We start from the raw sequence: 72089 nt of genomic DNA on the forward strand, positions 1-72089 counted from the left end.
CCTCAGATGGACTTAGTTTTAGCAAGTTTCTTTCTACAAGCCCTGACTTGCCCTTCCTCAAAGCGTTTTCTTCATTAAAACGTGCAATTATGAAATCCCTCTGTTCCTCCTTGAAATGTCGCCCTTCTCAGCCTCCTGCCGTCTTTACAGTTCAGGAATGCCCTTTTCTAGTACCTTTCAGAGGCCACCCCAAATCAGGACAAATAGCACCCCCACTCCCTGGGAGAGGAGGTACCTGCTCTCCATGAGTGCCAGCCAGCAACTCGATGTCTCCTCACCTGCACTGGCTTGCCGGGAAGGTGCCAGCACTTTCCACTGACTCAGCCCCGCGCTGACCCCCGCCGGCCTTCTGTCTGTCCAGTCTGCCCTTCTGCACCCCAGCCTTCCAGCGGGTCTGCCTGGCCTGGTTCATTCATCCACGGCAATTGCTCCCTCCTCCTTAATGAGCATTCTCCCACCATGCTTCAGGATGATGAGCAACACCAACGCAGCTCCGCAGAGACCCGGGGCAGGCGCCCCACCCAGCTCAGCCCACAGAGAACTCACGGGGAGCCCGCTGCTGCTGAGTGCAACTCCCGGCTCTGCATCTCAAGCGGCAGGTGCTCTTCTCTCGCACTTTCCATCTCTGTCTGAAGTGGACACAGTTAAACCCAGGGGCTCCCCTCCCCCGGCCCCCAGCATCCCACCTTCTTTCTGGCACGAGCCTGGTTTGGGTCACGGACTGCAAACTCTTGATCCTCTCTCAGAAGTGCTGTTGATCTTTGCGGATGCCACAACATCTCCACTTCGTTCTGATACATCAGAAGAAATCCTTGCTAAAAGTGCTACCTCCCGAGGGTCCCCTTCCGGGAGATTCCTTGAAATTCCTTTCTTTCAGGTTCCTGTGCTCTTGTGTGGAAGCCGTCTCCTCAATACTTCCATTGCAATGCGTGGGGAAAGCCATCCGCGTAGCTATTCCGTGTGTTCTGTCTTAAACAACTTCCAGGTCATTGTGAAGAACAGGAACTTTGGTCGCAAGAAATTATAAACAGAAATTCGGGGAGGCATGAGAAATGGAAACAACTCTTTCCTTACCCACTATACTGCCCTCCCCCTAAATAATGCTCTAAGGACAACACCAATAAGAAAACACACATTCTTTCTATCGCTGTACACTACTGTTCATCCCACCTGGAGCTCAGAATTTTTGTTGAGTTTTTAAACTTCTTTTCTATGATGAAGTTTGCCGGATTACAATCAGTCCCGAATATTCGTAGATAACTAGTGAAGACAGGAAACTTCCATGTCCACATTTTAGATGACTGAATTTGGAATATCAGCTACAAATTCTAATGGATCCATTTTCTGGGTCGTATTTTCTGCTCACTTGTAAGAGACTCTTTCCATCATTCATAACACATCTTTAGAAACAACTTCATGAAGACTTCCGTGAAATGTCAAGAATAAATAAAATCAAGTTAGGCCATGAGTTGATGTACTTTTTTTTTTCCTTTTAAAACTGAGGAAACAAAAAGATTCTCTCTTAACCCCTAATGAATAGAATTGGCTTCCCTTAGCCAATCTTCACTAACATGAAAGCTTATTAATTAGCATTTTCAGAAATAAACATCCTGTTTGTTGACTGTTGGCCATCTTCTTTCTAGATTTTATCTTTATATTTACTTGGAAGACACTTGAGAAAAACATGGCTACTATTTATTTTTTGGCATTTGTAAACCTAAGCATTAAACTGGAAATTAGTAACTACATCCAGTAATTAACAGGATGGGAAACAAATCACTTTCATGCTATCTTAATCAGATAAGTTAGAACAGTTCTATACATTAGAAGAACAGTTTTCAACACTAACAACACCAACTCTCTACTTAGCTGAACCTGTGTCCTATTTTTAGTTTATCTTTTGCAAATTTTCCTTCATTTGTGTGCAAATGTTGAACTTGAAAATTTTTGTTATCTTAAAATTCATATCTCATTAACTTAGGGACTACTGTCTCTTAAAGGGTCCTTTTTTTTTTTTATTTTTCCAAAGATCTTCACCATCATGCTCTAGGTTTCTTTCTTAATGTGATAATACAGAACTCCAAAGGAAGTGAAAGGTTTCATTCCTTCCGCTGTGGTCTATTGTGGCTCCTATGATTATATTCTTATATATTTTACAACTAGGCACAGAAGCATCAAAATAGTCTCCTAGATTCCAAATGGCTTCCGTCTTCACTCCGCGGGATGACAACTCCACACGTGCAATCAGGGTTAATCGTTTCCACCCAAATAGTTACTCTCTGGCTCATCGCAGTGGTTCCTCAGCGCTAGGAGTGAAGATGACAGGGAGTAGTAGAGAAGAGGCCTTCCTAAGGAATCCTTGCTACTCTGTTGGGGAGAGTCCCTGAGTGGAGGGAATTCATTTTAAGGATCTTGGGCGTTAAGGAGAGTTCAGAGCATCATTGTCGTCTAGCAACCACGGGGAGTAATAGTCACCTATGTTTCATGTTGTCACAGATGCAGATGCTTCACCTTGCTAAAAAGGCTTTCACCATTCCAACTACCAAAACATGACTAGGCACAGGTGGAAGGTGGAAAGATTATGTTGAGAGAAAGAGAACCACTCTAAGCCACAAACACTCATTTCATTAGGTCATTTATCAGAAGAAAAAAAACACGTTTTAATACTATAACTAAAAACTAGATGAAGGGGTTATCTGACAAATTAAACGCTCCTGAGAATTCACTTCTCTTCGAGTCATTTCTTCGCGTCCACACAGGTGTCATCCTACAGTTTCCGGCAGCCTCCAGCGTCATAAAAATCTTCACGATGCTGCTTTGGGGAGAGTGTAAAACTTAATCGCTACTATAAGAAGACAAATGTGACAGAGAAAATAGCTTTAAAGAAGGGCCTTTCCTGCCTCTGGATTTTGCTGAGAACCACCAGTGAGTTGAGAGAAAGGAGAGAAAGGCTAGCATCAAAGCCGTTTCCCATCAGTGCTTGGTGGGATAAACAGTTCCTATAAAACTCCACCTAATGAGTAACTCTTACTGCACATCCATTTCTGTGCTGTTTCTGAGCCGTCCTAACTGCTACTACACCAGACATGGTCAGCAGGACTATTTGTCTTTCCCACTTCCTTTCCTCATCGGATCTACTAGAATATCACTGTGACGTGTGGTGTTCTCTCATTTCAGCCACTTAAGACTATTTCCACCTACTTTTGGAATCACAAGTAAGCAATCAGCATCGGAAGCATTAAGGGGAAATAAGACTGAAAAAAGCCTGCTGCGGCCCATTTCTAGTTCACAGAGGTAAACACAGCCAAGACAGTGCACTTGGCAGACGGGATGGAGATTTCTCCAGAGGCCACACAAATGAGATGTTGCAATTCTTGCAACATGTAGTTTATCATTAAACACAAATGGTGGTGTTGCAAAAGCAGCGGTAAAACATAGAATCTGAATGTACCTTTGACTGAAGACAGCTGAAATACTGTTAAACTGAAATTGTGTGTATAAACATGTAATGTTACCTTGACCCAAAAGGAAAGAGAACTTTTAAAGATTTCTCTTAGTAAGTTGAGCATTGAATGGAATATAGCAATAACATGTACATTCTGTTTACAGAACTGGACACTCTCCGTTTTTTCTTTTAATTTTTTTTCTTGTTTGTCATGCAGGTTTTCAATGGTTTTACAGAAATATTTCTGGTAGCTCTTGCACTCTTACCTTTTCTAGCTAGCTTCATTCGATTTCCTGAACCGACGTCACGTACAAATTTTCTATATAGTTGGAGGATCCTTTGCAAGGTGTTTGCCGTGACCAGCACTCAAGGCCGGGGTTTAAAATCTTCCACCAAAGATGGAAGTGGCTGGAAGAGGAAACCAGGAGGGCAGATGCAAGCCACCGGGGCGTTAGGTGTGTGGTAAGCTCCACCTACGGTTCTCGTAGCCCGCGGCAACCGTGTGACAGGAACTGAGCATTGTCACTGCATTACCTGGAGGAACAGGAGGCCTGAAGAGATGAAGGAGCTTTCCAAGATCGCACAGCAATTGGAGCTGGGGCAAATGTGGCCCTTGGTCCTATCTATGTACACCGCCCCTCCCCTGACCAGTCTCTGGAAAGAGGGCTACTGCAAAGGCCAGGATTCGCTCCTAGTGACTCCTATCTGGACCCCTCTGGCCAAGCCACACAATTTACCTAGGGCTCAGTTCTCTTTCCTATAAATCAAGAGATTAGATTTAACGTCCCATATGGCTCCTGTGAGTTCTTAAGGTTTTTTTAAATTATAAAATATATCTGCTATGGAGCAGTAGAAGGAGCTTTAAACAGGTGCTTCAAAAGCATAGTACAGCATGGAAAAAGTAGGGTGCCACTTTTCAAGACTGTCTTATAGCATTGCAATTCTAGATTGTTCCCACATGCTACTCTACACATCCTGTCTGTGACCATTTAAGGTAGTAGATTAAAAACAAAGAGAGAGGGCTGGGGATATAGCCTAGTGGCAAGAGTGCCTGCCTCGGATACACGAGGCCCTAGGTTCGATTCCCCAGCACCACATATACAGAAAACGGCCAGAAGCGGCTCTGTGGCTCAGGTGGCAGAGTTGCTAGCCTTGAGCGGGAAGAAGCCAGGGACGGTGCTCAGGCCCTGAGTCCAAGGCCCAGGACTGGCCAAAAAAAAAAAAACAACAACAACAAAGAGAGAGAAAGGAAGGAAAGAAGAAAAAGGGGAGGGAGGGAGGGAGGGAGGGGGAGGAGGAAGGAAGGGACATACGTAAGAAATGTTCAAAAGAGAACAGAAACAAGACCCTGTAAAGAGGTGAGATTGTGTGCCTCGCTAAAACATCAGATTGATTTAGGCAAAAAGAACAGTGGAAAAACAGTCAGCGGATTGGCAGTTTGACAAAGTTAATGATTAAAATCTCCTGAATTTTTCACCCTATGATCGCCAGGGTATCTATTTGTCTGGATGATGTTGTTATTTTATCTCTGTTGAGCCAAGGATTACTGACTGCACCTTGTTTCTATGTGGATATTAATAATTGATTAGTGCATAGTCCAATAGGCTAGTAACAAAAGAACTGGTAACTTTGGGCTTCTACCTTTTCCATAGTGAGGCCCAGGAGCCAGGAGGGGCTACAGGATACTGGCAAAAATGAAGAGGGCCTTGGTTCTCCTGCTTGCTGTAGCATTTGGGAATGCTTTAGAGAGAGGTAAGCTGTCACTTGGGCCATTTATCAGAACTCTCCCTGGTTTCCTTTTCTCTCACCACTTAAAATTATACAAGAGATAACAAAGAGTTGGTAAATATATTTGGGGACAGAGGAAGGAGCAAAAAGAATTCACAGAGCTCTTCTGATTCCATATAGTTTTAAATTGGAGTGTCCCTCCATGCCAGGAAGTAGAATATACAGTTTATCATTTGTCCTTCCTTTCCTCCTTCTCTTTTTCTGATTAGAGGTAAAGAGAATGGTTTAGAATTCAAAATTTCTTCACTGCTGAGAGAAAATGACCCTGGAAATTGGGAACTGCCACTAAGCATTTTTTTTTTTTTACAAATGTTTCTCCCTATTGAGAGTACTTATACCAGATCAATACTGTATGAGCTTTGCAGAGTTCTGTACTCTTCTTCTAGGTTTTGTTTTTTTTTTTGCCAGTCCTGGGCCTTGAACTCAGGCCCTGAGCACTGTCTCTGGCTTTTTTTTTGCTCAAGGCTAGCACTCTGCCACTTGAGCCATAGCGCCACTTCTGGCCTTTTCTATATATGTGGTGCTGAGGAACTGAACCCGGAGCCTTATGTATACGAGGCAAGCACTCTACCACTAGGCCACATTCCCAGCCCTCTGTGCTCTTCTTAAGGACTCCTACATGTGCAGTATTTGATGATGCATTAGATGTTTTAAAACACCACGCATATTTTTCTACATCGATGAAACACGATCATAAATAAATGATTAAGCTTTATTTTTTTTTCTTTAAATTGCTCTACAAATGGTGTCTGTATCTTTGGACAATATTTTACACCTTTTTAGATGAGACAAGCTTAGATTATATGATGTACATATACACTCTTTTGAAGCTTGGAACTTTCTGCATTAATTTCAATGCGCTTTACTGGCTGATTTTTTTTAACCCTTAATTTACCACTTTATTTTCCAGTGTCACTATTATTCTATAAATTGTTCCTGTGAATAGAATAGTGGGTTTTTTCTCCGACTTTTTAATGCTCAGTGAAATAAAACTGTGTTCACAGGAATGAACACTTATTAACTGTGATGTGGGTAACCTTACTCTAAGTGTTGTCTTATTTTTCTGTTCACTTTCTTTTCGTGTTACTTTTCTCCTTCAATTTTCATTTGTGCCTTCCTAACCCACAAATCCTTAAGTATGCAGTAAGATCATAGGCCCCATCGTCGAAAGACTTTGCCAAGGCAGGTTCCAGGGTCCTGAGAGGCGAGACAACCTGAAAGAAAGGAGTGGTGAACCAGGGCATGGTCCGGCATGGTCCTTTCATCCGGTTCGCATGCCACTGGCCAGAACACCATAGGAAAATAGCAACTTGAGGCAGTCTCTAGAATCCTCTAGAAGCATAGACCCAAGTCAATCCTATTTAGGATCTGTTCTTTGTTCTAGTATACAAACAGGGCACCAGGAGACCAATGAGGCCTTAGCAGAAGATGATAACAATAGCGACCGTGTTAAAATTCCCTTGAAAACTGCACTTCTTTCATGGGCTCATTCCATCAGAGGGAAATTTGCATGGGGGTGGGGCTCTGTCTACACAGGTCTCCATTGCGCGTGCAAATTCGATGATGAACCCAAGGCCCAGTGCAGTGTAAATCCTTTAAAAGTATTTGTTGCACTTATGAATAAATGTCAACTCTGTCGGGAGACGTACATTGCATGAAGCAATAAAGATTTCCTAAAACGAACTCAAATTTGTTTCCAGAAGTCCAGAATTGAACATGATTGCCCAGAATGTGTTTCACAATGTAGATTAAAAGCTGTTCATGATAGTTGCAAAAAAAAAAATCAAAACTTTGGTGAAGGAAATGTTTAAGCATTCAGTAGCAAGATGCCATTGAATGTGATAATGATGTCGTAAGACTCACTAAAATTCTGCCAATATTTACTGGCTCTGACCGAAGTCAAGTCAAGCTCTTTGTAAGTGAGTGGTACATTTCAAAAGAGAGTATGTCATTTCCAATTCATCTGGGACATAGATGTAACTATGAATCACAGTAAACTCATCTGTTATGAAACTATTTATTAAGCAAGGCTCATTGGAATTTGCAATCACCAAAATACAAATTAAACTCACTATTTACTTGCTGTTTTCAGTCAGATGAGAAACTGATTAGGTATTGATTAGGTGCTGATTAGAGACTTGTCTTTTGGTCAGTACTTTTATTATGACCTAATGTTTTAATTCTGATCTCTCCTGTTCTGAAGTACAGCTCTTTAGTACGCGAGGAGCATTCTAATCTTCAGTCCCATCAAATACCATCAATGACTAGTGAAAACTTTCCATTCTACTTTGACCTCTTAAACTCTTTACAATCTCCAGCTAGGTAAACTAATGAATACATTTGATAAAGTGAACTGGACCTGAAAGTTCTCAGGCATCACAGAGCTTTGTTTGCCGGTGGCCTTTCGTGGGCCTCTAACCTTTATTCTTATCTGTCCTCTTTCCTTGACCTAGTTTTCAGGGTAATGGCGCTGCATACTGAATGTGTTGAGTTCTTTCCCCTCCTGGAATGCTCAGTCTTCCCAGAACTGTAAACGTTGAACAGGAGACAGCGTCTTGGGTATTAAACCATGCGGTGGTAGTTACTGTCATTACCTCTGAGGTTTCTTTCCCAATATTTGAAGACATGAAGATAAATCACTAAAAGACGAAGCCACTTAGAAAAGAAACTAGGCCATTCTTCACATTTTTAACCAGTTCCTGAAAGAGGCTGAGCGGGGCATTCCCTGGACTGACTTATATCAATGACGAATGAGGGGAAATGATTGGCTCCCATGTACCCACCCAGTGACACATGTACTAGACATGTTGAACAAATGATGTCATCAGCTCCTGGGAGAACTAGCTGTTCCCTGAGGCTTGAATGGACTGAAGACAAGCTCCTAGAAGTTTTCTGTTCATCCTCGAATACCTTAAGAGGTCCTAAGTTTTTGAACCCTGAAATAACAGCCTTGTGTCAGTCATGAGGCTGTGTCTGGTTGTATTTAATACTCAATGAGCCATACATTCATTGAAAGGTCAAGCTCTCCCTTCAGTGCAGGAATACTCAAAGCAAGTGCTAGGAGATGGGATTAGACATTTCCCTCCTTTCCCCTACCTACTCCCTATTTTTCACCCTCTCACTCTCTGAGATGTTTCTAGAATGTCGAGGGCCAACAAAGGGAGGGCAAAGCTAGCAGGAGAGATAGCAGTAGTGAAAAGAAATACCCTGAGGAGTACAGTGAGCAAGCGTCATTCCGTTGATTGCGGAGATATGCGAAGCTGGTATGCTCTTAGCAGATTCTTTCCAATCATGCCTAGAAACGTCACATATTCGTCTGGTATCTTAGCACTCCCTTTAGGACTCTGATGTCCAGATCGTCTGCTTTGACACTGAAGTATTTCACCCGTTCCTGCTTGCTGCTCATCAGATCTATAGGGCACACCACTGCTTTCCAGCCTTGGATCCCTTCTTTGTTCTCCGTGCTGCTCTTTCCGTGTCTCCAGTCTGAATCAGACACCTGTTAATACTGTACCCAAGGTCCAGGTCCCCCCTGTCCAGGTTATTGTGTGGTTTCTGTTTAAGAGAAAGGCTTAAGTCCTTCCCACTCTAGGTGAAGGGAAGCGCTTTTCACTTAGCATGCTTACCATACAAACAACTCTCCTCAAAAAAAACAAAACCCTTGTCTATTTCCATCTCTCCCTCAGCGGAATAGCTGGCCTTGTCCTGTGGGGCCGTACGGCTGGGTCTCAGAGCTCGCTCACACAGCTCTCAAGTCTTGCATTAGTGAAGCTGGGCCTTATGCTGTAACGGGGAACCTGCTCCACTTTTTGTTACTGTTATTTTCGCCTGATGAAGCATTAAACTGGGACAATGAAAAGCAGGAAGAGAAAGAAGAGAGAGAGGGAGAGGAAAGAGAAAGCAAGCGGGAAAAGAAGGGGGAGAGGAGGGGGAAAGAAGAAAAAATGGAGAAAAAGAAAGAGAAGGAAGAGAAACAAAAGATGGGTCAAGAGGGAAGGAGAAAGAAGGGAGCAGGGAGGGAAGTGAGGAGGAAAAAGGAGACTAAGGAAGAGAGAAAGACAAACAAGAGGGAAGGGGGAGAAAGAAAAGAAAAAGAGGAGGAGGAAAGCGAAGGGAGGTAGGGAAGGAAAAGCATTGTGATCAAGGAGGAGTGTAAGAGAATCATTTCCATATACACAGATTCTTCTTCACTAGCTGACACATATACTTTGGCCTACTTTCAGTATCGGTTCACTTTCTCTTTTTTCTTTTCATACTGTCTAATAAAATTAACTATAAAAATTATGGTCTATGGATGTGATGTTTTTTGCTATTGTTGATGTTGTTACTTGATTTTTGCTTTTCAGATTTTTCCGTCTTTTGGGGCGGGAGACAAAGGAGGGGCACGGAAATGGAGGGAAGAAGGGTGAACCAAAACAAGATATTCAATATATACTACATAGGGCTGGGAATGTGGCCTAGTGGTAGAGCGCTTGCCTCTTATACATGAAGCCCTGGGTTCGATTCCTCAGCACCACATATGTAGAAAATGGCCAGAAGTGGTGCTGTGGCTCAAGTGGCAGAGTGCTGACCTTGAGCAAAAAGAAGCCAGGGACAGTGCTCAGGCCCTGAGTCCAAGGCCCAGGACTGGCAAAAAAAAAAAAAAAGAAAGAAAAGAACATATACTATGTAAAATATGAACTATTTTACTTTTGGACAGGGATGAGAAGAGGAAACTAAGGGAAAGTGAAGGATGGGGTGACATTATCCAAAAAGAGATGTACTCATTACCCGACTTATGGAATGTTAACCCCTCTGTACAACACTTCAATAACAACAAAATCATATTTTAAAAAAGCATAGCCTACAAATAGGAAGACACTCTCCAATTATAATACATATAGATATTGAGAAAATGTGTTTCCTACCACAGATCAACTGGACGATCATGTTATATGGGTATATTCGTGTGATGTTCTTTAAAAGGGAAAAGACACACATTTTCTATTTTTGGTTTCTAGGTCGAGATTATGAAAAGGATAAAGTCTGCAAAGAGCTTGCCGTGCTGGGGAAAGAGGACTTTCGATCTCTGTAAGTGTGCAGGACTTACCCGGTCAGTGTCCTTGGCTTGTGGACGGTGAACAAGACCAGGGCAAGTTCATTCCCATTCAGCAGGAAAGGCTGAGGGTGATCAAGAAAGAGGGGAGGGCAGCAGGGCCATCGTGGGCAGAGAACTCAGGCACGTCCAGAGATGCCCGTCAGGACGGTAACCACCGAATTCATCCCTAGAGAACTTACAGATGAGCTTAAATATACGACCTTGCAGCAGATCTGAAATACAACAGCCTATTCCAGTACAATGGCAAGCTAAAGGCCGTGACGGAGAAACAGATTCTTTGGGGGAAGGTTCGAAACGGAGCTCTGCCTTTCCAGCTTCTACTGTTTACCAGTCAATTGCTTCCAACCAATAGTAATAATAATAATAATAATAATAATAATAATTTCAACTTTATATTTTTAGAGGTCAGCCAGTAAAGGTATTTTAAAGCAGTATTTAAGTGGCATAGTTTAAGCATTCCATTTAAAATGTAAATTTGTGTCAAAACACAAGAAGCAACTCCCATCGTAATCCGGACATTGTCTGCCGCTCCTCAGAGCTCTAGTCCTGTACAGCAGGAAGTTCTCCAGTGGCACGTTCGAACAGGTCAGCCAGCTCGTGAACCAGGTGGTCTCCTTGACGGCAGAGTGTTGTGCCCCGGGAGCCGACCCCGACTGCTACGACACCAGGGTAAGTGCTAGTGGCGGCCATCTCTACGAGAACACCGCCTGGATGGGAAACTTCCTGTTAATTGGTCTTGTGTAGTTGGCACAGAGAGGGGCCACACTGACACCGACCAGTCACAATCCGTGCGATTCTCTTTGAACCGCGTCTCCCCTCTGCCACTCTCTCCCACTCTTTCCCGCCCCTCTCCACCCAGGAGACAGCCAGTTCACTCTCCTCAGAGTGTCTAGTGAGTGTCACCGTTGTGTGTGTTTGTCCTTGGTCCACCTTTTATGTGCCCTCCCTTCTCGTCCCGAATACAAACACACAAGCATGACAAAAAGGAAAAGAAAACTAAATAGCCGCTGAAGAATGTCTCTCGCTTCCTTTTCTTGGAGTGCATTTCATAGACTATTATTTGGTATGATCATCTGCCCATCGCTACTGTCCACCACTCCTATGTGAAGCCTCCTGATGAGGTTCCTTCGTAATTTATCCTGTCCTAGTGCTATTTATTTATTTTAGTCATTCAGTATGTTTAGGTAGGAAACTTTAGGCACCGACTCTAATTATGTTTGGATCTCAGGTTTATTTCAGTGAAGGGTGCCCATTTTACTCATTATTGTTACAAGCTTCAATGAAGAAAACTGATGAAAATTAACTTACTTACTAAATCTGGTTGGCTGGTCAGGGAGGGTGTAAGGATTTACATTAACATTTGACTCTAAAATCTATATATTTTTATAGTCACCATAAATATGAACCTTACACACATATCAACTCGTGAAAATTTTTAATTATAAAGCATGCTTTACAACTTAAAAGCCTGCCTGTGCCTTTATTAGTCCCAGGATAATTTAGTATTGGCCTTAAATTGTTGGGTGGGTTCTAAAATTTCCCTGTATGCCTATATGAGGTTCTGGATTTTCTCTTCTACAGTATGCATATATACCGAATTTGAGGTTCTGACATGGCGGAGTCCTAAGAACAGCAAATTACTGAAACAGGGCACAGCTGGGTAGCTTCAATAATTCAATATTGCACTTGACCTGGTGCAAATGATAGGTGTATCTGACGAGTGGCAAAGCAGTCTGGCTCCTCAAGCCTCTTAGCCCACAGATCCAGGGCTCCAAAAGTCTAATGTGCACAGATTATAGACAACGAATATGCTTACCTATTAATTCCTTTATCTGGCCCTTATTAACTTCCCAATATATTTATAATCATTTTATTCCACCTCCAAGCTCACAGACACCTGTCATTTCACAGGCTCAAAACACGTTGGTATTTCATTTCTATTTCCTGAAGTCTATCTGGATCAGATATGTAAACTATGTTTAAAATTCTAGAGCTTAAGAAAAAGAATTGGCATTTTTTGCATGACACCTTCCTTCCTCACATTTATTACCAATTCTCATTTTCCTTAATCTGTTTAAAACCCTTTACTTTTATCTGAAAGGGGATCATTTCTTAAAAAAGAATGACTAGCATTTAAAACACATAGAAGGATAGCAATTACTTATTCACGCATACCTAAGTAGTTTTTCCATGGTGACTATTTCCAATTTTTATAGGATATCTATATCCCAAGGATCGATTTATTCTAAAATAACACCTTGTTGCTGAAATGTAATTCCTTTGGTGGTGCTTCATGCACTCACACGTACTGGAGTAGCAGTGTTGAAACTGTAACCCACCCTTGGTTTTCAATTTATGCAGTGCCTGAGGATAAATCTTTGGAAGAAAAAAGACTTTTCAGGCAGGCCTTGTGTTTAACCTTCTGGATCAGCACTGCTTAGCTGTATAAGCATTATCTATTTTTATATACCCTATAAATAATTCTCGTGCAAAAGCATGTTCTGGAATTGTTCAGTTAGAGGCAAACCAAGGTAGAAGGTTAGAGCAGTTGTGTGTGGAGCTCGTGCGTAAGGAGAGGTGAGGAGGGGCTTAGCTAGCCACGGCAGAAAGCTAGGGAAGATTCTAGACGCCTGCGGCACTCTATCCAATGGCTCATCGTCAGAGAGGCTAAAATCCCCGTGGAAATGCACCAGCTAAGGCCGAACCATTTTCCTGACTTTAATCAGAGAAACAGAGGCCATGGAGGAGATCGGCGTTGTTTAAATCTACTTTCGGAAGCGTTGCTTACTGATGTAACTCATCACCTGCACTTGCTATCAACGCACGACTTTTCCTGTTCACAAATCACGTCGTGGGGCCGCCCCCGGGGACGCTTGAGTGCTAGCTGAGAGATGTTTGACTTGTTCACTAAGATGGTGTACTGAATGGAGACATGAAAGCCTGGAAACGCATACGACCCCCCTTCCCCCTTTCTCCTTCTTCGCCTCCTCCAGACCTCAGAGCTGTCCGTGAAGTCCTGCGAAAGCGACTCCCCTTTCCCAGTGCACGCAGGGACTCCTGAGTGCTGCTCCAAAGAGGGCCTGGAGAGGAAGCTCTGCATGGCTGCCCTGAGCCACCAGCCGCAGGAGTTTCCCAGCTACGTGGAGCCAACCAACGAGGAAGTCTGTGAGGCCTTCAGGAAAGACCCCAAGGCATTTGCTGACCAGTAAGCGGTGCTCATGACAAGTAGAACTTGTGGACATTAAAGACATCTGACATGAATCGAATCGAATCCCACACTCCATGCAAAGACCTCGGTAGCAACTCAGGTGTCTACAAATAACAATGGGACGTCCACTCTCACCCCTCTCAGCTCTCTGTTAGTGCTGGTCGTTGAGAGGTTAAAGGGACTAGTTATCTGTAGTGGGATTCATCCATGTGTTTTCAAATATGCCCCAGCCCCTGTTGCAAGCCCCATTATGGTGGGGTTCCTGGCATACCCCCTACAATAAGAGTAGTTTTACCCCTGTGTACGTTTTTAGAGTTTGCCAGTAAAGCATAGAAATGAGAACCCCTCACCCCCACACTTACCCATCTTTAGAAGAAGCGTATCAGCGTGATAAATGAAACTTATGACTCTGACCTTCTTATTTCTCAGTGTGCACAAGAAGCCAGGTGATACTCTGATTCTGCTACTCTTGAAAATAGAAGGTCATGGAAATAGACAAAAAGGGAGGGGAAGTCAATTCATAACGGTGGAATAATTAAACTTCAGAAAAGCAATATCATTCAAAGTGGCCATAGACTTATAAAACTTGGTTGGCTTGACTATCCCTACATACATTTTCAGAGATTTTTGTTACCATAGCAAGAGTCCCATTTAGACCCACAGGGACATTTTTAGAATTAAAATTTGTTATAGAGCAATGGTCTAGAGTAGTAAGCTCAGGTAGATAATGACTAGTAAGCCCCTAATTTCCTTCACTGTAATTTAGCAGCTACCATGGGTGATACTCTCAGTTAGACTCTAAGTGAATAAAAGGGCAAAAAGCCTTTCTCTTCAAGAAGATCACATAGGATTAAGGAATCTATTTTAATAGAGATATATTTCTTAAAAGTACCAGTATTATTCTTCTCCAAATCCTTAATGATTCTTAGATACTAAAACTGTAAATAACATGTATCCATCAAAAGACTTTAAAAATTGGCTTTGCTTTCCTGCCACATTTTGATCAATTCTGTTTTTCTCCCACAGATTTTTGTATGAATATTCTAGTAGTTACGGGCAGGCTCCTCTGCCACTTTTAGTCGGTTATACCAAGAGTTATCTGTCCATGGTAGGGTCCTGCTGTACCTCGGCAAACCCCACTGTGTGCTTTCTGAGAGAGGTAGGTTCCATTGTGCTTCTTACACAGTTGCTTGCTTCTTTTCTCTTCTTGTAATGGCATCCCTTTCTAAATGGTGGTAGTAGTGGTACTGAGTGGTACTCGTGTGGTACTGAGGAATCAAACCTAAGGCCTCTTGCATGCTAGGCAAGCCCTCCACCACCAAGCCACGTTCCCAACCCTTCCCTAGCTTCTTTTGCTCAGGCGGGCTTTGTACTGCTCACGTGCACTGTTTCCAATGGCTCTTGATCAGCTCATGACATTCTCCCTCTTACTTTCTAGAGACTCCAGATTAAACAATTATCACTTCTTACCACTATGTCCAATCGAGTCTGTTCACAATATGCTGCTTATGGAAAGGAGAAATCAAGGCTCAGGTAAGTATTAAGTGCCATGATCATCTCTACTATCTATTCCTCATATTGGGGTTCCTTTCAAATATTTAAAAATGAAAACACACACCATAGTCTACTGGAGAGCGTTTGAAACACTCAGCGAAATTTTCTCCAGTCCTTCTTTTAGCTTTTCCTTTTCATTGAGATAATGTGCTTGCCACGTTGAAAATCTATTGCTTAGTATATCTATTACCTATACTTGCACAAGGGCTGCTCTAAAGAAGTAGCATTTAATGTGAACAAAGACCAAGGCACAAAATATTTCTGCTGTATTCCAACAAGAAAAAAAAACCCAGAAACTTCCTAAATGTCTCCCAAATAGGAAATATTCAAATTATAATATGCACATACAAAAGAGCATCAGTTTGTCAAAATTATGAGCATCCAATCAAAAGCACAAAAACTGCTCAGAGGAATCAAATAATATAGAATAAGCAGAAAGCCATGCTGTGTAGATTAGATTTAAAACTCCTACCATGCACATACTACTCAATGTAGTCCACCAAATCACAGTATTTCTCTCAAAACCCTAATGACAGTTTTTAGAAATAGGAGGAAAAGTGATGTTAGACATGTGTGCATCATCACAAATCCCAGGGATAATGAGCTTATAAAGGGAAAAGGGTTATTTGAGAGAGTCGGGCCTTTGCTCTGGACCTGTGGTAATACAACATCATGGTAAGAACGTGTGGGCGAATGAACTGTTCATCTCATTAACCGGGGACAAAAGAGAAAAAGGGGGAGGCATTAGGGTTCCACTACTCTCTTCAAAGGTATCCCCAGAAGATAAAGACACCCCCCTGGATATATAAGCCCCATCTGTGAAGGGTTGCTACGCCTTCCATTACTGCCATCCAGCATGAAGCATTTAACACACGAGCCTTTGGAGGCAGTCCTGATCCAAGCTATAGTGCCTTCCAGAAAGGGCATTTCAAGGGGATCTCAGGGGACTCCAAACAGACAAAAGCAAAAGAACGAAGCTGAGGGTTAAAAACTTCCCGATGACAAAACATCCTGCAACACTGGTGGGTATGAGGCGACACTAGCATGAAGGCAGAAATATAAACCAAAGGGAGCAAGTGGAGACTACAGAAGGGGACACCTGGGTGGGTAGCCAAGGGGCTTTCAGCAAGATTCCCAAGACTACCAACCGAGAACAGGCAGTGACTTCAATGAATAGCATGAAGAAAACTGGATTTCACACGTAAAAGAGTTGTTAGAGCCCTGTGCCGTATACACATATTCATCCAAAATAGGATAAAGATCCAAATGTAAACATCTACAGCTATAAAATGATCTAGAAGAAAACACAGGGTAATAGCTGCAGGATGAGGGGGTTTGGAAAGAATCCTTACAGTTGACACCAAACCACAAGGAAGAAATGTTCAATTTTACATTTCTGGCCGAAGGACAGAATCAACAGTAAAATCAATCTATAGAATGGGAGAAAGGTTTGCAAATAGTCACGTCTGATAATATTCTGAATGCATAAAGATCTATAACTCAACCACAAAAAGTGAACTAAAAATGAACAAAGGACTTGAGTACTTGAGTAAACAGTTCCTCAGAGAAAATGTCTAACACATATAGAAGCCGTTTGATGTCACCAATTATCAGGGAAATGCAAAGCAATAATGAGCTACCTCCCACACACATTAAGATAGATACTATAAAAAAAAGAATAGCAAAGAGCAAATGTTGACAAGAATTCAAGGGAAAAAAAACCAGAATATTTTGGGCACTATTAGTGGGAATGCAAAGTAGCTCAGTCACTAAAAAAAATTTATGGATTTCTCCACAAATTTAAAACTAGAATTACGATAATGATCCAGGAATTTTTCTTCAAGCCCTGTCGTCAAAATATTGAAAGCAACTGTCTAAAAGATGTTTGCAATACTGTGTTCATCACTGCATTATTGCCAGTAGCTCACAAGAGGAATCCGTTGTGCACTGGGAAATAAATGGATAAAGAAAACAAAGCATTGTGTATGGAATCTAGCATAGCCTTTCAAGAGACAACCCTGGCTAGGCGTGGGAGCGCACTGTGTAATCCCAGCAGTCAGGTGGATCACAAATTCTGTCCCTCGCTACCACACACGTTTCATGCCTCTTTTGAGGACAGAGTTGAAGCTACAGTATTCCTTTTGGTAGTGTGTTTGTGATGAAATCAAGAAACTGAGCATGCAAGCTAACTAATTCCTCTTCCACTGTTCAGTCACCTCATAAAACTGGCGCAGAAAGCACCGACTGCTGAACTAGAGCATGTTTGGCCGCTAGCTGAAGATGCCACAGAGATCCTCGCAGGATGCTGTCAGTCCACCGCGGAGGACTGCATGGCTAGAGAGGTAAAATAAGGCCCCTCACATGTGCTTGTACTGTGACTTGAACTCAGGGCCTACCACTCTCGCTTGGCTCTTTCACTCAAGGCTAGTGCTATACCTCTTGAGCCATGCATCCACTGCTGGCCTTTTGCTTGTTATTTAAGTCTCATGGACTTTTCTGCCAGGGCTGGTGTCAGATAAAAGGTGATCCTCAGATCTCAGTCTCCCTAGTAACTAGGATGATAGCCACCAGCAACTGGCCATAAATAAACAGATGTTTATATTTACATGTTATGCCAGCCCCTGGGCTTGAACTCAGGGCTTGGGTACTACCTCTGAGCTTTTTTGCTAAAGGCTAGCACTCTACCTTTTGAGCCTTCTTCCAGCATTGTGGTGGGTAAATTGGAGATAAAGAGTCTCAAGGATTTTCCTGCCCAGGCTGGCTTCAAACCCCCATCGGAAGATCTCAGATTCCTGAGTAGGTAGGATTATAGATGTGAGCCACCAGTATCTGGCCATCAATGTATTTTTAAATTCAATTTACAGAGGAGGAAACAGGCTAACAAGGTAAATAATCTGAGACTAAAGAAGTGACAAGCAATATGGCATAAGTAGATCACTTGATTCCCAGCCTTTGCACTACCTGTTCTGTAGAGGATCTATTAACACACACAGCTATTAAATTATAGAGTTAATTTAATTTTAATTGTAATTATGTATACCTTTAAATGGATATAATTTAAACCTCAGTTTTCAGTCACATTCCAATGTGCAGCACTATTGACAGTGCAAATAAATGTCTTCATTATTGCCTAAAGTCTTATTAATGCTGCAACCTTTATATTACAGTGTATTGATGCTGTTGTTATACTTTTTGTCATTTGATAAGCACCTTGCGTTTGTTCATCATTTCCAATCTGTATAATTCCCTCAAGTAGATATAAATTTGAAGAACTACTGTAGATAGGACCAGCTTCCAAGATCCTAGCTCATGCTTTATTGAGAGATATATTGAGTTTCTTAGTCTTTCTCCCTCAAAATTACATGGCTGTATTAATGTTTTATCTATAGTCATAGAGAGTGCCTGAACAGGAGTCTATTGTACAAATCTGTCGCATGTATCACAAATCTATCTCCGTGATGCATCAGATTTTTTTGAATAAATCCTCTTCTTACAATATGAGGTTGCATTTTTAAATGTTTCAGTAATACTGTGCTTTGTCACCTTCTGGTTAGGTCTCCTCTTAGTCCTGAATTGTTTTGTAACTACAAATTCTTACAAATGCAATCATATCTCGTGGGAAAAACGGACATAGGTTGCATTGACAAATTACCTTCCCACATATTAAGTCAATTTACTTTTTCTCCCAGTGCTGGGGGTCGAACCCAGAGCTTCCTGAGTGTTCCATACCCGCACTACACCTGAGCAGCATCCCCAGCCTGTGAGTCTCTGCTGCTCTGGAGGTACTGGCGTCTGAGCTCAGAACCTGGCCTTGGCGGGCAGGCGCTCTGTGCAGGACGTGGGCCACGTCCAGCCCTTTTTGCTTTGGTTGCTTTGCAAATTGGATCTCATGCTTCTGCCTAGGCCAGCATGCGCCATGCTTCCCCCCCCCCACCCCCGGGTGTGCTTCCCGTGTCGTAAGGGTGGCAGGTGCATGCTACGGAGCCCAGAGTTTCATGGTGGAGATGGAGAATCGTGAAATTTCGCCTGGGCTGGCTTTGAACCAGTCTCCCGATCTCTCTCTTCCAAGGAGCTAGAAGTGAAGGCAGCAGCACACCACACGCAGCCCCAGTTTTCTAACAGCATCCACATTGACTTCTCTAGACATGATGTCAGAGCTTGCATGCTCAGAAGGCCGTGTTTTTAATCATTCCACTTAGGAAACTCACCACGCACAAATGTACCATTCGTTTTCCAGCTGTCTGAATATACAGTGAAAACCTGTGACAACTTAACCTCAATGAATTCTAAGATTAAGGAATGCTGCCAAGAAAAGACACCCATGGACATTTTTGTGTGCATTTACTTCATGCCCGCTCTCCAACCAACCCAACAGTTAGCTGCTGAGCTGCCCATAACTCAAGACCTGTGTGACCAAGGAAACACCAAAGCCGCCGCTCGGTAAGTAGAGGTGATGGGAAAGGTGTTTCTGTTTTAATTTCATCCGGCCCCACGGAGTCTCACTCGTAGCCAGATTGTGAGGAGGCATGTCAGACAGAAGGCAGGAGAAAAGCAGACGTAGATTGCCTGTAGCCGTAAAACAAATTGGACAACATGGCGGAAGCAGGGCCACAAAGAATGAGAAAGGAGGACAAAGGAGTGAGGGAACACAGGGCAGATTTGGCATGCTTACAGCAAACACGAAGGAGACCCAGCCGCAAGAAACCCTTCCAGCTTCACGACTCACCCCAAGGCTAAGCTCCGTCATGAGGCAGAGGGCTCCAGACGTAGCAGACGGCAGACACCAGCCCGGGACGCTGCCTCCCCAATGCGGGCTCGGGCCTCAGGCCCTCCTGGTCTGCGACGTGTTCTTTCTCACCAGCTTTCCTCTCACCTTTCCTGACGTTTACATCTTTCCTGAATTCTCTCGCCAGACGCAAGCAGCAAGGTGCTTTAGCCATTCTAAACTTTCTGATAGTACTTGGTGCATTGGCCAGGAGGTCAAAGATGAACATTTCTCCCTCTGATTTGGACTTACCATTTGGTTATATATTTTGGTGTTACAGCTTTCAAAGGGCTACATTTTTTTTGTGTGTGTAGACTTTCAGCATGACATCATATAGCATGGTGACAGAAATCATATTAACTCGTTTGATTTTGTTACTTGTACTACTGTTACAAATCAATCGCCTGAAGCTTTTCAAACTTTTAGAAAGCAAGTATTTGATACAAATGAAGCATATCCGATATGGAATCATTTTCTTGAAAGCAGCAATATTTGCTGCTGTTAAAAGATAAAAAGAGATTAGCTAGACACTGGCAGCTCATGCCTGTAAATCCTCACTACTTAGAAGTGGTGATTAGGACGATCAGAGTTTGAGGCTGCCTGTACAAGAAGATCACAATACCCCCATCTCAACTAATAGCTAGTGCTAGTGGCATACACATGACATCCCAGCTATGGAAAAAGCCAGAAACAGGTGGATGCTAGTCCAGTCCAGCTTGAGTATACATGAGCGATACCATCCCCAAATTTACTAAAGTGAAAAGAGCTGGGGCTAGGCCCTGGAGGCTCACACCTGTAATCCTAGCTACTCAGAAGGTGGTTTGAAGCCAGCTCACGCAGAAAAGTCCTTGTGAGATTCTTATCTCCAGTTAACCACTCAAAAAACCAGAAGCGGAACTGCGGCTCACAGAGGCAGAGTGCTAGCCTTGAGCAAAAGAACTCAGGGACAGCACTCAGGTCCTGAGTTCGAACCCCACAACTGCCAAAAAAAAAAAAAGAGCTGGGGGCTTAGCCCAGCTGGAAGAACGCCTGCTTTGCAAGTCCAAGGTCTTTGAGTACAAGCCCCAGGAACACAAAAGAGAGGCACACAGAAAGACAGGAATAAAGGGAGAGCACTAGGGAATTTTTAATTTGTTTTGTTTTCTTTGCTTCCTTATTCTAAATATTTTAACAAGGATTTTATTTTAGTATAATAGGCTACTTAGGGGGAAATGAAGAAGGCAGAGAAACATTTCTGTTCCTCATGCAGGGAATGGGAGTTAAAGACTCAGCTGGCAGCTGTTAGCTGCTGCCTTTATTCTTTCTGAGCTGGGAGACTGTATGTGGTCATCCGATCCAGAAACCTCCAGCCAGCAGACAGGGGCTTGAGGTGGCCCCATGGGGGCCGCATGTAGTTCTACAAGATGGAAATGTTTCTGGCTCCTTTCCCTAGCGTTGCTTCCCACTTTTCTGTCTCTCTCCACTTACAGAGGGTTAGTAGATGTTTCCCAGGTTAAGAGAGCCTGCCTTAGCCCTCACAGGACTGTGACTTAGCAGCTGGAAGAAGTATGGGGAGCCGGCTCAGGAACTGCTCTTCCATTCACTTCCCGAGCTTAACTTCTAGTCTGACCCTTCTTCTATCGGTTAACAACACTATAATTCCCCCATCTTTTTCTCCATCTTCATCTATCTACCCTGACTCATTTTCCTACTAACTCCTTTGGTTCTTTTCATCTTCAAAAGGATGCAGAGAGCAAATGGCCCATCTTTGGTAGCTCCTTCTTGCTAGCCTGTATCTTATTCCATGCAACTAAGAAAAGAACTGAATACAACATGAGGGGAAAAAAAAATGAATCAAACTGTTGGTTGTTGTTGTTGTTGTGTTTTATAAAAAGCTGCCTAAACTATTGAGCAGATGGTACGCATAGGGTCAGTTGCGTTACACTTCAAGTGTAAGTTCCATATGAACTTGAAGTTCGCAGGTTTTTATATAACATATAAATACGCACAGCACTCTTCCAAACAAGGACTTATAATGTGCACTGTGATGAAAACATTATTCCTTTTGAAAGCAAGTATTAGTAACATTGCATGCTGACAAAACGTCTCATCCAAACCCCATTGAAATGGAGTCGATCGGGGCTCTCTGTTTCAGTTAAGATCTGCAGGCTGGGCCTCTGATACTGTAATAGCTGTGTCCCATTTGGGAGCATGAGTCTACACCTTCCAGGAAATGATCTCCTTTTCTCTCTGATGCCAGGTATGCGTTTGAGCTAAATAAAAGGACTCGTATTCCCGAAGTGTTCCTCAGCAAACTACTTGAGCCAACCCTGAAAGGCCTCAGGAAGTGCTGCGACTTTCAAGACCCCACCGCCTGCTTTAATGATAAGGTACCAGGTCCATCTCAACCACGCCGGGCAAGAGCGCAAGCCCTTGCATGACTGAGGTAGTCCAATGCCCAACCAGAAGCGGGAGAATCGAACCGGAGCTCATGGGCCGCCCCGTCCTACCGCCTGCCTTTGTGTGCCGTAGGGAAATGCAGTTCCAGTTGCTGGGGGCTGTGGGGGGGGGCGGCGGGAGGAGTGCATCAAAAACAGTTTACACTTCATGATATATGAACATGAAAGGAAATGCAAGTTCAGCCTTCATAAAACTTAATTCGAACACTGTTGTCCTCATTGTTCATACACTATTTATGATCGCTTTTATAGACAGTTATGTGGTCCTAACCAAGACCATAAAATGCCCTTCAGAGTCTAGAATATTTACAATCTGGACTTGCACAGAAAATCCCTAGACTAACCAGGACTCAGAATTCTTGTTTAACGGTCTCTTGCGACAATGTTTCCAAAAGACGCATGCAATTTCTTTTACAGAACCCTCAGATGACAACGGTACTAAATTCTTTCCTTGGAAAGGTACATGAACTGTGTGCTGATTATTCAGAAAACACATTTACGGAGTACAAGAAAAAGTAAGACACTTTTTTTGGTTGTAGTCTCCAAATATATTAATACCACATATCGAGTATTATGATTTAAAGGTATAATTGGGGGGCTGGGGATATGGCCTAGTGGCAAGAGAGCTTGCCTCGTATACATGAGGCCCTGGGTTCGATTCCCCAGCACCACATATACAGAAAATGGCCAGAAGTGGCGCTGTGGCTCAAGTGGCAGAGTGCTAGCCTTGAGCAAAAGGAAGCCAGGGACAGTGCTCAGGCCCTGACTCCAAGGACCAGGACTGGCCAAAAAAAAAAAAAGTATAATTGGAAAGTTATGATGTGCTCGGCAAAGAAAAATAAGGTATGATTAGGAGAGTTTAAATAGGAGTCCAAATTTAATATCTATATCAAAACCCACTGAGGTCTATTCTGGAGGAAAAAAAAGATATATCTGGTGTCCAATTCAAACCCAGCCAATTAATAGGAATTATAGAAATTTATTTGCAGGGACTTGATTCAAAACGGCAACAAACACATAGCTTATCAACAATTTTGATCAAAGTATTCTGTGAATACTACTATAGATATTGAGAAACTATGAAACTACTGAAAAATATTATCTAGCTTCACTACGTATTCCCTGACAAAAAGACCTAAACTTTTCATCCCTTTAAGTTGAAGGTTTTATCTATTGAAAGGAGAAAGTTTTTCTTTACAAATAGGTATTAATACTCTATAATAATGAAAGACATGGTATGTTTTGGGGGGGAGATGTCTTCATTGAGGAGTTACATCATTTCCACTTAAACATGTTTAGTAAATGTTTCAGATCCATTTCAAATCATCTTAGACATGCTAGGTCCCAAGTAAGCACAAATAGAATTGCACAGTAAGATTTTTCTGAGGAAAAAAAAAATCCCCAAAGTAGGACACGTCTCTCAATGACCCCCATTAAGTCCTTTAGAAATTTCTAGAAGAACCTGGAAATTTATGAAACTTCAGTTTGAAATCATTCTTTCTAATTTATCAGAAATCGGTCCAAATGCATCATCTAAAAGCCTGCTACAGACGGTGTAGGTTGAGTTCTCAACCAACAGTTTTGAGTTGTCAAACAGGCAAACGCGGACTAGAAGCGACATCGCAGAAGGCTGGAGCGGTGTGGGGTGCTCGAATCCTCTCTTGGCACTCCTACCCGCTAGCTTCTGAGCTTCTTCCGCTCTCCCTCGCCTTTCCTTCTACCTCACCTCTGCTCCTTTCAATAATGGTATATATATATATATATAAACACCCCTGTCTCCTTCCAGAATCCATGTTGCCAACAACCTGGGGTCTCTTCCCCTCTCCACGTCCCACTCTTGGGTTGGAAATACATTTCTCAGAAAAAGTCTGACCTCAGACGGAATGGTCCCTGATGGTGGCCGATGGGCACCCCAATCAGAGATCATGGCCAGGAGAGAAATTCAAAGGCCATTTGCCACCTTGCAAGTGCGATGGAGACTTAGCTAACAACACAGCTAAAAGCCAGGGCGCCCATGCATTGCTGTGAGCGGAACGAGTCGAGACACGGTCAAGCCGAGGGGAAAGAGGGGACCTGAAGGGGGCCGTCACTTTGTTTTAGATTTGTTTCTCGAATATACCCAGCACCACCTTACACATAACATGATCTTTCAGACTGGCAGAGCGGCTAAGAGCCAAACATCCCGACGCTGCGTCCAGCGAGCTGGAAGCGCTGGTTGACAGGAACTCCGACTTGGCCTCCAAGTGCTGCTCCATGAACTCGCCTCCCCTCTACTGTGGCTCCGCGGTGGGTAACCCCTCCACCCCTGCGCAGTGCTAGCCAAGCTCGGGCACTCAGTTCCTTCCCGCTGCTGTTGAAACGTGTTCTGTGACGAGCACCTCCTGTGGCTCTTGCAGCTTTCTTACCTTAGAAGTGACAAGTAGGAAAAATGTCCTCATGACCTGGTCACTTCAGAACAGAAATGGGGATGAGGGAAAGTGATCGAGGAATGGGTCAAATCAAGGTACACTGTATGCATAGACGGACCAGCCAACTAGTACCAGTATGCACAGCTAGTTGATGGTAATAAAAATGTGGGGAAAAATAAGAATCAGAGGCATTACCATTTTTTAAATGCTGTGAGAAAGAAAAGTGTGTGAATACAGGTAGTTATATACAGTATTTTTCTTAGTCTCTAGATGCCAACCTATGAACAGCTTTTAATAAACAAAAGAATACAGCAGAGAGGCCATCTAACGTAAATACTGCTTCAGGAATATTCTGTTTCAAGCACAGGTGTTTTTGTTTATGTAGATATATTCATATGTGTGCAAATAGGCAGGTTGATTGACAAACAATGATTTTAGAGAAGTGAGATCATACCTTTGATTTTAACTAGAAAAAATACTTTGTTTTAGTATGACACAAGAAAAGAAACTCAGCTGAGGAATTGGTAAAGATCACACCAATGTTCTTTACCATAGCAGTTTATTTTAGACTTAAAAAGATTTTAATACTAGCACTGTGTATAAATGTGAGACATGCATAATTGTGATTTTTCTTTTAAAAATGTTTTGGGTCCCAATGCCGAAAGATAATGAAATTTGAACTCTGATACTTCTTTCAACTTCCCCCTATACCACCTCGTACTTCAGGGAAAAAAAAAACAACACATCCATGCTAGTTAATTAATAAATATTCCTTTAATGTCTCTCTATTTATCTGATTCTAAGTTTAAGTGCAATTTTCAGTTGATTCCAAAGGTTTTTGGATGTCTGGTTTTCCTTCCTGTCTGGCCTGTCTCACTATTTCCCGTGCATCCTTCCAAGCTTCTCCTGAACTATGTGCGCTGTTTCCATCCTGTTCATTCCACTGGCTCTGCCCTCGGGGCTTTGGCTGCCGCTCACTGGGTCCGCTTTCCTTGCCCGCAGCCTTCGGAGTGCACTTCAGACAGCGCCGCCTCTGGGAATCCTTCCACACGCGAGCTTCTCTGATATCCCATACCATTTTCTATCTCCCCTGTAACTACGACTTACTACATTCTATTGTCTTTCTTCTTATTTACTTTGTCCCTGCAGACTACAAACTCTTGAAGACAGGGGAGAGGGGAGAGTTAAATAACTACGAAGCATAGCCAATAAAATTGCAAGGCAAAATTACATTTTGGCATTTGAGACACTCAATCTGAGAAGGGTTTCAGATTCCTTTCTTCCACATGATGACCTCGAGTCCTCAAATAAAATACTCCATAAATCACAGAGCATGCACTTTTGCTTTCAGATTGATAACGAAATGCAAGACGTCCTGCAATTCTGAGGTGTATACTATCTTTGGTAAGTATATTGTTAAAACATGTTGCACCAAAGACTCCAGCATTATACATTGTATAGAAAGCACACGGCACTGAGTTCAAACCCAGGGATCCAAAACAAAAACGAGGGCTCCTCAAGTATTAAAACGAACACATCAGGGCTCTTAGGAAGGAAATGTTATCTCTCTCTGCATTGCCGCAACATCGTTGAAATGTTATCTCTTGTTGTTTGTTTCTTAACTACAACTTCACTTATTTAAAAATGCCTGAGGAACACATGCCAAGCATAACATCGTTGCAGACATAACCGCGAGGGTGACCCCATCTCTGCACATTCCAACAAAACGACTTCCTCAATTCTCATCATTTAAAAATATACTACATCTGAGATTGCACCCTGATATCAACATGGTGCTGGCCACACTTCTGATCACGGTGCCACACACACCTGGGCGCAAGTTCAATGCAGGAAATGCTGGTTTCGGCTCCCAGCTTCCGTCCAAGCTTGGCTGGATCCATTACCCCAGGCCCGAGGGCACGAGGAAACACGTCACAGTTGCCGACGAGGGCGGGGGACCCCTGCTCGCCCCCTGCAGCCAGTAAGAAGGACAAAGACAAGCCCAATTCTTCCCAACCGTGCCCACAGTGAATTCCAATAGGCAAACTCAATTTTTTAGAAATAACATATTACCAATTCTAAGCTACTGAGTCCTGTGGTTCAGCCATTATCTTCATCTTTTACAGAAACCTTTTTATCCTTTCTCCTAGGTTAGTTAATATTTTTCTCTAGCCTTCAACCTGCCCTTCAGTTTCTCTGCCAGTCAATTTTTGCCATCCAAACACAATTTCCTCCTCTGAATTAGAAGCTCAAAAGTCACTCCTATATTCCTGCCATAGATTTCAACCAAATGCACTGGCTCATTTTAGTTTACGCTTACCCACTGCCTCTTAATCTACATCATAAGCTGCCATTAAGAGCTAGCCGTACTCAATCACATGGAAAATGGGTATGTAGTTTGGCTTTGTTGACGAAGTTACAGGGTATCCAGAAATAACGACCGCAGCCTGAACCTCTTACTGGGTTTCTAAAACACAAACTGGTGTATGGTAGTTTCTGGGTTCTAAGGAGAATTGTGTAATTCTGTTGAATAACCCAGATTCATCCATTAGCTGTAGAATTGCTGACAAATAACTCGAGTCCATATCGAAAGCTGCTTTGAACCCAGGTCTTCGTTGAGTGATTCCAGACTAAATCCTTAGTACTTTTCCCTTGTGTAGATGAGCATTTCCACCATATTCTAAGGAACTCTAGAAAATAGCCATTTCTTCTATGATTTCCCCCTCCCTACAACAACCTAATGAGCTCCCGGACAGTGGAAGTAACACTTTTTTTAAAGGGTAACACAGTTCCTGAAACACTTCATCCAACTTTGCTTGGCCGTGTATTTTTTTTTTCCAATCAAAGCCCGTGCCGATAAGAGATTTGAACTTGTAGCAGCTGAATCCTCTTGCTTTTCAGTGTTCTGGTCCCTAGGAACATGGCCAGTTTGTGCCTTGTATAATGAACAGTCTCATGTGTTTTACTCTGAGCTAAAGTGTTAGACACTTTTACCACCTTGAAAGACCCAAGTTTATGCCCAATAGAGAAGGAATGACTCAGTTTCCCAAAGCCAGTCATTTTTACTTTGTCTTTTTGGCTTTGAATTGTAGTGTTGGCTGAATTACCATGAGATAGAATTTTTCCACACCATGTAGGACCACGCTGGGTGAAAAATGTGTTAGAAACCAGAATCACATCAAGCACAGGCGGCTCACAGTGTGAGAGAAACCTGAAACCAAGGGAAACATTTAAGGAAGAGAACAGCATATTCAAATCTTCCATCTCGTGCTCACTGCAAGGCATAAACTTTATAAACACAGTAAGATAGGATGTTTTTGCACTCTGCGGCAAAATTCAACTTTTTAAATAAGTAAAAATGCATTTGCTATAAGTATGATGTTATTTTGTTTATTTTTATTTTTCAGCTGTAACTGCGGTTTGAGCTCAGGGTGCCTTGTCCTTGCTAATAAGGTGCTCTACTGTTGAACCATCCCTTCAGCCCTTTTTTGCACCAGTTATTTTGTAATAGTTTTATTTTTTGTTCAGCCTGCACTGAGACCTCGGTTCTTCTATTTTGCACCATCAGCCCTCGATTCTTCTGTTGAGATTGAGTTGCATAAGTTTGTGCTGTTTTTGCCCAGGTGGACCTGAAACTTCAATCCTCTAGATTTCAGCCTCCAAAGTAGACGGGATAAAAGGCATCCACCACCATGCCCGTAGGGAGTGTCTGCGAACTTTTCGCTTGGCCTTGCTCTGAACTGTAATCCTCTTGATTTCCGTTCTCCAAAGAGGTGGAATTACAGGCATGTCCAGAAATGATTTGATTTTTTTTAAGAAAAGGGACACGTTTATCTGCCACGTAAACATAAAGTAGAATGCCCTTACATCCATCTAGTAAGATGTATTATCATTGATGTCCATTAGCTGTTTTTCTAACATGTCACTAATTACCTTTTCTCTAACAGACTTGGATCTGGAACCATCCCAGGGAACTACATCCAATAGCCAAAACTAAGCAGAACCATGAAGCTTCCAGAAGGACTACCTTGATACCCCCCTACCACGCCTACCTACAACATCTTCATTCAATGATTAATAATAAATTGAAATCGAATGCAAACTATAAACTCAGTGGAGAATGATGTCGATCTCCAGGATTCTCCCTGTGAACTTACTGCCCAAAGCTGTTACGACAGGCAGCCTCAGCCGCACACCCTCTGCTTTTGTCTGGTTCTCTGTTGTTTCTGAAAGACTTGGAGCATTTGGCCTCCACTTTGCGCTTCTAGTAAGTGTTCAAATCCATTCTCTGATTGCTACTCAGGGCTGGTAGACACCATTAAGGAAAAGCTCATCTGCGTTCTAGTGCAAACAGCCTGGGATATCTTACATCCCCAAAGCAAAGCGAAACTCCAGTTTGCCTTCAGCTACAAGTGCTGGCACTACTTAAGTAGTATCTACCTTGCAAAAAGGAAAAGCTGTGCGGCTTACATAAAGGGAGCATTGTCATTTTTGCTAAAATCTATTAAGAGCAACTTACTGAGATACATTTTTCAACTAAACTCAGTCTACCATATATATAAAAAAATATGACATTCAAAAAAGTGAAGCTACCCCTAAGCCTATGTTTAGAAAAGTTCTCTGAAATGAATAACACAAGCCAAGAAATCGCCTCTATATGTAGAGTTAATCAAATTGGAGAATAAGTCACCTAATGACGACGATCGATATAGAGTGGCCAATATAATTAGAATTAGAATTAGAATCACCGTAACTAAAATCATCCCTATCACTTCTGAAAATTCTAAGTCTGAATGAGGACTATTTCGTTAACTATACCAAGGTCAGTGTCCCCACCTGTAATGGGGAAATAAAATGCCTGCCCCTTGCAGTGTCCGTGGTAGAAGCTGCAGCCCTGCCAGTCACAAAACCTCCAAAACAGAAAATGAACCTGCCATAAGGTCTTCAGATGCCACAACGTCAAAAAGCAACAAACTGTCCACTGCATAATAAAGTAACATTACCACTAAAACTTTAAAATGTTGCCTTGAAAAAACTGCATAACAAGTTTGACAAGAAATATACTCACAACCTTACGTATGTAATGGTAACTCCTCTGCACATCAACCTTGACAATAAAATAAAATTAAATTAAATTAATAAATATAGAAAATTAAAAGGTTCAGATTTTAAAAACAGAGACAATATCTAGGAAAAAATTCGATGGAACTAACAAATTAGAACTAGATAGTTTTTTACATGGTGCGCTTATTGATCTATAGCTGAAAATGATTAAAAAAAAAACCCTCATTGCATTAGTAAAACTTGTTTTACAGAAGCCAAAAAAATTGCACTACTGTTGCTTCAAACAAATACTACTGATAAAATATGAGAAGACAAACCACCAAAGAAATCAGTGACTTAAAGGCACTGAGTTTGTAAAGAACAAAGCAGAGACTTACCTGCCCATCTAGGCATTCCAAGGAAGATTAATGGGCATGGCTAAAAACCACATTTGTTTGGCATATTTCATGTGAAGAGTCACAATTTTCTGTTTCTAATTTAACCTTTTTTTTTCCCCAAATTTACTTAATGTGTTTGCATTGCTCAGAATCATTGCTGTGGCAAATTCTGTTCTGTTCCTTTATGAAAAATGACATTTACAAATCATTCCTGAACTACTGAAAATTGGTCCATTTGAGCAAGTATTTTATGTTTGATTGGGTAGAACTGGATATTGGATTGACTGAACTTTGAACGTCTTTCACCATTTTTTTTTCATTTTGGTATGAGTTTTAATCTTACATCTTACATAAATAATCATGTCCATATATTTTCAATTTCTTAAGACGTCTTTTGACAGAACAACACACGCTCACTTCTTAAGTGCTACTCAACATTGAATTGCTTGTGGTTTTCATCCACCCGTTCATCAGCACTGGTTCTAGCATGTTAATTCCAAGCCCTCAATTTTTTGGAATACTCTGGAGATCATCTTTATCCAAAATCCTGGATCCTTCCCATGATAGAAAAAAAAATGAAAAAGTACATTAGAATGACACTTATGAGAACAGAGTTCTCCCAATAAATGAACAGGTTCATTCGCAAAAAGAAGGCTCTGCATGAAACATTTGCTTCCCCACTGTGGAGCAGGCAAGTCTGAAATCCACAGAGCAGCCCAAAGGCCAGACATTCAAGCAGGATTTACATGCTAGAGCTTTGGGGAAGAATTTTCATTCTGTAAAAGATTCTCTCTCTCTCTCTCTCTCTCTCTCTCTCTCTCTCCTCTCTCTCTCTCTCTCTCTCTCTCTCTCTCTCTCTCTCTCTCTCTCTCTCTCTCTCTTCTCTCCCTCCCTCCCTCCCTCCCTCCCTCCCTCCCTCTCAACATTTGCAACTGATTGATACAGTGCTCTAACTTCATCAGTTGTAATTTCCTAAAGTCAGCTGATGGTAAATGTGAACCACAGCTACAAAATACTTTTCCGACAAATCCTGGATGGATGTTTTACCAAACAAAAGCATACCACTTAATTGTCACCAAGTTCTAACTTCCTTGAAAGCGGCAGCAATAACATCTGGTGTTTGTGTTTTTCTGGATTCCTATGAGATTTCTGAAACACCCCAGAAGCATTGCCATCAATGGTCTTCACGGGATTATTATATTACGTGATCGAGTGGAAATATACTTCAGAAACATAACCCCTTCCTGGAATCCCCGCAATGGGTATTTTGATCTTAAGACACAGGAAGGGGAAAACCATTCCATGATGTCCTTTAACTCAGTAACAGTAGTTTCCCAGTTTCGGTTGGGAAATAACTCCAAGGAAACAAGAAGACTCCGGAGGTTGCCTTTTATGTCTTGATGGACTGTCCTTTTGCAAACCTGTCCCCACCATGGTCCTCTCTCCCCCTTCCCCCCCCCCCCCCCGCAGCCCGTGGACTGGGTCTCCTCAGCTCGGCCTGCCCAGCAGACTCTAATGGGAATCATAAAGAGAACGCCGGCACCCTCAGGCTCAGAGTTCATCAGTCCCGAGTAACAGCTGCTGTGTTCTCCGCCCCATTGGGAAAGAATTTGGGATCTGCCCCTGGGTTTCGTCTGCTGGCCAGTGGCTGTTCACACTCCCGCAGGGGTAAACGTTTCACACTGCATGACCTTCATCTGAGTATTTGTCCTTAGCTACACACATGAAACTTTTTTTTTATCTTCCCCTAAGGAAATCCCAACCATAAGCCATCAAATGGCATCCTTTTCCTTGTCCAGTTCTTCCCGGATGTGATAGTACTTTTCTTCCCCCATCCGGCCAAGAGAATACCTAACTGTCCCTTCCAGCACACCTCCCGCTTCAAGGCTCCTATCTCAGAACGTCTGCTGCTTGCTGAGTTCTAGCTCGCAGCGAACAACAGCAGTGCTATTCAACCATTCATAGAGCAGGGGCGGGGGATTCCCGTAAGGATGAATTCCTTTCCATGTCTGTGTCCGGTCTTTAATGTGAAGATGAGATCTTACATATGCTGTACGGTGAAGTTGCAGAACACGTTTGACTCAGATCCAAAAGCTTTGCCTCCACCTTGTGGGTACATGTCTTAATGCAGATGGTTGCACAGAAATAGACTCTAAAATCAGATCTCAATGAAATTACTACTAGATCTCCTGGAATATGCCTGGTGCAACTGCTCTCTGTGTAGAACATCATGGAAAGTAGTTTAACAAGAAGCAGAAATGCCAACTTTCATGGAGAGACTCGGATTCATTTTAACCATGATGTCAGCCTAACAGGCCAAATGGTCCTGCAGTTTTTTCATTTCGTTCCTGAAAAATGTTTATAGTTTTGTTTCTAAAAAAAAAAATCAGATTAATCGCTTAAAAGATAGTGTGGGTGACAGAGTACAGCTATAAAACTCTTGCTTAGTTTAAGGAAAACATTATTTTTAAAATATTAATACAAAGCAGTGATAGTGTATTTGGTTTTCACAGGACTAGCTGAGGTATGATGTCTTAATCAGAAGCGCACGGAGCACATAATCCAGGTCCAATCACACACGATTTGCTGATAAGTCCACTCTGTGAGGTCCACTCTAGCAATGGCCCCTGCGGTTGAACAGCAACGACTGAACTTGCCACCAGAGAGCACTTAGCACTTTCCCTACACCCTGGGCCGTGCTTGGCCATTCGCTTGGCCACAGTGCCCCCTGAGAAAGCAGTTGAAGCTGGCACTGATCATGAAGGGGTGCTCACGAATCTGCGGGGGGTGACCGGCCTCACTGTTTCTCACACAGCTGCAGACAGAGGCTGGTGCAGGGCCGTCTTAAAGGCACGGGTGCTGGAAGGAATCAACAGCTGGGGTTTGGAGTACGTGGCGCTCCCTGGCATCGCAGGAAGGCAGGCACCCTTAGATGCAACTTTGTTGGGAGAGGGATGGGATCAAAGGCTCTTTACAGATGGGGATTCAAAATAATTGCCAAGTGGTATGTCGTAGGCCCTCATCCCATAGGGACAATAGGACGGTAGCCAGTAAAGATTGGCGGGCCATGAAGGGCTAGCGACAGGTTCGGCTCTAGGTACAGAAGCACATCGGAATACTTTCTGGCTATTAGAGAATAGAATAACTGAGCTTCTCCAAGGAATAGCCTTGGAGAAGATAAAGGGGTTGCAAAAAACAAAGCAAGAAAGTCAGAGACCTTTTTTATTTTCCCCCACCTGGAAAGTCCTCAGGTCAAGATTTTTGTCATGCAGAAGATGACAAAGCACTCTTAAGGCAGACAAAATAATTTGAATAGATTTCTAAATCAAATGAAAGACATACAAAGACATCAATGGTAAAAATTGTTTTTAAAAAACTTTCTATATCAGCAAGTCAGAGGTAGTTTAGTTTATACGTTTAGGCATTGTCAAATAAAATTAAAATGAAATACTGATCTCAAAGCGGAACAGCATGGGAGGAAGTAACTCATTGTAATCGGCAGAATGTTTTTCTCATCTAGATTATCATAGATACGATGTGTTTTCATTCAAGAGATTTCAATTATGGTATCCAAAAGTGAAATCAACAATTACCCTCAGCCATTACTCCAATTGTTTCTGTGAGAAAGGCAGAGAAATTACATTGTGAAGAATCCTCAGCTATTGACTTGAATAGAAATGAAACCAGTGATTTTTGAATCAAATAAAATCAATACTGTCATCAATTGAAAATTACCAAAGTCAATTTATAACAAACGGCGCATGTTCTCTCTGGTAGGCAGAAATTAGATCTAACATACACTGGGATATGATAAATCGTATAGGATTCTAGATACTCACACACAGTGAGACTAACAAAGGATACTCTCAGGGGAGAGTATCTCAATGCCTTCATGGACCTTCCTCCCAGAAAGGCACTCGGTCATAATAGTGACAGTCACCTGCAATCTCCTCTCGTGCTCCAAGTGACCTGAGTCCATTACTATCCACCTATCAAATGCCTTGAAAGAATTCGGCGGCAAAAAGCTAATAAATCACAGATGGATGCCTGTAATCCTAGCACTTGGAAGGCTAAGGTTGGAGGACTGTATGTTCAGGGCCAGACAGGGCTAAGTTATGAGATCGCGTTTCAAATAAACCAACAAGTACACACCCATCCTAGCTTCACTGTCTCTCCAGCTTGTAAGCCTACTTGTTGATGCTTTCCAATCACAATTTCCTTGTGAAAATATGGCTTCAGGATACAGTACTATTTGCTTGTAGTAGAGGAGTTGGAAATCAGAGCCTCACCTCTGAGCTATGCCTCCAGTGTAAGCTAGCAATAAAGGCGTAGGACACAAATTAGGAATAAGGTTCAGACTGTGCCTCCCATCCCCACTGTACAATTTAACAAAAGACTCATTACATCCCTTGAATGAAACATCAAGAACATCTGTGATATGGACTTCACAGAACTGGGTCTTTCCTATCCGGTCACAGATAACTAGATAAACATTTTCTTTGAAACCTGTGCATCATCTCATTTCCAAACAACTCCATAGTCCCATATTAAGAAAACTCTGTGAGGAGGTGGTCTCTCTCCACACGTCCTTCCCGTTCCCAGCCTCTCCTTTAAACAGCTGTCCTGGGGCAGAGGGCACTGGTGATTCAAATCTGTAGTACGCAGGTAGAACAGAATGAAAAGGGACTTTCAAGATGCCTCTTGTTCTCATCTGTGGTTCATTTTACTCCCCAAATAGACATCTCACCTCTGTACAATCTCAGGCAGCCACTGTGCCACTTGGAAATGAAATGAAAGCAATTCTATGTCCTTCTTCAGGAGATGTCTGCAAGAAGCCTTAGCACTTGACCAGTTTCCTCTCCCCCGCACACTGAGGCTCTGGGCGCCGCACTTCTGGGCGTCCTATTGCAGTCTTCTAGCCAGGGCCCCTTTCCTGGAGTCCAGGAAGAGTCCCTCTAGAGTCCACTCTCCCTCCTTTCATGCTGCTACCCGGAACTCCAAGCAAACCGTTAGCACCTTTGCGGGCCTCCTCTTTAAGCAGACCCCACTGCCCCCAGCCCTGCTGCAGATGCCAAGGAGGGGCTCAAGGCCTCTGTGGGTACAGAGCGTGGGCAGCGTGCGGGTCAGGGTCTACTCACGGATGGGATCCCCCAGCTAGCGCTCCGGACGAAGGGCAGGCTGGGAGTTGAAGGTGAACCCTACCCGTTCTGTTAAGAGCTTGGAGTCTAGACTTTCCAACGTAAACCTGTATTTCCAAATTGTCGTGCAGTTCTATTTGGCAGCTTCCAAGAATACAACAGCTATAAGAGCTTGCCAGCTTGATCTGAAAGGTTTCAGCATTTAGACATAGATCGCGTGAGCCTTCGTTTGTGTTCTTATGCTGGAAGTGCAGAATCAGGGTCAGGTCTGTAGCTTAGAGGCACTGAAATAAGCCAAATAAGTCATTTATGCATTTCATCCACATTTTACCCTGCCTAGAGCAATATAAAACCCTACCCAAGCAGGTTTAGCTTGATGATGTAACTCAGAGACAAATACTCACCTACACATATTGGAGAGAGAGAGAGAGAGAGAGAGAGAGAGAGAGAGAGAGAGAGACAGAGACAGAGACAGAGAGACAGAGACAGAGACAGAGAGAGACAGAGAGAGAGCACTTTAATGTTTAATCAATTACACACTGGCATGGCCTTTTAGGATGCGTGCTAACTTAAAATAGGCTCTCTTCCTCAAACACAAAGTCTGGAAAAGCTGAAATTGTGATACAAATGATATATGTATTATTTAATTGTTAGGACAATTAAATAAGTTAATGAAGAGGAGTGAGTGGTTTTTTTTAGGACTCCAAAAGGGGGAGTCTGGAATGACCTACATGATAAGTAGTAAGATAATATAGTAAGGTTTTATTTTGTTCGAAGTCAGGAAATCCTACTGTATAACTTACAGCTAGATTGTGACTGATACCATCAATATCATAAAATTAATAAACCCAGAAGTTATCCACGTTAGCAACATGGATAGATCACAGTGTTGATAAAAATAAGAAACCACATTTTACACAAACTAAAAAAAAATTAAATAAGACTATATTTAAGAAGAACATATACAACAAAAGTAGATATGGGAAGTATGGACAGTGGGAAATGACATTTGAGAAATGGGGGAAAATTAAAAACAAGAAACATATGATATTGTACCTAACTAAAGAGTATCAATAAACCAGCCAGCTATATTTTATCCATCAAGAAAGGATAAAACAGTCTACAGAATACCAACAGCTACCAAAAATGAAGCCTGAGCCAATGCTTTGCTACCATAATAGAATGTGCATTTCCAGAAACTAGAATGATTAAAACTTACACGGCAAGGAAATGACAGGTGATCGAGGAGATATGTTTTTAACATTGAACAGGTCTTTAAAGTGTGTCCATATACTGTAACATTGCACTGCAAACCATAAATAGGCACATTTTTTTCTGGTTTAAGTATTAGCTTAAAACAACGTTTAAGATAGAAATGAGAGAGAAGAAAATTTTTCGAGGCTAGCATTTTGTCATTTCGTGCCGACATGCGGCCTGATTCTGGTACAAAGTTGCCATGGCTTTTCTCCAAATCTCCCATGGTGTGCGACACCGAGAGAAGTGAAGAGACGATTTCCTAAGGAACCCTCCATGGGACCCCCACCCCCACCCCACCGCCTCCATGGGAACCCCACCCCAACCCACCGCCACAATGCCATGACCTCTCTGAGGGACCAGTTTTGTTTATAGTCATATGCCCAGCAACCTGCAAGCCAAGGATAAGGCCAGAAATTAATGTTGTCCTTTTACATTTAAAGACTAACCCGTTTCATCTTTTCCTCTTAGGACGCCTAAATACTCCCACACTTTCTGAGAAGCTGTCAGGATAATGGCTCCCCCTGCATTAGTCCACTTTTGATCTAGCTGTGGTAGGAAAGCCCTACACTGAACAGCACAGCGGCCGATCAGACATACTCAGAATAGCCCTGCCTTGTCCAAGACACTGAGAAATTGTCCCCTCCAGGGACAGAATTACTAGCAAATGGTTAGAACAAAGACTGGGAGATGTTACCCGACTCACGATCCACTGAGCTACGCCTAGACTTAGAGAGTTACAAAATCTCTAACCAGAGACAATTAATTATAATCATTTTAATAGTTGCACAGATAGAACACACACATACGGTGAGATAGCCACAATTATTATGCCAATTTTATAAATCAGAAAACTGACAAAAAGAAATTAAGTGGCTGGCGACAGTTTGGTCAATGTCAGAAGTGCTGGAATGTAAACCTGGGTAATGTGATTCAGAGCCTTTGAACTTAAAAGAGAACCAATCAATCATTCTCCCATGGGACATGATGGTTACTGAAAGCAATTTCACTCAAGTTGAGCTGTGGTTGTAATCACCAAGGTATTTTTCTATTGACATATCTTAACAGTTCTTTTCATACGTTTTTGTTTAGGTGCAAAGATTTTTAATTTTTAAAATTTTTCTTTTTCCTCTTTTCCCATTGGTCAAAATTGGCTCAACATGTGGTAAGTATTTTAAATGTGTTCAGGATTTTGTAGAATTAAAGAGGATGATAATGAATGAGCACTGCGGTGATGGTTCTGATGGATGAGTAGAATTCCATTGTGCACATATACCGTGCTTTCTTGATCCATTCATCCACTGCATGGCATCTGAGCTGATTCTATATCATGGGAAATTATGCTGCAATGAGCATGGTTGTGCTGGTAGCTTTAGGGTGCAGTTGTTTGTGTTCTATTCGATAAATACACAATAAGCCAGACCCAAAGAAATGTAGGCTGCATGGTTTCCCTTGTTTGTGAGAACTGGAAGGTGACTGTAAATATACTGGGTGGTAAAAAAAAATCAAAATACACTGGTGCATGATAAATTATACAGGCCTCTAGACATTAACATAGTGAGACCACAGGATCTTAGGAGAGGATCACAAAGACTGCATGTGATCCTACAAAATGGTTATCAAAGTCAACTTCAAGAAATGGAAACAAGAGGTTTATGTTATTTTGCTTTTTTCCCTTCTTTGTCGCTATTTTTTTGTTTTCTGTATCTTTTGTCGTGTATGTAAGTTTATTGTTTGGGGAAGGATAAGAGGGAGCATAGAAATGGCAGGACAAAAGGTGAACAGATGCAGCAATGATAGCCACTAGACACTGTGTTGAAAATGAACTATACAAGGGAGGTGGTAACAAGCTGGATAAGAAATGTACTTGCCTTACATATCAAACTGTAACCCCTCTGTACTTCACTTTAACAATAACGAAGAAGAAGGAAAAAAAGAAAATGAATTTGTGAGGGGGGTCAGCAGGGACACTGGAAGAATACGAGGGAAGCAACACTTTTCCAAAAGAAATGTATTCATTACCTGACTGTAAGGTAACTGTAACCCCTGTGTACATAGGAGTGGATCCCAAAAGCCCAGTAGCTATGTGCATATGATCTATAAAATAATATTTTATGAATACATGAGGCATTGTGTACATTAGTAAACCAGTCCTTAAAACTACTAAAAAGTACATCCTGGTAGCTCTTATATGCTACTTAATATGAAAACTTCATTTATCAAAGGTAAAAAAAATACACTTTTAAAACTCTGTTTGGAACTTGTTATAAAACTCCTCTACTGCTGTGATTATAGTGGCATAAATATATTTTATACATCGAATACAGAATATTATTTATACTCTTAACATTTGCTAATTATATTTTTTAAATACTGACCACCAGTACTCTGACATCACATATACTTCTAGGCTAACATAACTCATTGGGAAGGGGGACCAAGCAAGGGAAATTTATTCTGCTGGTATAAGAAGAGATTGTAAATACAGTGATGGACATGACTTTACACAGATATGGCCTTACAGATACATTCACATTATACACATACAAGGTCTTCCCTCTCACTAACAATCCCTAAGCGATAACTGCCAAAATAATGGAATAATGTTGCGTACACTAAAAATACTCACAGTATTTAGACAGATACCTTGATTTTTTTTAATTCTGTGAATTGAAAGGACCTATTTACAGAATACAGAGGAAAAGTGCATTGAACCAGAGGTGAAAAGATTTGGTGTCTTACTTTTAATTTTAGGTTATGTTGCGTGACCTTGAAGATGTACTTCATGTAGATAACATGAACTTTAAATTAATATACTTAAGGACATGTGTAAATCCTCCTCGCCCAAATCCTAGGATCATCTGTATATTTGGGGAGAGAGGGACTTGTGCAAGAGGGAGGGAAGATTCTCTAAACACAGTAGCTGAGACTTGAACCAGCAATGACTCGGTTGTCCCACTAGATGGTAGCAAACTCCCGATTACAGAAGCGATGCAAGGAGCCAACAGCTAACAATATCCTAATGCTGCTGTCAAAAAGTTAGTGCTCACCAAAAGCCTTCCGTTTTACTCTCTTCCCTCTCATCTACGACTTGGATAATCTTGGACAAATGAACCTTCCAAAGTTTCTGGTTCCATTATAAAATCAACGGGACTCAACGACATAAAAACTATGAATAGTATAACCCAATTATCAAACAGCAATGTCCTCTTTTCTACCACGAGCTATGTAAACAGCTTGAAATGGACACAAGGAGGAATTCCCCCAGCCACTGAACCATTGATGCTTCCCAGTCTCCTCCTCCATAACATGGGAAAGTAACAATATATTTCATAAAGGTCAACAGGACGAAGGAAGGAATCCCAAGCGAAGCAGTCGATAGATATTAGCTACTGTTGTTACTGATGTTTTCATCCTACGATGTTTGGCCCCTCTAGTCGCTGGCCGCCCTTCTCTCTGGAGGTTCGTGGGCTTGGAGTCAGTGGATACAGACCGGCTCTGTGCGTGTTCCCAGGTCACGGGCTGTGACTCTGTGATGCGGTGCAAAGTTCCTGTTTTCAACCTGTGAATCCAGGAGTCTACGCCATTTGCTTTAACACAGCTTCACCAGACACCCCGGGCCAGGTGTTCTTGAGGCTCAGTGGTCTGAATTCGTGGCCTTTAGGTTCACCTGAAGGAGTCAGCTGGAAGGCCTCTAAGGGATTCCAATCTTAGCACCACAACAAAACAAAGACACAAACAAAACGTGCTACCACGATGAGTAACTGTAAAAGAAACCTCACGGTAATCACGGAAGCCAGGGTGTCTGCGATTCCTTCCACTAGCTCCGCCGATCACAGTCATCAATTGTATTAACTCTACCCCAAAGCGCTGCTACATACGATTTCATTAGAGCTGCCTTTCGGTAGTGGCTGAAAGTAAACAAAATTCACAGGCGCCACCTTGCTCCTTTGTTCTGATTAGTTATCCTTGCTTCGCAAATACTTGTTATGAAAACCTCACAGAATGAAAGCAGGAAGCAAAACTAGCCTGTGCTGCTCACCACCAGGAATCATTTCTCTACCCATCCCTCACTGCTGTCTCCTAAATCGTGCGGCAGTTCTTTTCTTCTTCTTGTTGCACTCTGGGGTTTGGCATGCGACGTATTCAGCAGCTGCAGGTGCGTGCGATGTCGCGTGCTAGGGAACAGGGTGAGCCCACGTCAGGATACCTGTGCCGACAGCGAGTGCAAGTCAGAGAACACGGCCCAGCCCAGGCGAATGGAAAGCAAGAGCAACGCAGGTCACAGGAAAGCCGAAGCAGGCGGGAGCCGCGTCTGCAAGCAGCTCCCCTCTTTTATCCTTAGATGCTGAAAGGTCTGAAGAAAAGAACTTAAGAGACGCCGCAGTATTCCAAGACTTGAGATTGCTTATGCGGTTTGGGCAGTGTGGAAGGATCCAGAAAGAGAGTGTGCTTGTCCCGTTAATGAGGCAATGCTCAGAATCTGTCTCCTTCTACCTTCGTTCTCAGTTAGAAGATGTCTCAGGACTTTCAAAAAGGCAGATGAAACGTTTCTCATTCTTCAAGCCAGGCGCTGGTGGCTCACGCCTGTCATCCTAGCTACGCAAGAGACTGAGATCTGAGGACCCCGGGTTTAAAGCCAGCCGGGGAGTAAAGACTGTGAGGTTTGTATCTGTGATTAATCAGAAAAACTGAGGAGTGGCGCTGTGGCTCAAGTGGTAGAGCACTAGCCTTGGGCAGAAGGAGCTCAAGGACAGTTCTCCACCTAGAGTTCAAGCCCCAGGACCAGAAAAAAAAAAAAAAGGCAGAGCACTGGATTACACACCTTCACACACCTGCAATCCTAGCTATGTAGGAGGCTGGGATCTGAGGATCGTGGTTCCAAGCCAGCTGCAGCAGGAAAGTCCACGAGACAGCATCTCCAATTAACCACCAGAAAACCAGTAGTAGAGCTACGGCCCAAAGTAGTACAGTGCTAGCCTTGAGCAAAAATTGCTCACACACACACACACACACACACACACACACACACACTTCTTTATTGCTTCTGCCACCTTTAGAAGGAGTGATACAAAAAATACATTTCCATATAGAAAGTGGAAGAAAATGGAAAAGGAAAGAAGAGCTGAACTCTCGTGACCTCTCATTATGCATTCCTTAGCTCAAGGAAAATTCTGCAATGTAGACTCAGGACACTGTAAACTCTCTGAGGGCAAAAACCCACCAGACACAGCCTTCTCGTTATCAGTGACCACCAGCCTCGTACTGGGCACAGAAGCTCCCTGAAATGTTTGCTTTCGTTGCTATTGTGGAGCACACAAGCATTAGCACTTGTGAGGTTGTCCTGCTGGGTGATCAAAGTGCAGGACTGTGAACCCTGACCTGCTAGCCTTCTTCTGACCCGCAGGCCGGGTATTTGCATGGGAGAGTGAAAGAATCCAAACATCCCAAACAAGATACTAGTGCCAAGATAGAAGGTCCAAAGCACATAAACTCCCAGTGGATCTGTTACAGTAGGTGGCTGAGTTATTCTGAATTCAATTCTAGCTAGTGGTAAGTTTTATAGAGTCACTTTGTACACGTAGTACAATTAGTTTGAAAATCAGAATATATATGTGTGTGTGCCTGTGTGTTCATGCATATTCGTACTATCCATGTCACCTGAAGGTTTCGATTAATGTTGCTTATTTCTCTCTTCCATAGGTTGTCACTAATATCCATTTTAGGATAATATACTTATTCTGCACTGAACATCAAGGATAGAAAATTAGATTCAACGGAGCTAGCCAGCGTTCTTGATCTTTAGAAATTCCCACAGAGTCTTTTCCCTCCCTAATCCACATACTTTTCAGTGTGTGAACGAGTAAACTGCTTACAGGAGATTTACTGGTAACGTAAATGCAAGAGGATTGCAGTCAATTACAGGCAATCATCTCTTTTTGAGTACTTCAGCATGGCATAAACTCTCACCATCCTAACACCTTCCTGAACTGGTTAACAAATTTTTTGAAAAAAGACTATTTTACAATTCAAAGGGAAGCTGTAACATACAAGAATTTCTGTGCTTCATCCAAGAAATCTTATATGAAATGGTCTTTTAAGCTTACCGCAAGTGCCACATAAAAGGATGATTCAATTAGCAAATATTGACAAATGAAACCGTCACGAGGCAATGGGCTAGTAAAATGGGTTGACAGAGGCGGAGTTCTGTGAGACTACGCGGTCCTGTGACACCAAGACGTGTGGCAAATGGTTTCTCTTTCTCTGAGTTAAAAAGAAGCCTGCTCTTGAATAAAACTCCTTCAAGGACACGCGGAGGGGGCTGATCCTTGAACAATCGCATCAGCACCAGTCCCATTGACTAGACCCTCCATATCCCCAGCGAATTGATAGGTACGAAGATCTGTCCAAAGTGTATCACCTTCCGATCAAAAATCCCCTATCAGGTTCCAGTTGAGTAAGATGGAATAGGTTTATCCTATGACATAGCCCCCATCGAATGTCGCTGGGCGCTTAGGTAGGGCGTATGTCTGACATCGAGAAGACTTAGCAGATATCTGAAGACTCAATAAAGGATGTCACATCAGGTGACTCAAAGAACACAAGATTGAGTGCATGGTCCCCTGGGCTAAACGTAAAGCAGAACCAATCTAAAAGTAGCATCAGTGCAAACAGAAGGTGCCCAGGAAAGTGCTCTCTCTCATGACTGAAGAGTAGGCAAAGGAGTCAGTTAGCAAAATTTCTAAAACCTCTGAAGAAGAAAAATTCGTCCCCACTTGAGAGTGCTCTGCTCCTCTCCCCAAGACCTTCACTATGCGCCTTCAGGATATTTTACTGCTTACCTGTGGACGCTGCTGGCGTCATGAGAAATTTTAATTAAGTAAAGCAAGGTGAACACTGAATGGCTTGCTTTCTGGAAAAAAAGAAAAACTATGTTTCAGGGAACTGAAAGGTGTTGATAGAACCACGTGGAGGGAGGAACTCAGAAAAGCAGCTGCTTTAAGTTGAGCCTGAATTGCTTTGTTCATCTCTACAATCCTCACGCATGAATCTGGCCGCAGTCACGGTTCCAAAGACTTGCAAGACTGAACTAGAAGTGAGATCCTTGCCAAGACCTTAAACTGGCCCTGAACTCTACACACGTGGGTCAGATACTAACACCACTGCAAAGATTTGGAAAATAGAAGTAAAAGAGAGGATATTGTAACAGATCTTACAGAGACTGAAAAGGAAATTAGGGAAACTTTATTCACATAAAGTTGACAATGTAGATATAATATTATTTTCAATCTACAATTATTTTTAATCTACAATCTATCTGATATCACCTAAAGTGGAATAGAATATTGTGAATAAAACAAACTCATAATGTTTGAGGAAATAACATTTATAGTTATATACCTTCTGAAGAGAAATTCTTAATCTCAGATAGTTTCACTAGTGATTTCTAACCAAATATTAAGAGAAGAAATCATAGAGGCTCAAAAATAGAAGATGAGGGAATACTTTCCACCTTATTTATGATGCAACTTTAGTATCAAAATTAAAGAAAGAAAATAAAGAAAAATAGATGCAAAACCCTCCATAAAATCTCAGCAATTCAACAAAAACACCAACAATAACACACACACACACACACACACACACACAATACACCATGACCAAGTGGTTCTTTCAATCTAGAAACACAACGTTGATTTAAGTTTCAAATTTTAATCAATATAATCACCATATCAACAGTGTATAAGAATAAAATATCAATTGGTTTATAAAACGAAACTGGAAAAATTCATGATAAAACTCCCAGAAAACTAGGACTAGAAGAAAACATTCCTGATGAATTAACTTAACATCATATTTTATTGTGCAAAATCCGATGTGTTCTAGGACAACAGGAACAAGATAAGTATACAACTTCACTACTCATCACATGCAACATCATAATGGAAATCCTAGTCAGTGCAATGAGATACACAGAAAAAAGTAATTTCCAATCTGTAGGAAAGAGAAAAGGAAAAAAATCCTTATTTCAGGTAACATGATAATCTATACAAAAAAATCTTGTCTGTTAAAAGACCAAAAAAAACCCCACCAACCCCCAAAACCCACTCCTAGAACTAAGTGACTGACAGAGAGGCTGTACCCCAGATCAGTGCACAAAACCAGTCCTGTTTCTGTGTAGTATCAATGAACAACTGAACAAAGAAACACTTTTAAACAATTTGCAATAACTACAAAAATGAAATATTAGCCATAAGTCTAACAAAAGATATATACAATATATCAGCCAAATATTACAAATATTGATAAAAGAAAACAAAAAAAAAACCTCTCAAAAATGGAAGAGACCAGGTCTGTAAAATAACAAACTTCTTTTCAAATGGTATTTCCACATGTATGGGTCAGCGACTTTACATTATGCATCTAAAAACCAAACAACTATGAAACAAACATAAAAAGGTCTAGGATAGACCTACCAGAGGATCACGATAGCTCAACAGCTATGCACACATGATTATATAAGATGAAGCTAAGCAAAATGAACTCCAAGAGAAGGAAACAGGAGGATTTTGTTGTTGTTATGTTTAATGTACTAGGTGATCTTCCTTTGGTGTATATGATTTTGGTACACTGGATATTGTATATATGTTTATCTAAACTAGGGAAGAGAAAGAAAAATGAGGGAAGGTGTAACAAATAGGACAAGAAATGTACCTGCTACCTTATTATGTAACTGTACCCTCTGTATATCACCTTGTCAATAAAATCTAATTTAAGAAAAGAAAATAAGAAACACACACACATAGAATGACACTAGATAGTCATTGCTTGGCAAATTCAATGTAGCCGCTATGGCCAATCCTCTCTAACATCTACTGGCACGATGCAGTTCCAACCAAAATCTCACCAGGCTGTTTTGACAGACAGAATCGGATCCTATAAGTTATCTGGAGAGGCAAAAGCACTAAAGTTCCCTAAGGAGGGGGGGGGGGGGCGCTTGCTGAAGGCGGTGACGCAGAACAAGATGCATTGTACTCATGCATCGCTTGGTTCAATGACAACTCCCTGGTGCACCTTCTTCACCAGAATGAAAGACGTGAACAACATGGCTGCGGCTCATAGTCCACAAGCTGAGATTTCAGAGGCCACCGGAGGGCCACGAGGACCCTGGTGCACACCGCCCTCCCTCCACCCCTCCCGGGGGCTTGCACACAGCACGCGGGTTCCCGCCGTGATTTCACCAAGTGATCAGCCACGCAGAGGCGGCTAGCCGTCCCATGTCCGACGGTAACCGTTACGTAGTTCAGAAGTCTGGTACAAATCCCACCGACAAAATGTGTGAGCACAGCTGCCCGCCCTGCTCGTCCCAGCTTCCGGAGGCCACCCACGATTCTTGGCCCTCAGTCCTTTTCCTCCACCTGCTAAGCCAGAAACATCTGCATTTCCCCCGTGCGCTGCCTTCCTAACTCCAGGCCCCTCTGCCTCCTCTTCTGCTTCCTTTCCTTTGCTTTCCAAGGACCCTGTGCTCACACAGGCCCACAAAGATAGTGCGGGAGACCTTCCTCCCCTAAAACCAGCGGATTAGCAGCACCAACTCCCAATCTACCATATTTATAGGTTTCTACGACGAGGATGTGGACGTCTCTGAAACTTCGATAGCAGGCCTGACGAGCTGGCAACTGTGTTCAGTCTGAATTTATTTTTTGTTTTTGTGTTTAAAGCTGAATTAACTGGGTTCCAATGGCTCACATCTATAGATCTAGCTAGTTGGGAGGCTGAGCTATGAAGATCACAATCAAAGCCAGCTGGGGCGGAGAAAGTCTAAGAGACTCTATTCTCAATTAGCCAGCAAGTGAGCTGGACTAGAGTCATGGCTCAGGTGCTAGCCATGAACAAAGAAAGCACAAGACCCTAAGCACATATGCCCTGGAACCAGCACAGAAGGGAAGGGGAGGGGAGGGGAGGGGAGGGGAGGGGAGAGGAGGGGAGGAGAGGGGCAGGGAAGCAGGCAGGCTCAATTAAGAAAGGATTTCATAATAATCCATGCAAACTCTTATTTATATGTGACCAACTGTCCAACTGTGTTTATTTTGTTCTTTTAAGTTCCCATATTTCATTATCACCTAGAAGTCTGTTCTCTTTGTGTTTTAGGTCAAGAACTCCATGAGCATGAAGTTATATTAAAAATTTAGTTGATAGTCTATGTTGTTTGGAAAACCAAATGAATGTATCACATACAATTAAATATCAGTCTAAACTGAATTTGGAAATGCATCTTAATATGATGAATGTCATAAAAGAACATAAAAAGGACTACTTATTGATTTACCTGGAATAAAATGAATATAATTCCATTAGTGGGAATAGTCTGGAAAATAAATTGAGTAATAGATGAGAAGCTGTTCTAATAGCCAGAATTATTCTAACATAATTTTTAAGAATAATCACTTGACTAATTATGTAACTATTATCATATATTGAAAAAACATTTTATCAGAGCAATGCTTTGTATTGAAAGTAAAATTATATAGCCACAGCTAATGAGAAGTACAACATAGGATTTTATTAGATAATATATCCATCTGGCTTTTGATAAGTTATAGTGACAAGTCACTTGGTCAATGCTAGTTTTCCTGCAATTTTTGGGGGGGTGAATAGACCAATGATTTTCAATTTTTCTCCCCCACACAGCACTCATGAGAAATATCCAGGAGATACCAAACCAGTAATCCCAACATGGCCCTTTGCATTGCTTTGTGTAGCAAATAGATTTCTTCTACTCCAAACCCAGTATTCCAAAATAGGTTTTTTAGCCTTCCTTGGCATAAGGGTAAATGTTGACTCCGAACGCTTTCTACCTTCTAGGAGACAGGGGATGGGATCCCTCTTTGGAATAGAAAATGTCGATTCATGCCTTAAAGTCTCAGGATTTTTTCCCCCTTAAACACTTCAAAGGATCCACACCAGTTCCTTTCTTTCCCTTTGCATATTCACAACTGTCTTTGAAAGCGTAAAAGCGCAAACATTTCCAAGTGCATCAATCCAGCAGGAGGAGACCAGAAGGAGAAAAGTATCTGTTTATAGAGCGCTTCATGTCTCCCCCACTGTGGACATGAGAGATGGCTGAATCCCCTCTAATTCTTAGTTTTTAAATGTCATCTTCAAACCAGCCTGTGTGACCTTCCCTCACACAAGGGTGTTGGGATGCTTCAGCGGGGAGCACAAAGCAGTCCTTTAAACCTGGGCAGCTTAACTCTTGTAGTATTATTTCCAAACTCACCCGAGCTGTATAAGAAGTATTTTCCAAAAGTATGATTTATGGATTTGGGACGTAGAGGGGGAACACAAAAGCAATTCTATATTACAAAAGCGCTATGTAAAATCTCAGAGGCTGAACACAAGGGCAGACGTTAGGGACAGAACCGGAGTGGGAACATTATGTGTCACACACTTTCTGATTCACTCCCTAGATTTATTTTATTTTATTTTATGTCATTCTTATTGAAATAGAAGCAAGCCAACACACTAAGTCTAGATCTGAATAAGCCAGAACGGAATGGAAAGGGAACTGAGGGGAGAAGAAGCGAAGGGAGCAAATTTAAGTTTGGTAGAGAAAAATAGAACAAATTTCTCTTCAACAATAAAAAAAAAAAAAAAACAAGATCAGAAAAATAGATTTCACGGTGGATTTGCGGGATGGCCACCGTTGACTATGGTGACTGTCTTTTCTCCCTGTGCGGATGTTCCATGACTTGTGACGGAGTCGCGTCCCAACAAACACAGGATAACATACGATGCTGAAAGGACATTTGCTACACCTGACCTAGGCCCAGCCTACTTAGCCAACTCCATGGAGTCGCGGTTGTTTGTCCTCATAAGCGTGCAGCTGAGTAGGGCTCTGTGGCAGTTAGCATTGCAAGAGACTATCTACACCCTGCTGCGGTCTGGAGAAGGTTCTACGTGAAGGTTCTACTGAACATCTACCTCTTGGATCCCAGGGCACATTCAAATAATTGAAAGCGAAGCGCTGCTAAGTTAGGGGCCATGTGTACATTATTCATAGACTTGGGCAGGACGCAATACATAAATTTTACAAACAGTCCAAAAAAAGTCCCTACCTTTCCTCCATGTACAGAAAATGAATGCTATAGTGAAAAGATTTTCCTGAAAGATTGCAGAAGATTTCGCATTGAGTCATAAGCCTAAAACTAGCTCCGTCTCTGGAAATGACAACCCTGAGGTTTCTCCAGTAAGAGAGGGCAACAGGTTCTCTGGAGCAGGAACATCGCTGCGCTGGTAAAGAAGCAATCCTGTTCTGAACTGATCCAGCGGAAAGAAGAGCTGAAACCTCACCCTCTGACACAGCGCCAGAGAAGCCTGGAGCAAGACAGGGCAAGCGTTTTTCGAGTTTGGCCAGGAAATCTCTCAAAGATCATGTGATTCTAAGAACACAACATGGACAATTGAGGTTTCCTCTGGAAAGTACTACTTATGTAAAAATAATTATGTAAATATTATGTAAATAATTATGCAAAAATAAAACATCTCTTTTTTTTTGTCAGTTGTGGGGCTTGAACTCGGGCCTGGGTGCCGTTCCTGAGCTGTGCTGCTAAAGGATAGTGCCCTACAACTCCACTTCAACTTCCGGGTTTCTGGTGGTTAATTGGAGATAAGGGTTTCAAGGACTTTTCTGCTGGGATAGGCTTTGAACCGCGATGCTTCCTCAGATCTCGGCCTCCTGAGTAGCTAGGATGACAGGCGTGAGCTATCTGCATCCACTGGAAATATAATTCTCCTAACTGCCCCCACTTACCCTATTTAGGGCACTTCCCTATTATTACTTCCCTATTTAGGGCGCTTGATCCATTTTTTTTCTCAATTAAATGGTGGGGAAAATATCTACGCAAATAAGAAACATTTCTATCAGCTAAGTGAAGCGGCTCAGCTCGCTACTTGGGAGGTGGTTTGGGAGGCTGCAGCTGGAGGTCAGCCAAGGCCAAAGGTTCCCGTGAGCCCTGGGCCCCTCATAAGAACCGCGGTCCCGCGCACACTGCAAGTGTAAGTTGGAGGGCCGCTGCCTGGGCTGGCCCAGCTAGCAGGCAAGATCCTGCGCGAAAAACATGGAAAGCAAAAGACGCAGAGCGCGTAGCTCAAGCGGCAAAGCACCTTTCTAGCCAGAATATGACCCTGAATTCAAACTTCTGTACTCAAGAAGAAGAATGAAGAAGAAGTCTTAGTTACAGAAACACAGTGCCCACACTCTATGTGTTCTGTGAGAGTTGGTGTATCTAAGGAAAGGGTGTGGAAAAGATCTCAGAATGAAGGACAATACAAGAAGAGGAAGAAAGAGGAAGAGGAGGAGGAGGAGTCCAAGGAGGGGAAAGAGAAGGGGAAAGGAGAGGAGAAGGAGAAGAAGGAGGAGGAAGGAGGGAGCGAGGGATGAGGGAAGGAGGGAGGGAGGGATGAGGGAAGGAAGGAAGGAAGGAAGGAAGGAAGGAAGGAAGGAAGGAAGGAAGGAAGGAAGGAAGGAAGGAAGGAAAGAAGGAAGGATCTTAATTTCCTTCTCAGAGAAAGTGATGCAGGCTGTCAGTTGCATCAAGATCTCTTTCCATTACAAATGCATCTAAATTTTAGCTAAGCCCAAAGTGGAGGGCTAATTTCCAGCTTACTTCATGGCTTTTGTTTTCCTCTCTTCCTCCTCCTCCTCCTCCTCCTCTTCCTTCCCCCTCTTCTTTCTTCTCCTTCCTTCTTCTCCTCCTCCCCCTCCTCTTCCCCCTCCTCTTCCCCCTCCTCTGTGTTTGTGTGTGTGCATGTGTGGTGCATGTGTGTGTGTGTGTGTGTGTGTGTGTGTAAGTAGGTACTATGCCTGCACACTAGCCCTCAGCCTGGGGTTTCCACCTGCAATCCTCAGATCTCAGCCTCCCGAGTGGCTGAGGATGACAGGCGTGAGCCACCACAGCCTGGCAACGTTACCTTCTTAAAGAGAAAACCGCCTGCCCCGGACTCTTCCCCCTGCCCGTAGGTGGGGAAGTGGCCCTCACCACCTTCCACCCAGTGACGAGCCCTGCTTACTGAGGATGGGGATCACCCACTAGCATGGCACCCAAGGGACAGCTCCCCAGGGAGAGCTCTGCGCCACTTCTATCTTCAACATCTGGCCGCTGTAATGCTAGCTTTAACAAGAAGGGCCTACAAGTAATCCCGGGTCCTGTTACCCTGCCAACAATGAGCATGCTTCACGACCAGGTCGTGAAGCACAGCCACTTCTTATTCCCTTTCTCACCGTCTCAGACTTACAAGTCCGCTCATTGCATCTTTAAGTTGTCCTGATGATCGCTTTCAATATCCTTCACTTTACTACTCGGGAATAGGACGAGAAACAGCCTTTCTTACAAAGGTTATCTTCCAATTCCCACGGGCATTTGGTAAAGCTTCAGTATTCTCAGGCATAATCCGATGAGAAGATTAGATCACTAAAAGTAATTTGCTCCCAAGCAGCATAAAGCAGACATGTTAGAAACTTGCAATCCCGCAGCTGACATGCAAGAGTTATAGGAAACTCGGAGAGAACCAACTTGATTTACTACAGAAGTCACTTCCCCAAACTGACCCATAAAGGCATCTCATCATTTTTCGAAGACCCAGATATTCAACACTTGATCTTGCATAACCTTTCTTTGTTCTTTTATCGGCAATATTTTTACTAAATCCCAAGTACGAAGGCTTGAGACTATCTTAAAAGATGGAGACAGAATTATGTAGCTGGGCACAGGTGGCTCGTGCGATAATCCTCGTTACCCTACAGGCTGGGGTCTGAAGATTGTGGTTCAGACTCAGCCTGAGCAGGAAAGATTGTGAGACTCTTATCTCCAATCAGTGACCAAAAAGCTGGAAGCGGAGTTGTGACTCAAGCTGTAGACTCCTAGCACAAAAAAACACTAAGGAGCAGTACCCAGGTCCTGAGTTCAAGCCCCAGTGTTAGTGCACACACATACACACACACACACACACATTTCAACACACACAATCCAATTGCTGACTGAAGGATGGCACACGAATTCAGTAGCATAAACTTTCCCCAAAGCGTGTTGCACACAAGGAAGACATGTAGACATCTCAAAGCCATCGAAGTGGAATCCCGCGGCCTTGAAGTAGAGGGAAGTAAATTGTAAAGGAAAGAGTGAAATGATGCGAAACTCACGGGGACATGCAACACAGTGCCTCTCCTTCCTGCTCGTTTCTCTCCCGTCTACTCACCTCTCCACTGTCCTGAGGAGAATAAAGTTGATAAGGGCTTACCATAATCCTTAGGAAATTGTATAAAATCCTAAGTTCACCCAGAAACATACTGTATGGCTGGGCCTGTACGGTATTGTATCAAGGTATCACCCTCTTCCTTCTCTCTCTAGGATGAGTGGATGCCTTCTCCCGGGTTAAACTATGATCTTTCCACGTAGTGATGTCATAGGGTGATATAGTGTCATCTAGTGATGTACTACCTCCTCGGGAATATGACATCATCTGGAAAGAAAGTACAAATGTACTGAGCTAAGATGGCCTCCTGCTAGAGTAGGGGGTGGGAGGGGGTGTTACCCCAAGATGACTCGTGCCCTTAAAAGGGGTATTTGAGCATATTCATCATAAACATGGAGAGCCTCGTGTGAAGATAATGGTAGAGACGGTGGTGACGCCTTTAATATCCAAAGGACACCAAAGTTGACCGGCCAATCACCAGACGCTACGGGAGAGGGACAGGACAAATGCTTTCTCAGAGGCGTAAAAGCAATCAACCCTGCTGACACACCTTGATCTTGAACCTGAAGCTTCCGGAACTGAGAGATAATAAATGCCCGTGGTCTAAGATATCAGTTTAGATACCTCATCATAGCAGCCCTGGGAAGTCAGTACATCGCGCCTCGACGGTCGGCACAGACGTTTGCCCCCGATGTTCCTTTTGTTTAAAAAGGCAACTTCATTCTTCTTTCCCTAGCCACACCGTGCATAACCACTGCTTTAAGCAGCGTTTCCTCAAGAAGGAGACCTCCTTTAACCTCTCAGGCGGGACAAATGCCCTCCCTAATTGCAATCTACACTTAGTAACTCTACAAGTTTCTGAGCTTCATCGCAGTTCTCTGCTCTTCCGGATTATTTCGTGGTAGTCTTAGTGCTGGTCGTCTATGTTTGGCTATAACCATTACTTGTTGCTTTGCCTGATTCATAGCTGTTTTACCGATGCCTGGTCCAGGGGTCCATACATAATCCGTGCTCACAAATCATTTGTTTACTTGCTTCCTTGATTTTAGCTGGGACTCCTCTGTCCCAAATATTATTTCAAAGATCCCACATCTTTAGTAATAATTTCCACCACATATTTTCTGCCCTCATGTATATATTCATGTGCCTAAAGGCAGCCTCATATTTCTATAATTCGTTGTTGTCATACCTAACATTTTATCCCACCCCACATCTGTATAAGCAATAACATTTATAAATGTACTAGTCTCCAGGAATGCTTTTGATTTGGGCTCTATATTACGGAAAAGAATCTCAATTATTTGGCAGGCTAACATCCCCCTAAGATTGCATCTGTCCAGAAAGGCAGATGAGGGAAAGAACACGACCGGAGCGGAGCAAACACTCCTTTCATGTGTGTTGCCCGATGTGAGGAGATTTTGTTCTGGGCGCTGGTGGCACACACCCATTTCAGGGTTGACGTGGGAAGCCAGCCTGGGCAGCAAAGTCCACGAGGATCTCATCGCCAAGTAACCTCCAAGAAGCTGGAAGTAGAGCTGTGGTTCATGAAGCAGAGAGCTCGCCTTGAGGGAAAAGATAAGGGAGAGTGCTTGAGCCCTGAACTCAAGCCACAGCACTAGTGTGTACACACACACACACACACACACACACAGACACACACACACAGACGCACACATGCACCCGTCCATACACATAAGCTGTGATATACTAAAGCAAAAAGGTTGATGAGAGAAAATTATGCAGAATCTATGGAAGAGTGAACGGTAATCTCAAAAGCTCTATATCTATTTTTCTATCTCTATTTATGGAAAGAAAGAGGAATGGCTTTAGTTAAACAATGTGTACCTCTCAGGTCAATTCTTATCATCACTTTTGAGTGCTAACAAATTGTACTCATTTCAGAAAATCTGCTTAAATAGATAGGTTGAGAAATATCTTGGCAGTGAAGCGCTTGTGAGTATGTTTGCCAAATGGAAAAACTTGCATGTACCCTGGAAAGAAATTTCTGGATAAATGTGAATTAAACAGAAATTCTCGTAAGGCAATAATAGTTATGTATACTATATTTCAGTGCATCATGTCTGCAGACCTGCTGGTTACAGACATCTAAACAACGGCAGGTCTTGGACACTGAATGACCTAAATTTATCCTACTTACTTATTTTATACGTACTTCTTGAGCATTTGCTCTGTGTCAACTATTAGGAAAGATGCTGCTAGATACAAACCTAATAGAACATTAGTCACAAGAATAGGGTATTCTTTTGGGGTGTGTGCCAGTACTGGGACTTGAACTCGAGGCCTGGGCAGTATCCATTAAGTTTTTTGCTCAAGGCTAACACTCTACTACTTGAGTAACACGTCTATTTCTGGTGTTCTGGTGGTTAACTGGACATCAGCGTCTCTCAGATCTATCTGTCTTTCCCGTCTGGCTTTGCACTGAGATCCTCACATTCAGGCCTCCCGAGTTAGCATTACAGATATGAGCAAATGCGTGCAAGGTCAAAGAGCTAGGATTTGAATATAGGGATGCCCACCTCAACTACAGTGTTTAAGTTCCCTTTTGGGGTGGCTTGAATTTGGGGCCTGGGCACTATTGCTGAGCTTCTTTTGCTCAAGACTAGTGCTCTACCACTTGAGGCACAGCTCCACTTCTGGTGTGTGTGTGTGTGTGTGTGTGTGTGTGTGTGTGTGTGTAATTTATTGGAGATAAAATTATCATGGACTTTTCTGCCCAGGCTGGCTTCAAACCACCATCTCAGCCTCCCGAGTTGCTGGGATTGCAGGCGTGAGTCATTGGTACACAGCCAATGCTTCAATTCTTCCACGGTACATTACACTACACCACACTATAATATAACCAAATTACAAAAATTACATTCTCCCATCGATACAAGTCATGCTGAGCTTTTGATCAGGAAAGGAAACATAAGAGTGAGTTGAGACAGAGGATTTAGCTCCACAACAATACCAGAAATGTGTCCGGTAATCTTTCCTTTTGATGAGGTTAGGGACCATTTCACATAAGCTCTCCAGGTTCAAAAGTTGGGATTATTGTGATTTTTTTGGCTTCGACTCAAGTGAGCTAAAGAAAATAGAATAAGAGACAAAGATGTCAAAATCTCAAGTACAAGTGTATGTGGGAGGTGTATGTGGGGATGTTCATTGACACACATGCACACACACGCACACACACACACACACACCACACTAAAAATAGTATTCAAGTGGATCTGAAGTTTTGTTATACTTTTAGTAAATTAAGTTATACTTTTAGTAAATTAAGCAAAAATTGAGTTCAGACGTTTTTCATACTCAAGAATCCAAAGATTTCACGTGCCTCACTACAAACATTGAGGCAAAACGGAAAAGAAAAACATCTTTCAAGAGTCCAAGAAGGGGGGCTGGGGATATAGCCTAGTGGCAAGAGTGCCTGCCTCGGATACACGAGGCCCTAGGTTCGATTCCCCAGCACCACATATACAGAAAACGGCCAGAAGCGGCGCTGTGGCTCAAGTGGCAGAGTGCTAGCCTTGAGCGGGAAGAAGCCAGGGACAGTGCTCAGGCCCTGAGTCCAAGGCCCAGGACTGGCCAAAAAAAAATAAATAAATAAAATAAACAAGAGTCCAAGAAGGGACTGGGGGCGTGGACCAGTGGCCCTGCCCTTGCCTAAAATGAGTCCAGCTCTTGTTTCAATCCCTAGTACAGCAGATAAGCATCATCACCATCTAAGTAGAAGGAAGCACACAAATGTAACTATTAGTGCAATTTAAATGTTTGAAAATAATGGTAGAGCCACCCCCAAAGCCAGAGAATAATTTTTATCGATCCTTCCTGAGCCTATGTATTCCCAGACATGTCATTTTGTTGTTTTTATCTCTCACGCATCTTTTCCACCAACGATCTTCTTTTCCACTAATTTAACGCCCTTGAGTCCCTGTCTCTCTGTCTCCTTTCCTTATCAAGCTTCAGAAGAGTCAAAGCAACTCCACCTAATGGGTGCTGCTCAGTGCGTGTGGGAAGCTTTCCCGGTATGCGCTGCCCTCGGTCTCCGGGAGAAGGGAGACCTCTCTGACTGATGCCAAGGACGCCGATCAGATGACCTGGATTCGGCAGCAGGCAGCCAGCTTGTGCTCAGATACAAGTCATTCTCCACTTTTATCAGTATTTAAGGTCATTATGGGTTTCCACTGATTCTTATTTTTTTCAATTATCCTGAACTGAATGGCAAAGCAGTATATTATTTATTAGGCCCTTTCAAAGACTCTAAAGCAGTTGAGCAATAGATACCGAAAGCTGGAAAATAGACTACAAAAGGCGAAACTACTTCCTTTGGAAATGAATGACTAGAATTGGGTAGAAGTGGTCTACAAGAATTACTTCCGTCCAATTTTTCATCCCAAGCATTATTGATGTAACCTTGCTTGGCCAACTCCAATATGGCCCATGTATAAGTGGGAATGCTTCCAGCGAAACTGTAAAGCACCAGGAAGGTGTTGAGAAGATGGCTTCCAGCCCAGTGCTGCAGGCAGGAGGAGAATTGGTGTGAACATTGAAAGAGTAAGTGGAGACAGCTCTAAGTTACAGAGGAGACCCTTCTAGGGAGTGATTGGGATTTTATTGTCTAGCCATTCTATCTTTCATCTATTTATCATTAGAAGGAAAACACGCCAAGGTCCTACTGGAGAGAAATGCAATTGACCGAAAGCTCCAGATTACCAATCTATCTAGGTTTTGCTTCCAGGCTGCACCTCTGTGAGACTAAGCCCCATCCCAGAGATGCACCCGGCCTTTTGCTTGGCCATCTTGTTCTGCAGGACTCCATGATGACTTTGCCTAAAATGTGCAGCTCTGCCCAATTTGTTCTCTGTATCCTTCAACCTGAGTCAGACATACATCACAGTCAAATGGTTCTCCCAGTCTCTTCCCTATTGTCTTTTATACAAGCATCTTAAAAAAATAGTAGAACCCTTACATATTTATTCCTTCTTGGCTTCTCCTTATTAGATATCACCAGGAGAAAATTATAATGATAATACAAGTAGGGTCCATTCACAGTGGCAAATAGCTACTAGGGTTAGATTTATAAGGCTTTCTAAGACCATGAAAAAGTAATTACCGAAAGCTTTAGAATATCTTTAACACAACTCCATAGCCAAAGCAGAGTAACAATTCTACATGAAAGGACGGACTTTAAGTAATGTCAGAAGGATAGAACACCCCTGGATTTGGCAGAACCATTAACTCTTTAGCAACTATGAGTATTAGAAATGTATTACCTGGGAACAAATTACCAGGGCAGATCCAAAACAAAAGGTACTCCCTAGACCCACCAACCGTATTTTATTTAAAGGAGTAAATTTCCTTCAAATCATATTTCTTTCCAACTCACTCTACCCCATCATAACTCATAAACAAGTAGAAGTACAGATTTTGCATCTGGGCAGAAGCAGACCCTAGAACTACGCTATTTAATATGATAACAACCAGTCACATTGGACTACACATAAAACCAAATGATCAGAGCCAAGGGTAAAGCTCAGTAATATAATGCATATTTAGTATGCGTTCAGTTTCCACCACCAAAAATTCACGTAACGAATTATTTAGTGTTTGAGTACAATTTACAATTCAGCTCTTTATATTCGTTCGTGATATTCAATGTATACTAGGTACCGTGAGGGGCGGGATGGGAGAGGGAATGAGGGAAGGCCTAACATCGATGGAGACATGTTGATGCACTTGACACTTCTTTGCACAACTGCTTGATAAAAAAGATTTAAAAGAAAACATAATTTCAAGAGAGGAAACAAATCAGCTCCTTATTGTCTGCCCCACGTTTTAAGTGTTCCTCAGCTCCGTGGGACTTGGGGTGCCCTGCCCCTAACAGCGCAGATATACTACATTTCCATTGCCAGAAAATGGGCTTTTAACAACAGCCGTGTTCTCCAGGCCTTCCCTAGGGGAGCGTCGTTAGCTGAGCTTTCCAAGCTATTCCGCCAACCGCCATGTGCGGAGAGAATGTTGTTCCCAGGACACCGCTCTGGCCTAGACCCTCCCCACTCCAACCCAAGGGACAGAAAGACTGCCATGCGAAGCTGAGGGTCCCCAACTCAACTGCGCATAGGACGAGGACCTGCCACCAACACAGTTCATGGAAAGCTTTAGTGCATCTGACACTTGCTTTCTAGCCATTGCCTAATGGAGTGGCCTTACCAGGCTCTGAGTCAGGAAGAAAGAGGGCCAGGGGAGAAGGGATGCACACCCCTCTGGTGAAAGACAAGGTGGACATGGGAGTCTGCAGGCTGCTTTTTCTACATGGGAAGAAAAAACCCCAACCGTTTAGAAGTCCCCTGTACATAGCCGTGTGGGGAACAGAGTGGAAACCCTCCCACTCGAATGAACTCTTCCCTGCGGGTGTCTGAGTGACGGAGGAGAGGGCCCTGGTTGTCGGGAAGGCCGGTCGGGCTCACCGGGCAGAGGGGCTGGGCAGCAGGGCTGCACTTGGCACGGTGGGTGACAGCCCCCCTCCCTGGGTCTTCTGTGGGTGCTTCCCTCTCACTCCCCACTGCGGGTTGAGGTTGGGTTTGTTTCCTGCTGCATTTCCCCTTTGCACCAGAGCGGTTCTCCCCATCCGCACCGTGGTCTTGCCGTAGTCTTCCTTCCCCCGCTCAGGCTCGCCTCCCACCTCAGCTCTACTCTGTTGACTCCCTGTGCTTCCCCCAAGTTTGCCAGGCTGACACCAATGGCTCCTGGCCCTCCTTCTACAACTACAGTTGGAATGGGAGGATTTGCCATGAAGGAAGTCACGTTGTTCGTTCGCTTCCCTCGGGGTCAAGAATTCTGTGGCCTCATTTAAAAACTGAGAACTTTCATTAAATTAACATTCAGTTCATTGAATCCGCAACTCTCATGAAATAAAAGGCCACACTCATAAGGGCTTAAGTGAAGCATATAATGAAGGGAATTGTTAGGATTTCAATAAGAAATAGCCTACCCAGGCTTGTGTGCTGGTCTTGGTTCCCACCTACTTCACTACTTTAGAAAGTTCTGGAAACTTTAGGAGGCAGGACCTAGCTGAAAAATGGAAGTCACTGAGGACCTGCCCTGGAGGGCTATAGCTTGTCTTGGCCCTTTCCATAGCAACTCCCCACTTCTTGGTTCCCACAGGGTGAACTGTTGCTGCTACACCATGGCCTTCCACCATTAAGAGTTTTCTTCACTACAGGCCGGGAAACAAGACAGCAGCAAGCTCACCACGTACTGAAACATATGAGATCAGAAGCTTAAGAAAACATTTGTTTCCTTCTTTAGGCTGTTTCTCTCTAATATTTGTCAAACAGAAACTGACTACAATAGGACCACTTACAGAAGCAAAGGTTAGCACAAGGAAACTGAAAAGAGTTACTCAGAAACTGGCCAAAAAGGGGAACTGTTACTCCAAAGTTTGAAGAAGAAATGGAAAATATAATGGCCCATAAAACCCGGGAGAGCTGAAGAATGATAAGCCCCAACAGAGCTGTTGTCCACGGAGAAACACAGTTACTGTTAGACCATGGAAAGCAAGTGAAAGCAAAATAAGTACTCTTTCCTTCCCTTTGTCCTTCACATTTTCCTTGGGGATTCTTGACTCTTGAGACTTGATTATCAAGGCAGGAGAGTTAGGCAAGGATAGGGGTTGCAGAAAATTTATCTTGTAAAGGCCAATGTCTAGGGAGTCTAATCAGGGCCAGAAAGAGAGAACAAGAAAGAGAGGGAGGCAAGGGGAGAGAGAGAGAGAGAGAGAGACAGAGAGACAGAGACAGAGACAGAGAGAGACAAAGAGACAGACACAGAGAGAGAATGAATAAGGGTAAGATGAGGAACAAATAGGATATTCTAGTAGAGGAGGAGTAAATCTGCAACAATCACTTGAGTGCTTAGTATGATTTAAGTATATGGAAAATGAAATTATGATACAGTATAAAGAAGATTTGCCAATATAAAATATTACCTTCTTAAAATTCAACAGTGGAGGGAGGTTTATAAATATTGTGCTTAACTAGTTTCTTAACATGGCCCCAGTCTGCCCAAAGAAAAACAGTGCCTGTAAAAAATTACTTCAGTAACTTCTGAGATAAATAAAGGAAGACTAGTTATGTCAAAGTCATAAAATTTTTTTAAAAAGTAGGTCATATGGGAGGAAATCTACTTTATCTTCTGGGCTCATTCTCCAGAGTATTTGTGCTAGCCTCCCAAGCTCTTAAATAAATACTCTCCCAGGTAGAAATATGAATGATAAATGACTGTGGGCAGACATTGAAACTCGGTTTCCATGAGAAGCAAACATTAACTTGGAGCAGAATGTTCTCCTAACCACAGTGAAATCTAGTTTGTCTTCAGCTTTCGTAACATTGTACTGTTTTCTTCATTCTCCACTACCTTTTCCTACATATTGAGCCATAAGAAACTGACAAAACTACAGGCAGGTTTGTTGAGAAAAGGAGAGATTCTTTTCGTATAATATGCTAGACTTACAGTAGGTAAGGCCGGCTAACAGGATAGAGAATCTTTGAGGGTATTGCTGACTGGGGATGTCTATGAGGAACTGGTCTTGGAAATAGAAAATATCTGCTTGGTCCTTAGAGCATTGACTCTGCATTTGTGATTTCTCTTCTCTATGCACCATGTCTGAGCCAGTGCCATCCATCCTCCCATCCAGAACTAAGAATAGAACACACCTTGAGGGGCTGGGTGGTAGGGAAAAGAAGCAAGACCACAAGAACAGGCTGAGGGAAAACAAGACAAATGTGGCTTCTGTGTATGCCCACAAGAGAGTCAGGCGACTTGAAAACGAGACAGATGAAAGGAACAGCTATTTTCACATACTGAACAACAGGTAGCGTAACCATCATGATGAGTGATGATTGGCAGTGCAGAGGCCTGGGAAGACTGTATAACCATCTAGGTGACTTGGGAAAGAAAAGGCCTAAGGAAGACCCATCAGTCTCATTGGGTGGAATAGGCACTGTCGCCATTCATGAAGGTCAGAGATGCCTTCTAGAAGGATCAAGGCAATGTACTTACTAGTGCAAAGCCACAGAGAGAAAGAACTGATCTATGTAAGGTCACCTTGAGTCCTGGGCTAAGAAGTAATTTGACCAGTAGTTAAAGTGAACTTCCAGAAAGACAGACAATAATTTCTGAGAAAAGGGAAAATGGTTTATGAGGAAACCATTATGATAGCTCCTGGGGTGAAAACTACACCAGGAACAATTCGCCTTCTCTCCAGCCAGAGTGGAGAAATTTTGCTGAAAATGCTAGGTGTGCAATAGACTTCAAGGAGAGCCATTCCTTGAGAAAGGAAATAAATTTAGCTCTAGAATAAAAGCTATACATATCCATAGCTTAGAAATGAGCCTTTCAATTATAAAATTAATTTAAAATGACTTAATGGTCTCTAGGTAGAATTCAAAACTCAAATGAGCACCAAAAAAATACCATCATTCAGCAGCAGAAAGTTCACAAGTCTAGCAGTTAGACTAAAGGATTTTTAAATATATATTTACAAAACCAGGGAAATGTGAAAAAATGACCAAAGCAATCAGTTAATAAATATATATCCACAAATTATAGAGATTTCATTAAGAGATTAGAAATTTAAAATGTTTTCTATTTATCCTACATACTAAAAGATGCCAATGAAAAGTGATTATAATGATTAAAGAATTGAAAGACATACAGAAAACGAAATGGAACATCTATAATTGGACACCAAAATAAAGTTAAACATTGACTGGAGACATTTTATAGTAGCTTTAACACCATAGCGGAAAGGTTAGTGAGCTGGGTCAACAGAAAGAGAAGTATCCAAAAGAAACACAAATAGTAAAAGAGAATAAAACCTTGACAGAACCTCAGTGATCTGCAGAATAATATCAAGTAAGTTAATATATGTATAGGTAAAGTCTGGAGGGTGGATAGAAAAAAGTATTTGAGGAATAAATGATTAGCTATTTTCTAGCAACAAACATTTAAAAAGCTCAATGATACCTAGGAAAAATAAACTTAAAATTTCATAAAGGCATTTATAACCAAGTTGCTCAAGATAAACATTAAAAAAGGAAAAATAGAATTACAAGAAAAAAAGGCAAGTATATACAGAGGAACAAAGGGAAATATACAAAAATTTCCTTTCAAAAGTGTGCAAAAAGAAAATTATCAACATAGCATCTACATCCAGTGAAAATATCATTTCAAAGGGGACCCTACTATACTGTGGGTGGGAGTGTAAACTTGTTCAACCACTCTGGAAAGCAGTGTGGAGATTCTTCAAAAGGCTAAAAATAGAACTCCCCTACAACCCAGCAACTCCACTTTTGGGTATCTACCCAAAGGATTACAAGCAAGACCACCCTAAAGCCACCAGCACAACCATGTTCATTGCAGCCCATGCTCTCATCTGCAATCCTGGCGACTCAGGAAGCTGAGACCTGAGCACCTTAATTTAAAACCAGCTCAGGCAGGAAAGCCCATGAGACTCTTAACCAAAAAGGCTGGAAATGAAGATGCGGTTCAAGTGGTAGAACTCTAGCTCTGAGAAAAAAAAAAACAAAACAAAACTCAGAGACAGTGCCAGGTGCTGACTTCATGCCCCAGGAACATCTACCGACCCTTAAGAAAACAAACACAGTTTCAGTTGCATTTAATTACTAAGATCAGTGGGAAGGTGACAATATCCAATAATACTCCTACTGAAACTTGTGCCACAGTCTTATCCAGCACAAAAGGCAACAGGGGAAAAAGGTATATACAATTATAAAGAAAGTAACATTCTCTTTGCAGACAACATAATCATGTCTATTTTATAGATTTATAGCTACTACAACTTGTATTTAAAATTAGTAAAATCAAAGATGCACAATTAACATATGGAAATTAATTCTGTAGTAACAACCAATAACTGGGAATAATAATTTTAAAATAATACTGTGTATCAACAAACAAAAATACTGAGGGAGGGGCTGGGAAGATGGCTCAATGGTAGAGTGCTTGCCTCATATGCATGAAGCCCTGGGTTTGATTCCTCAGTACCACATAAACAGAAAAAGCTAGAAGTGGCACTGTGGCTTGAGTGGTAGCGAGCTAGCCTTGAGCTTAAGCTCACAGACAATGGCCAAGCCATGAGTTCAAACTCCAGGACCAGCAAAAAAAAAAATACTGAGGGATAAATGCACAAAATATGTGCAAGAATTTGGTTGTTATTGTTCATTGTGGGGCTTGAGCTCAGGGCCTGGGCGCTGTCCCTAAGCCTCTTTGTGTGCAAGGCTAGTGTTCTACCACTTGAGCCACAGCGCCACTTCTGGTTTTAGAACGGTTAGGGACCTATCTTCCTGGGCTGGCTTCAAACTGCAATCCTCAGATCTCAGCCTCCTGAGTAGCTGGGATTACAAGCATGAGCCACCCAGCTGAGAATTTTTGAATTATATTTTTGTTATTTCTAAGTAGTTGTACAAAGGAGTTACCATTCAACAAAGGAGTTTATAAGTGCAATGCATCTTGATCGTCACCCCTTTCATCATTCTCCCCGTCTCTCCCAATCAAACCTCTCTCCTAAACGTTCTTAATCTCATAGGATATGCATTGAATAGTATGACTACATCCCCAGGTGCACTTCCTCTCTTAATTTATCTGTCCTCTGCCCCTTGACCTCTCCTCCTATACCTTTCAAAGTCAGCTTCCTGATACTCATTTTGTTGGACGATGAGTTCTTCTAAGGAATTACACTGTTTGAATTCTCCCCTGCAAATATTCGTGCTTTGATTAAATATAACAAGACATTGCTACGAGAAATTAAATAACAGGAGACTTGTGTTTATAGATTGGAAGACTCAATCAGATTGTATGTGTGTATGTATATGTGCGTGTATAATTTTTTTTCAAATAAGTCTAGAATATTCTAATCATCTTGCCCTCTTCTAAGTCACCAGAGTAACTTTTCTAAGTCTTAGATTTGGTTCCATCATTTCCTTCAACAAATCTTACTGGTGAACAGATCTAGAGATCATCGGGTTAAGTGAAATCAGGTAGACTCAGAAAGGCAACTATTACATCTTTTCTTTCAGATAGAAATTTTTAAGAAAAGACATCAAAATCGAGCGACTTCTGGGGCGGGCTGGTGGGGTGGTAGGAGGGGCCAGTCGCAGGTACTGATGGGATGAAAGTATATGATGTGCATGTATGCAAATATTATAGTGAATATTATTATAATATAATATATAATATAATTATATAGTGAATAGTATTGTTTTGTCTCATGAATAGATGCTAATGAAATAGAAATGTGTTTGCTTTATGGCTGATAGAAGAAGGTCTGGGAGTCTTAGAAGAGCACAAAGTCCTCCGTGGCCCATGCTGCCCCCTGCTCTTTCCACAGCCAGGCTGAAATGCCCACCTTGATTCCCTGGTGGAATCCTTTCTCCTATGATGCAGCTTTGATGTCGCTGCAGAGTCTTTCTGATGTGCAGATGTCCTCTCGGGCTCTCCTAAGCCCTGTGACTACGTCAACCCTTCCCATCCAGTGTCTCCATAGTATATTGGATCGTCTCTATTTTCACAAGACACGGGGCATCCCTTGGAGCACAGAGACCGACACTTCTTGTCACATTCATTTCTGTTTCCCCAGCAGTCTGGCACCCAGTGAGAGCATTAGAATATCTTTGAGTGAACCTTTATCTGACAGACTGAGTGACCAACTGACTATCTGGGTGAAAGAAAATCGAAGTCCCTTCAAGGACGAAACACCTCAAAGAGAATGAAATTTAAAAGAAAACAGGATGCTTTTTCTAAGGTTGGCTAAGGTGCCTATGAAAAAAGACATGTCATAGCAGAAGGAATTATTAAACATTTTTATTCTGGCTCCCTTTTTATTTTGGCGTTGCTTGTAATCTAAAGCAGCTCTGAGGAAATTAGCTTTGACCACATGCACCACAGACTAGTTTCAGTTTCCCATAACAAGCCAAAGCAAGAATTTTTAATAATGCATCACCTATAACCTCACCTACTCTGCCCCAGTCTTCAAATTCCCTTCTCCTGCCCTTTTACTTTATTTCCAGGCTAGATAAATGAAAATATTTATAAGCACCAAGTAAAAAAAAAAAAAAAAGCAAACAAAAAAACAACAGTCCTGAAACACACTTGCTGGCCCAGAAAAGCTTGCTCGGTCCTTCCCCATGGTTCATCCACTGACAGCCGGCCTACCCCTGCTGCCCTTTCCAAGAGCCTGATTCTGCTGCGTTTTCTTTGACCTGTACCTTTGGGTGTGTGCATGTTATTTACGGATGTTTTCACTGGCAAGACTCTTCCAGATAGAAGAGGCTGAGAACCCATAAAGACTAATTGCTTTTGGTATCTGGAAGCATTTTAAATATTTAATCATTTTAAAATGCCATTTTGAAACAGAGTCTCATCTCCAGATAGCCCTGCAGAATATATGACAAAGTCAAAATGGAGGCAAGAAAACATTTGGGAGAATTCCAGACATTCCTGATTCACCCAGGGTGGGCAGAGAGAGCTTGGAGACGGCACAGGGCGGCAAAGCCTGCCTTCCGGGCGGGCCGCTCTGCTTTCCGTAGCCCCTGTGTTGTCTTCGTGCTCACTTCCCACTCCTGCCCTTCCAGCCTGCTCCCAGAAAGGAGCCACGGTTTGTCCACAACCAAGCCATGCCCAAATTGTAATAAGTGCAAATAAATGTCCTTTCCTGGGTATTTGCTTTCTATCCGAGGTCAAAGGTCTTTGCAGCCCCATCTTGGATTAAAGCAAAATACGTTGTTGTTGGTTTTTTTTTCTGAACTCAAAGGAGAAAGTAAAGGCTTACCACTCCATGAAGAGGTGCCGAATAGAAAGCAGATGCAACGTGATCTCAGGCCACATGAGGGAGGGAAGTCAATAGGGCTGCTTGCTCTTAGCACCAGTCACCTATAGTATTCTACAGAAGACACCACATAGGCTTTGTGAATGCACCCATTTTGAGGGAGGCTGGCACGCTAAAATAGAGCACCGCTCTTAGATCCTGACTTTTCTTCACCTTGGTGTCCCTGATCATTGGCTTCTATTCCTCCTTGAATGTGATTATTATTTTTCTTTCTTTCCCGAGCATGCTAGCAATCCTTTGCTGTGTTTTAAATCCTCCCCTTTGTCTTTTCACCTCAGCTTGTGAAGGTCCCTTAAATCTTATTGTTATCTCCTACATTATTGCCAGTCTACTCAGCAACCAACTTCTAAAACTAGAATAATTTGAGTGTATATGGAATTAACTGCATCCAATAAATCTTAAGAATACCACAAGGAAAACCGCAGAAAGTACAATCTAATTTCTGAGACCTCAGGTTTTAGCAGTCTTTTTGACAGCTACTGCTGCTGTGTTTATTATTTAGTAAATGGCATTAACTATGCGCAGTTTTTTCCCCACGTAACGGGGGTGAGCTCCGGGGAATGATGTAGCCAGGCTGAGCACTAGAGCTAATCGACTCACCCCTTCAAGAGCACCAGGCCTCTTGTAAATAAAATTACAAGCAAAGAAAAGTAAAGCCGCATGTATTTCGACTGAGAATAGGGATTGTTAATCATTTTCTCCTTGGCCCAGGTGAAGAATGATGAAGGGAAGAAAAGAATGGGGAATGAAGATAAAGAACATTTCAAGGCGGAAACATGGTAAAGTCAATGCAGTATCTTAATTTGTGAAGCAAAGACTGCGCTTAGATGAGGTAAGTGTGGGGGGAAATGGCTGATTACGGATGGCCGATTTGGGGTGCTCACTGTATACCTACACCACATCACCAGGCGAAGGACACCAGAAGAGAAAAGAGAGTACATATTACAAGAGTTAGTTGACTTGTTGGACCACGGATGTTCACGAGAAGGAATGCTCTGTTAGAAAAGTAAGAATCAACTACAAAAGCCGGGTTTAAGGAACATGCGTCACTTTCAAAAGCCAAGAAAAGCAATATTAAGAAGCTCAGAAAGCCTGCTCCTCAGACAACCCCTGACCTAATTCCCAGGGGCTCATGTCTAATTCCCAGTTCCCCATGCCGACCAGAGGCACCAGAGGACCTGCTCATGTCAACCGATACCAAGAGCCCCAAACAAGCAAAAAGCAGCTCTTCTCCCTGAGGTGCTGCGAAGCAAAATGAACTCCCAGTGATGGGAACAAGTGATTTATCATTGTTGTTGTTATTTTCAATGTACCGAGTGAAATTGTGCCATGTCCTTTTGCCTTCCTTCCCCAGGGTTTTACCCCCGATGTCATTGTGACTGAGTTTGGTGCCCTAGGTATTGGATATACATTTATCAGAACTAGGAAAGGGAAGGGGAACATCAAAGTGGAGAGACAAAGGGTCAAAGGTGAACCAAGGCAACAGCAATACTTAGAAGACAATATGCTGTAAACCAACTGTGCAACTGGGGGGAGAGGAATTTGGGGAGGAGGGAAGGTGGGAGAAAATTGAGGGAGAAGGCATCAAGTTGGATAAGAAATGTACGCGCTGCCTTATGTATGAAACTGTAACCCCTCTGTACGTCACTTTGACAATAACTAAATACGTTTAAAAAAAAAAACAAAGAAAGCTTTCTTTCAGTCATATGCAGGTCTGAAATCCATTATTTTGTACAACTAACATATGGGGAACGGCTCCCCACGCTTATTTCCCATTCTTTCAAGTACAAATCCACCTGCTATCTAGGGTTCCCAGTTTTCTCGATTCACAGCAGTCCCTACGGATCAAGGGGGCCAGCGAGCAGGCGTGGTGGGGATGAGGACGCTCCCCAGGTGTTACACGCGGTGACCCACTTGTCCCGTTTTGCCCGAGATTGCTCCTGTTCGGCACTAGAACTCTTGTGGTTTGGGAAACCCTTGGGGTGTGCGCAAAATCTATTGCTCTGCCACAGAGAGGTGGAGGCACGAATGCCCTCGAGCTGCAGGAACATCAGCCAGCCTTGAGGAGAACTGAAGCTCCTAGGTGCATCCTTCCTACAAATGTCATCATTCTGTGCTTGTTATGAGATGGAAAACTTGGCAACTTTCTGTTTGCATCCTTGGCTGGAGGGGATGGGGTAGACAAGGTTGCAGGCTTCAGAAGGACTGAAGAGACAAGCCCAATGTTTCTGCTCTGTCCCTGGGCTGGGAATTTGGCCTATCACTGCTTCATCAAGGGCTGTCTCAGAGAGGAACAGTGCCAGAGCACATGCGCTGAGCAGAGACGGCACCATGCTCCCTAGTAAACTCTGATGCAGGCTGCAATGTCTTGGACAGAAGAAGGAGGCAAGACCAGAACCTGAGACAGCATCAGGACTTGGTAGGATGCAGAACAGGGTGACAAAAATGGTATCACCCGTGGAGTACTTAATCGTGTCAAGCCCGAAGAACTTAAGCTGAGGAAACTTAAGCTTCCCTGACACAAACTAACTTGCAAACATCACCCGGTGGATACATGAAGGAGCCCGGCGCAAACACCAAGTCCGGTTAACGATGAAATCCCCTGCTCTTTTCTTCTCTACTGTAGAGACAGCAGCACTCTCCATAGACACAGCTAGCACTAACAGCAGACCAACTTGGAATGTTAACTTGGCCAGGTCAGTGTGTCCATATTCAGGAATGACACAGAAGAAGCTGTCAATCATGAAGATCACATGCCACACAACTGCGCTCACTAGGAGAGGCATGGATGGATGGGAGCCATGGTCTCTGTGTACTGAAGTTCTTACAGGGACTCAGGAGGTGGGGGCAGGTAGGTCAGGGGACTGCAGTGCAAAGTGGAACTGAGCGAGGACAAGTTGGGATCTATACATGTAAGGTAGAACCCTGATCCGCTTTCCTTGTAACCTCGGCCACACAGGTGACTGCAGAACAAATCAGGACCTCGATCTAGGACTTAAGAATGAAAGAAGAGGATCCAGCAACATAAAGAGGATCTGTGGGTCCAGCCGTCATTTAGTGTCCATGAGAGCAAGAAGTCAGCCTTGGTTCTTCTAGCACAACCCACATTCAAGGCAGCTCTAAGTCTTTGCGGCGCTAACCTGGATACTGCTTACCACCTCTTTGACCAGTCTTGCAGCTGAGTTTCACAGGAATTTCATGAACGGTCATCCTGCTTCTTCTATGGTACCACAATGGATTATTTTGAACACTGATGGAAGTGAGGACTCTAAAATCATAAAGACCTTCTGCTGTTTTGTTCGAAGCTATCGGATGGTTGGAGAAAACTACAATACTGAAAATGGACTGCTAAGTCCTGACTGTGGTATCTTCTCAGATTTTGCCTTCCGTGCTATCTCCACCTCGGTGACCTTCAGCGTGCTAGTTCTGATTCTGCCATCACAGTCTTTGCCCTTGTAGTTTCTTCAGGGGATTGTTCCTCCCATGATTCTTCATACCCCTTACTCCATTCCATGGCAGCTTCATTGAGATCTTCTTGACCACACTCAACATCAACCTCCACGATCCCTGTGATGGGCACTGTCTTTTTTTCCTCCCAGATTTTTTAATTCATACTAATATTCAATATTATTTGCATTTACTTATATTTTTCTTACTCTCGAATGTCAGTGTAGGAGAACATGAATCTAAGGGGAGAGAGGTTCTGTTTTATTTGCTGCTATATCCTTAGCATCTAGAACTATAAATTTGGTTTGAAGTACTTAATAGATCACATAATAAATGCTGGTATTGCTTGATATATTTCTCTCTTCCTACAAACTCAGGGTTCTTCTCTTGTCCCCAGATGACTCCACATCGAAAAATTGGCTATAGAAATAGAACTTAATGTCACTGGACTTATGGGACAAAAATAACTATGTAAGGTTTCTACTGGTATTTGTCTTAACTGTGGGATAAGAGATATTGCATTTTTCTGAGCAAAAGGGATCTTTAAAAGGAAGTGCAGATTAAGTAAAAATTGTTTCTTGGTAAAAACAATTCTGCTAGCTACCCCTGCATTTAATTTTATCCAGAGTGATACTTTATCTCCTATTAAAAGTGTTCTTTGATCTGGCTGCTCCTTTTTTTTGTGAATATAGCCATCACAAACTAATATAATTGAGAATGTGAATTTTTTAAATGGACTTATTTTACTGAGAAAATTCCAATAATTATCTAAGCAGTAAGGAGAGTTTCTCAGGTCTAGCGCTACTTTTCAAGAAGGAAAATATTGAACTACATCATAAAGCCATTTGCTTTATGTAGCATACAATGTTTTAGATAACCATTTGCAAGTTTTATAGAATTTTTCTGTAGGAATTATTCAAATACTAACTATATTTCATATCTGATAATTTATTAGAACTGGAATTAATAAAATAACTGTATGTCTTCCTAACTAGGAAATGAATAATAAACCATGATTAAGGAGTAATTTGGATAAATATCAAATTACTTTGCCAAGTAGGTCTATTTTTACCAATTTTTTTCATTACATTATTCTTCTGGGGTTTGTGTTGTTGTTTGGATGACTAAATTCTCTCTTTCAATCAGAAGATTTAACATTTCAGGGGATCTATTTGGTATTTTTTGGTTTCTGCTTCTAAACTCAATATCTCCATTTTAAATGTCAGTTCTGCCTCAGAATAAATTGGATTTTAAAGCATTTTTAGCTCAGAGGATCAAATTTAGTCTATTGATCTTTTAAAGAAGGAGATTCATCTTTTCCATCAAATACAATATTGTAGCAATTAATGTGAGTTGTTTTGAAAGTGCTTTAAAAATGCTAAGAGTGAATGAATGTTCATTCTTGAGATGGTTAAGATGAAATTTAATGATTTAATTACTTGTGATGGTCAGAGATCAAGTTCCATATAGTATTGGTTATTCATTCAAACTCTTCTTTGAATTTAATTTGTATGTGTAGTTATAAGTTCTATACTGATAAAGCTGTTTATTTGAGAAGAATTATATGTTAGCACATTTGCATTAATTAAATCTACTTAATTTAGTTAGCACAGCTCTAAACTCAACTCCCTCCATCCAAATGATGGAAGCATTGTTCCAATGCTTCAGAAAACCTCTTAGAAGAATTTGTGGAGATAACTTCATATTGCCCATTCATGTCTTGCTTATGCCAGCATTTATCTGGAACCATGCATTGCCAAGTCAAGTTTTCCTCTACCTTTACAAAAACATATTTACAAAAACAATTTTTCACCAGCTCCTGTCACTGAGTGAATAGAATACAAATCACTCTCCGAAAGAAAATGACCAGACTAAGATAGGGATACTCAGAAACTCATTTGCTCCAAAACACAGGTCAATTTCTTTGGATTATATATACTCTATTTCTTTCATACAGATCTTAGCATTAAATGCAGTGTAATAAAGCATTGCTTTTAATTAGATTTGATGGAGCTGGAGAAATAATCACTCAAAGACGGCTCCAAGTAGAGAACTAACCATGAAGGAGAACAGCTTGGAAAGCAGGGGTTTTTGATAACCATTTACTATTGTTTGAATAAGTAATACCCTGGACCGGCACATATTTTGAACTCTTGCTACCTAGCTTGTGGTGCTAATACATCAATGGGAGCAAGATAGATATAGATATAGATATAGGTATAGATATAGATATAGATCTCTCTATATATGTAATTATTATATATATATATATATATATATATATCTTGGCCTCTGTTCCTCTCTGCCTCCTTCTCCCTCTCTTTCTTTCTTTCTTTCTTTCTTTTTTCTCTCTTCCTTCCTTCTTTTTTCCTTTTTTCTTTCTTTCTTTTCTTTCTTCCTTTCTCCTCTTTCTCTCCCTCCCTCTTTCTCTCCCTCCCTCCTTCTCTCCCTCCCTCTCTCTTTTCACTGGCCACCATGAGATGAACAGTCTCTGCTGTCTCATGCTCCCATATGGGACCAAGCAACTATGGTTTGATCTTTGAAACTATGAGCCTTTAAGTGGCTTCTGTCAGATATTTTGGGCACAACAATCAAAAGCTGAGTAATACAGGATGTACATGCAAAGTCACAAAGCAGGAAGATAAAAATCCCTCCAGTTCCTGACTTGTTCCAAAAAAGCAAATTGACATAGAAGGGTTTGGCCAATGGTCACGGATCAGAGCGGTGACTCTGCAAACCCTGCCGATTCCAATTCTTCCTGGTTTCTCTGCATAGCATCCCCCCACCCCAAGGCCTTCTGGGATGATGTCCTCAAGAGGTATGGGAGAAAGGAGGCAATGACCATTCTCACTCTTGTTTTGCTTTGGGGAAGTATTCTAGTCTCTGTGACTCACCCTCGGGAAGAGGAATTCTAGATTCTATGTCTCACACGGAGGGA

The 72089-nt window shown here is 42.4% G+C and overlaps 1 protein-coding gene across 1 annotated transcript; it reads left to right on the plus strand.

Moving 5' to 3' along the window:
• Nucleotides 1–4977: 4977 nt before the first annotated feature.
• Gc (GC vitamin D binding protein) lies at nucleotides 4978–28782 on the plus strand. Its single transcript, XM_048364448.1, has 13 exons — nucleotides 4978–5197; nucleotides 10234–10303; nucleotides 10868–11000; nucleotides 13325–13536; nucleotides 14566–14698; nucleotides 14978–15072; nucleotides 17306–17435; nucleotides 19331–19533; nucleotides 22098–22227; nucleotides 22714–22811; nucleotides 24450–24582; nucleotides 26056–26108; nucleotides 28652–28782. Exons 1-12 carry the CDS (start codon nucleotides 5140–5142, stop codon nucleotides 26089–26091), a joined length of 1431 nt encoding a protein of 476 aa, XP_048220405.1. The 5' UTR covers nucleotides 4978–5139; the 3' UTR covers nucleotides 26092–26108; nucleotides 28652–28782.
• Nucleotides 28783–72089: the final 43307 nt, after the last annotated feature.

This window comes from Perognathus longimembris, chromosome 16 (genome assembly GCF_023159225.1).
Source record: "Perognathus longimembris pacificus isolate PPM17 chromosome 16, ASM2315922v1, whole genome shotgun sequence".
Taxonomy (NCBI): domain Eukaryota; kingdom Metazoa; phylum Chordata; class Mammalia; order Rodentia; family Heteromyidae; genus Perognathus; species Perognathus longimembris.

Excerpts from the sequence above, each read along its gene's own strand:
- Gc (XM_048364448.1), top strand. The coding sequence starts at position 5,140 with ATGAAGAGGGCCTTGGTTCTCCTGCTTGCTGTAGCATTTGGGAATGCT. Across the intron at positions 11,001-13,324 it reads CCGACTGCTACGACACCAGG|ACCTCAGAGCTGTCCGTGAA; the intron begins GTAAGTGCTAGT and ends CGCCTCCTCCAG. Across the intron at positions 13,537-14,565 it reads CCCAAGGCATTTGCTGACCA|ATTTTTGTATGAATATTCTA; the intron begins GTAAGCGGTGCT and ends TTTCTCCCACAG.